This window comes from Salvelinus alpinus, chromosome 18 (assembly GCF_045679555.1).
Source record: "Salvelinus alpinus chromosome 18, SLU_Salpinus.1, whole genome shotgun sequence".
Classification (NCBI taxonomy): Eukaryota; Metazoa; Chordata; class Actinopteri; order Salmoniformes; family Salmonidae; genus Salvelinus; species Salvelinus alpinus.
Genome location: NC_092103.1, coordinates 40,217,218 through 40,282,618, shown reverse-complemented (window position 1 = coordinate 40,282,618; position 65,401 = coordinate 40,217,218). Strand labels below are relative to the sequence as shown.

Sequence of the window (65,401 nt, the reverse complement as noted above, 5' to 3'; positions counted from 1 at the left end):
AGGTGACAGGAGTTGGAGGGAGTGTCATTGTAAATTGTATAGTGACATTGGACATATGGAGCAGTCCAGGATTAGTGGCAATATCTCCTGTGTGGAGAGGAATTCTGTGAATATAGATGGAACATCAGTGACATTACAACAGACCACTGATGTCACCAGAAGAAATGTCTTAACGTTGACTAGTAGTGGTCTGAAGATGAAGATCAATGTTTTTCACATGAGAGTTTAGGGCACAAAAACACCCTCCTTAACTGTTTTCACACTGAGTACAGGCCAACACACTTCCTCAGACTCTGTTATAGAGACATATACCATTATAGAGACAGATACATTTACCACTTCCTCATATCTCTGTGGTTGTAGAAGTAGCAGCATTCTATTCTTAGATGGTCACTTTCCACATAAAATGTGTGAAGAGGTGAACAAATATTTCCATTTTGTCATTGCAGCACAAAAAAAATGTATATACAGTGGGGCAAAAAAGTATTTAGTCAGCCACCAATTGTGCAAGTTCTCCCACTTAAAAAGATGAGAGAGGCCTGTAATTTTCATCATAGGTACACTTCAACTATGACAGACAAAATGAGGAGAAAAAAAATCCAGAAAATCACTTTGTAGGATTTTTTATGAATTTATTTGCAAATTATGCTCGAAAAACAACATCCTGTGTGGGGTTCAGTTTGGTTTTAGTTGACCACAAACTGTTGCTTGCCAGACTCAATAACATTGGTCTCAGTGGCTGTCAATTGGTTTAGGAAGTATCTCACAGACAGAAAACAATGTGTCTATGCTGAGAATCTAGCTTCCTTGAGATTACTAGAGGTGTACCCCAGGGTTCCATTTTATCTCCATTAAAAATATGTAATCTTACAAATACCTAGGCACAGTTGAAGTCGGAAGTTTACATACACTTAGGTTGGAGTCATTAAAACTCATTTCTCAACCACTCCACAAAATTCCTCTTAATAAACTATAGTTTTGGCAAGTCGGTTAGGACATCTACTTTGTGCACGACACAAGTAATTTTTCCAACAATTGTTTAAATACAGATTATTTCACTTATAATTCACTGTATGACAATTCCAGTGGGTCGAAAGTTCACATACACTAAGTTGACTCTGCCTTTAAACAACTTGGAAAATTCCAGAGAATGATGTCATGGCTTTAGAAGCTTCTGATAGGCTAATTGACATCATTTGTGTCAATTGGAGGTGTACCTGTGGATGTATTTCAAGGCTTACCTTCAAACTCAGTGCCTCTTTGCTTGACATCATGGGAAAATCAAAAGAAATCAGCCAAGACCTCAGAAACATTTTTGTAGACCTCCGCAAGTCTGGTTCATCCTTGGGAGCAATTTCCAAATGCCTGAAGGTACCACGTTCATATGTACAAGCAATAGTACGCAAGTATAAACACCATGGGATCACGCAGCCGTCATACCACTCAGGAAGGAGACGCGTTATGTCTCCTAGAGATGAACGTACTTTGGTGCGAAAAGTGCAAATCAATCCCAGAACAACAGCAAAGGATCTTGTGAAGATGCTGGAGGAAACAGGTACAAAAGTATCTATATCCACAGTAAAACGAGTCCAATATTGTCATAACCTGAAAGGCCAATCAGCAAGGAAGAAGCCACTGCTCCAAAACCACCATAAAAAAATCCAGACTACGGTTTGCAACTGCACATGGGGACAAAGTTTGTACTTTTTGGAGAAATGTCCTCTGGTCTTATGAAACAAAAATAGAACTGTTTGGCCATAGTGACCATCGTTATGTTTGGAGGAAAAAGGGGGATGCTTGCAAGCTGAAGAACACCATTCCAACCGTGAAGCACGGGGGTGGCAGCATCATGTTGTGGGGGTGCTTTGCTGCAGGAGGGACTGGTGTACTTCACAAAATAGATGGCATCATGAGGGAGGAAAATTATGTGGATATATTGAAGCAACATCTCAAGACATCAAATCAAATTTTATTTGTCACATACACATGGTTAGCAGATGTTAATGTGAGTGTAGCGAGCGAAATGCTTGTGCTTCTAGTTCCGACAATGCAGTAATAACCAACAAGTAAACTAACAAGTAATCCCTAAGTGTAAAGGGATAAAGAATATGTACATAAAGATATATGAATGAGTGATGGTACAGAACGGCATAGGCAAGATGCAGTAGATGGTATAGTGTACAGTCTATACATATGAGATGAGTAATGTAGGGTATGTAAACATAAAGTGGCATAGTTTAAAGTGGCTAGTGATACATGTATTACATAAAGATGGCAAGATGCAGTGGATGATATACAGTACAGTATATACATATACCTATGAGATGAGTAATGTAGGGTATGTAAACATTATATTAAGTGGCATTGTTTAAAGTGGCTAGTGATACATTTTTACATAATTTCCAACAATTCCCATTATTAAAGTGGCTGGAGTTGAGTCAGTATGTTGGCAGCGGCCACTAAATGTTAGTGGTGGCTGTTTAACAGTCTGATGGCCTTGAGATAGAAGCTGTTTTTCAGTCTCTCGGTCCCTGCTTTGATGCACCTGTACTGACCTCGCCTTCTGGATGATAGCGGGGTGAACAGGCAGTGGCTCGGGTGGTTGTTGTCCTTGATGATCTTTATGGCCTTCCTGTGACATCGGGTGGTGTATGTGTCCTGGAGGGCAGGTAGTTTGCCCCCGGTGATGCGTTGTGCAGACCTCACTACCCTCTGGTGAGCCTTACGGTTGTGGGCGGAGCAGTTGCCGTACCAGGCGGTGATACAGCCCGACAGGATGCTCTCGATTGTGCATCTGTAGAAGTTTGTGAGTGCTTTTAGTGACAAGCCGAATTTCTTCAGCCTCCTGAGGTTGAAGAGGCGCTGCTGTGCCTTCTTCACAACGCTGTCTGTGTGGGTGGACCAATTCAGTTTGTCCGTGATGTGTACACCAAGGAACTTAAAACTTTCCACCTTCTCCACTACTGTCCCGTCGATGTGGATAGGGGGGTGCTCCCTCTGCTGTTTCCTGAAGTCCACAATCATCTCCTTTGTTTTGTTGACGTTGAGTGTGAGGTTATTTTCCTGACACCACACTCCGAGAGCCCTCACCTCCTCCCTGTAGGCCGTCTCGTCGTTGTTGGTAATCAAGCCTACCACTGTAGTGTCGTCCGCAAACTTGATGATTGAGTTGGAGGCGTGCATGGCCACGCAGTCGTGGGTGAACAGGGAGTACAGGAGAGGGCTCAGAACGCACCCTTGTGGGGCCCCAGTGTTGAGGATCAGCGGGGTGGAGATGTTGTTACCTACCCTCACCACCTGGGTGCGGCCCGTCAGGAAGTCCAGGACCCAGTTGCACAGGGCGGGGTCGAGACCCAGGGTCTCGAGCTTAATGACGAGTTTGGAGGGTACTATGGTGTTAAATGCTGAGCTGTAGTCGATGAACACCATTCTCACATAGGTATTCCTCTTGTCCAGATGGGTTAGGGCAGTGTGCAGTGTGGTTGCGATTGCGTCGTCTGTGGACCTGTTGGGTCGGTAAGCAAATTGGAGTGGGTCTAGGGTGTCAGATAGGGTGGAGGTGATATAGTCTTTGACTAGTCTCTCAAAGCCGTTCATGACGAAGGAAGTGAGTGCTACGGGGCGGTAGTCGTTTAGCTCAGTTACCTTAGCTTTTTTGGGAACAGGAACAATGGTGGCCCTCTTGAAGCATGTGGGAACAGCAGACTGGGATAAGGATTGATTGAATATGTCCTTAAACACACCAGCCAGCTGGTCTGCGCATGCTCTGAGGACGCGGCTGGGAATGCCGTCTGGGCCTGCACCCTTGCGAGGGTTAACACGTTTAAATGTTTTACTCACCTCGGCTGCAGTGAAGGAGAGCCCGCAGGTTTTGGTAGCGGGCCGTGTCAGTGGCACTGTATTGTCCTCAAAGCGAGCAAAAAAGTTATTTAGTCTGTCTGGGAGCAAGACATCCTGGTCCGCGACGGGGCTGGTTTTCTTTTTGTAATCCGTGATTGACTGTAGACCCTGCCACATACCTCTTGTGTCTGAGCTGTTGAATTGCGACTCTACTTTGTCTCTATACTGGGACTTAGCTTGTTTGATTGCCTTGCGGCGGGAATAGCTACACTGTTTGTATTCGGTCATGTTTCCGGTCACCTTGCCCTGGTTAAAAGCAGTGGTTTGCGCTTTCAGTTTCACGCAAATGCTGCCATCAATCCACGGTTTCTGGTTTGGGAATGTTTTAATCGTTGCTGTGGGTACGACATCGTCAATGCACTTTCTAATGAACTCGCTCACCGAATCAGCGTATTCGCCAATGTTGTTGTTGGACGCAATGCGGAACATATCCCAATCCACGTGATCGAAGCAGTCTTGAAGCGTGGAATCAGATTGGTCGGACCAGCGTTGAACAGACCTGAGCGCGGGAGCTTGCTGTTTTAGTTTCTGTTTGTAGACTGGAATCAACAAAATGGAGTCGTGGTCAGCTTTTCCGAAAGGAGGGCGGGGGAGGGCCTTATATGCGTCGCGGAAGTTAGTATAACAATGATCCAAGGTTTTACCAGCCCTGGTGGCACAATCGATATGCTGGTAGAATTTTTTTTATTTTATTTTATTTTATTTTTTTAAATTTTATTTTTATCCCATTTTCTCCCCAATTTTCGTGGTATCCAATCGCTAGTAATTACTACCTTGTCTCATCGCTACAACTCCCGTACGGGCTCGGGTCGGGTCCTCCGAAGCACAACCCAACCAGCCATACTGCTTCTTAACACAGCTTGCCTCCAACCCAGAAGCCAGCCGCACCAATGTGTCGGAGGAAACACCGTGTACCTGGCCCCCTTGGTTGGCGCGCACTGCGCCCGGCCCGCCACAGGAGTCGCTGGAGCGCGATGAGACAAGGATATCTCTACCGGCCAAACCCTCCCTACCCCGGACGACGCTATGCCAATTGTGCGTCGCCCCACGGACCTCCCGGTCGCGGCCGGCTGCGACAGAGCCTGGGCGCGAACCCAGAGACTCTGATGGCGCAGTTAGCACTGCGATGCAGTGCCCTAGACCACTGCGCCACCCGGGAGGCCCTATGCTGATAGAATTTAGGGAGTTTTGTTTTCAGATTAGCCTTGTTAAAATCCCCAGCTACGATGAATGCAGCCTCAGGGTGTGTGGTTTCCAGTTTACAAAGAGTCAGATAAAGTTTGTTCAGGGCCATCGATGTGTCTGCTTGGGGGGGAATATATACGGCTGTGATTATAATCGAAGAGAATTCCCTTGGTAGATAATGCGGTCGACATTTGATTGTGAGGAATTCTAAATCTGGTGAACAGAATGACTTGAGTTCCTGTATGTTGTTATGATCACACCACGTCTCGTTGATCATAAGGCATACACCCCCGCCCCTCTTCTTACCAGAAAGATGTTTGTTTCTGTCGGCGCGATGCGTGAAGAAACCAGCTGGCTGCACCGACTCCGTTAGCGTCTCTCGAGTGAGCCATGTTTCCGTGAAGCAAAGAACGTTACAATCCCTGATGTCTCTCTGGAATGTTACCCTAGCTCGGATTTCATCAACCTTATTGTCAAGAGACTGGACATTGGCGAGTAGTATGCTAGGGAGTGGAGCGCGATGTGCCCGTCTCCGAAGCCTGACCAGGAGACCGCTTCGTTTGCCCCTTTTACGGTGTTGTTGTTTAGGGTCACCGGCTGGGATCAGATCCATTGTATTGGGTGGAAGGCAAAACACAGGATCCGCTTCGGGAGAGTCATATTCCTGGTTGTAACGATGGTGAGTTGACGTTACTCTTATATTCAGTAGTTCCTCCCGACTGTATGTAATGAAACCTAAGATTACCTGGGGTACCAATGTAAGGAATAACACATAAAAAAACAAAATACTGCATAGTTTCCTAGGAACGCGAAGCGAGGCGGCCATCTCGGTCGGCGCCGGAAGTATCCATCAGTCAGGAACTTAAAGCTTGGTCGCAAATGGGTCTTCCAAATTGACAATGACCCAAGCATACTTCCAAAGTTGTGGCAAAAACGCTTAATGACAACAAACTCAAGGTATTGGAGTGGCCATCACAAAGCCCGACCTCAATCCTACAGAAAATTTGTGGGCAGAACTGAAAAAGCGTGTTCGAGCAAGGAGGCCTACAAACCTGACTCAGTTACACCAGCTCTGTCAGGAGGAATGGGCCAAAATTCACCCAACTTATTGTGGGAAGCGTGTGGAAGCCTACCCGAAACGTTTGACCCAAGTTAAACAATTTAAAGGCAATGCTACCAAATACTAATTGAGTGTATGTAAACTTCTGACCCACTGGGAATATGAAATAAATCATTTTGTGTACTATTATTCGGAAATTTCACATTCTTAAAATAAAGTGGTGATTCTAACTGACCTAAGACATTACATTTTTTCTAGGATTAAATGTCAGGAATTGTGAAAAACTGAGTTTAAATGTATTTGCCTAAGGTGTCTGTAAACTTCCGACTTCAACTGTATATGGTTGAACAAGAATCTGTCTCTAAAATTCATACTGATACTATTGTGAGGAAGCTTAAACTGAAATTGGGTTTAAATTTTTTCGGAACAAGGCTTGTTCAAGCCACTTTTCTTTCAGTAATTGATTATAGTGACTTAATTTACATGCATGAAGCCTCCTCTGTGCTACAGAGACTGGACTCAGTCTATCATGCATCCTTGTGCTTTGTTACAAATGCCAATTTTCTCACCAACCATTGCACCTTGTTTCAAATCGTGGGCCGGACCTCACTTTACATGTGCAGATAGCTACGTTGGTATGTGTTCATATACAAAGCCTTTCTAGGTAAACTCCCCCACTACCTTTATAGCCTGTCCTCTTTCACCACTAGCAGTTACCAGACACGGTCTACTAGGTGCTTGCTACGTAAAGTCCCTAGGGCCGTTACCCAGTTAGGCAAGACTGCCTTTTCCTATTGTGCACCAGGCATGGAATAATCTGAAAAGTACACTTCAGCTAGACGTTCTAGTGCCCCTCAGTGAGTTTACAACTCTGGTGATAAACTCTATTCAGGAGGCATAGTGTAAATGTGGTCTGTTTTGCCTTAGTCCTTGATTTGAAGTTATATATCGTTATTGGCCAAGTAAGTGTATTATTTTTTGCAAGTTAATTATGTTTCATAATATTTGTCATCTGTATATGTTTGTAAATACAACCTCTGGATCCAGTCTTCACCAACCCATGAACTGTATAGTATATATTTATTAATTATATTATTTACACACTTGAACCTCTGACTTCATCTCAATTGTTGCTGCTCAACACCAACTAAATAGGCTGCCCGGTCATCCATTTTAATTAACACTATACATGATTTTATTTGATAGAAGATCGAAAAATGTGTTAATAAAATACAAATATCAATTGTAGTGCCTTAGAGCCTTATGTTCCAACTAGTTCATAGAATGTAATAGTTTCTATCTGCCACTGAGGGGGGCATATACACTCAAACAGAAGCAGGAAGAGAGATACAGACAGCTGTAGGTATTAGGAAGTTCAGTCATTCTCTTTGGTGCCTTGGTCCTTGACACACACATTGTGCATTGGTACCATATAACATACAGAGACACATATTTAGAAATGGTTTCTCATCTCTCCCTCTCCCTCCTCCTCTTCTTCATCTTCTCCAGACTCTCAGGTAAGGGTAACATGTTCTTTAGGAGGGAAATGACGTGGCAAGTGTCAGGGTGGTAGATACAGCTTGTCCCATGAATTAATCGGAAAATGTAGAAATTGCTGATAACTACAAAACAAACATTCTGGATAATATAGAGAACCTTCAACTATTTATCGATCAACACTTTGATATGCTCCAACAATATTCATACACATTGAAGTGAACAAGAGCACTACAATTAAATATTTTATTTAATTAGTACATTTGTATATCATATATCAAATAAAATAATGTATTGTGTTAATAAAGATGGAGGACCTGGCTGCCTATTTAGTTGGTGTTGAGCAGCAACAGTTGAGATGGAATTATCGGTTCAAATTGCACATTTAAAAAAATATATATTTTACAGTTTAGGTCAGGAATAATCAACTACATTCAGCTGCGAGTCGATTTCTTCTCAAGCGGATGGTCAGAGGTCTGAACATAATTACAAATATTTAATAGACTGCAAATTGACCGCAAGAAGCACAAACAGATGACTAAAACATAATCACTTTAAACCCTGTTTATCTTTATATTATGCTTGGTAGTTCAGTGGAAAAGATATCCAAAATAAAAATGTGCTGGTCTTTATACAGTATTTTATGTCAAACAATGAAAAAAATATGTATTTTCTTTGCTAAGAAAAATGTAGGAGACAAATAAAATCACCTGTGGGCCAAATTTGGGCCGCAGGCCACCAGTTAGGGAACCCCGCACTACAAAGAAGCTATGGTATGATAATGACACAATGAAAGCAGAATTACTTGATCTGAAGTGTAGAAGTAGCCTATGAAGAATAATATTGCCATATTTGAGTAAGAGGAAAGGTACCTTAATAGAAAAAATACTAAAGTAAAAGTGAAAGTCACCCAGTAAAATACTACTCAAGTAAAAGTCTAAAAGTATTCAGTTTTAAATGAATATATACTTAGGTATCAAAAGTAAATGTAACTGCTAAATTATACTTACGTTTCCAATTCCTTATATTAAGCAAATCAGATGGCACCATTTTCTTGTTCTTTTATTTATGGGTATCCAGGGACATGCTATCACTGATGCAGTAAAAAATAATTTAAAACATAGAATAATGAAGTAAGCTTTATGCAACATATTTTTTTTATGCAAACCCATTACAGCTCTTTGTATCTCCACACCAACACTCAGACATAATTTACAAACGAAGCGTGTATGTTTAGTGAGTCTGCTAGATCAGAGGCAGTAGGGATGACCACGGATGTTCTCTGTTTAGTGAGTCTGCTAGATCAGAGGCAGTAGGGATGACCACGGATGTTCTCTGTTTAGTGAGTCTGCTAGATCAGAGGCAGTAGGGATGACCACGGATGTTCTCTGTTTAGTGAGTCTGCTAGATCAGAGGCAGTAGGGATGACCACGGATGTTCTCTGTTTAGTGAGTCTGCTAGATCAGAGGCAGTAGGGATGACCACGGATGTTCTCTGTTTAGTGAGTCTGCTAGATCAGAGGCAGTAGGGATGACCACGGATGTTCTCTGTTTAGTGAGTCTGCTAGATCAGAGGCAGTAGGGATGACCACGGATGTTCTCTGTTTAGTGAGTCTGCTAGATCAGAGGCAGTAGGGATGACCACGGATGTTCTCTGTTTAGTGAGTCTGCTAGATCAGAGGGTGGTCGATAAGTTGTATGTTAACAACTAATTGTTCAAGCATTCGAAAGACTTCAATTTGGCTGAGAGTGAAACCTCATGCTGAAGTAGTCCCTGATACACATTGCACCGCACCACACATTACAATCCTATATTATTATTACTGTATTTTTTAACGCATGATGGTTTTCGTTTTTTACTAATGCAATACAGAACGTTGGACTATGTGGACTTTAAAATTAGGTTTAGATTTATGGGAAGGAGAAAATGGGTAAGGCTGACTTAAAAAAAAAAAATATTTTGAAGACTGAGATTGGGGTTTATTAGGACTTTAATGCTGTTAGACTGCGCTGTCCTTTTGGCCGATGTGAATCGTAAGGAATAGATTTGAAGATAAAAGAATATTGACAGCTCTGAGGGGCTACAGTAGGATAGGATGAAGAATTAATAGATGAGGAGGGTTAATAACCCAGTTCTCTACTGGAGTAGGACTATATGATCCTATAACAATTAGTGTCACTATCATTTTAGCACCAAGAAAACAATACATCTCAATCTCAAACATGCAGATATTATTGTTCAGATACACACCGGCAATTTGGGTTGGGTGTGTCAACGGGTTCTGTTAACTCTGCTAGCGAGCGGCTGGCTGGTTAACACTGGGTTAAACATGCATGTAATGGACAATAACAACTGATATTATATAGAAGGACCATTCTCTTTTTACATTATGTTCATTTTACGAACAATTGGGTCCAATTAATTGAACAGACTGGGCTGAAATGCATGTGCTGTGATTATCTTAATATGAACATGAATCTATAATTTTGTGCTGTTATTATTATGTTCTAATATTATTATTATTATTAGGCTATATATTATTTCATTATATTTTCTCTTTTTACCCCGCTCCCCTTTAAGAAGCACCCTCATAGACATGCAATAGACCTGTTGGGCTTTGAATGTGTGAGTGAAGGGTAGCAGTATTGAGTTAGGTTCTCATGGGACGGCCAACATTTCCCTCTGGGCTACGCTAAACGGCGGCCAACGGTTTGCTTCGGACAAAGGGTGTCATGGTTCAGGATGGTGTTCTAATGGTCTCAAGGACAACAGACCTCCCAGATGTGGGGGGATTTTATAGCGGGTGTAATATTGGAGGACTACACAGTTGCAGCTACAGTAATGCTTAACAGTGCAAATATTATGGTACAGTTATATGGACACTCAATCATCAGTATAATTTTTAATGGTACGTTTACAAACATGTATTATGGTAAGTATAACTGAAACTTGGGTATCATTATGGTAAGTGGGGAAGTAGTATTGCCAGTTACAATTGTAATGGTTTAGCAGATGATTAAAAAAATACAACACATTTGTACCTGGCTAAAAGAAAAAATATATAATATCTAATATTTACAGGAGACTCACTCTACAACAACTTGTGTGGAAAAAAGGACGGGGAGGAAGAAATATATTTCTGTCATGAAAAAAGAAACTCAAAAGGGGTGATGATATTAATTAATAATTATTTAGATCCGAATGTGCAAGTTGTCAAAACAGATCCTCAAGGAAGATGGATCCTTTTAAATATGCTATTGGACTATAAACAGATTTGGCTAATGAATCTATATGGTTGAAATAATGATGATCCACACAAATGACTGTATTATTATGGTGGGAGATTATAATACAGTGTAAAGTACCTCAATGGAACGTATTGGAAATCACACTACAAACTATTACCCTCATGCACTTCGGGAAATTACGAATATCATGGACACATTAGAACTAGTGGATTAAAAATCCTGACCTGGTGAGATATACATGGAGGAGGCTTCATCAAGCTATTCGTCTTGACTACTTTCCTCTCTCTGGTTCCAAACGTAAAACAGGTTCTGATAGGGGGCAGAATGACGTCAGACCATTAAATAATTGGCTTCCACATGACTCAGAAATTCAACTTGAGCAAGGAATTGGAAATGTAATCAAAGTTTACTGGATGACAAACTGTTTTTAAGCTCGACAAATGTATTTATTACTGACTTTTTCCTGCATAACATAGGTACAGCAGATCCCCCTTATTGTATGTTACACTTTCAAATGTGCCTCCAGAGGTCATGCAATTCAATACTCATCTTTAAATAAAATAAAATGTTGGTCAAAAGAGTTCATATTAAGAAAGGAAATTGAGGAAATAACAGTACAGATGGATAATAAGGGAAAAAATTAAAATAAATGGAGTAACTTATTCAGCAAGTAACAAAAGTAATATATTACAACAATAAAGCAAACTGGATGGAAAATGGGAAAAAAAGTTTAAAAAATCTTTTGAATCTTAAACATAGAAATGCTACCAATAATACTTTACAGAAACGTTTTACAAATGGAGTCATCTATGATTAATGAAATTGTATTTTGAAAGAGGAAGCAAAATACTTCAAGAATATGTCATCTTTTCAGTCTCATCCATTTCCACTAACTGAAGTTAACTGTAAGGATTTTTTCCCCTGGTGTCAAATTAACACTGGACAGAAAGACTCATGTCATGGCCAAATTGCAGAGGAGGAACTTCTTGGTGCAATGCAGCCTTTAGGCTAATGACACCTCCAGGGCTGGTTTGCATACCAGTTGAGATATATATCAACCTTTTTTCGATGTACTCAAAGTTCCATGATTAGTATGGACCAGGACCAAGGACCCAGGAGATCGGTATACAGATCCAGTCCACCTAATAAACTGGAGGCCTCTTACACTTCAGTGTTGTGATGCAAAAATCCTAGCTAAATGCATAGCGCAAAGAATTAAAAAGGTGTTATCCGATATTATTCATCCTGATTTGTAACGCCAGACGCTGGGAGTCGAGAAGCAGGTACAACACCGGAGAGGGGGAGCGGGAGTAGACGTGACATGATCAGACAGGTTTTTTTTACATGGAAGATACAATGGAGATAACATAGTAAAGTACTTGGAACAACAGAACACTATGAAAAACCTAGGATGCCAGGTCTGGTATTCATAGCAGAATTTAAAAAGGCTTTTGATAAAGTACGAATTTATTTATAAATTCCTGGGCTATTTTAATTTAGGACTATCTCTTATACAATGGGTTAGAGTTATGAAATGCAACTCCAGGTGTAAAATGTATAATTAATGGCTACTTTTTAGAAAGTATTCAACTGTAAAGAGGAGCAAAAGAAGGTTGTCCACTGTTGGTGTATCTATTTATTATGGCAATCGAAATGTTAGCTATTATTAAAATCAGATCCAACAATAAAATAGAGGAACTAGAAATCCAGGGCTTAAAAACAACGGTATAATTTTGCAATGATGAGTCAAGTTCTCTTAAATACGTAATTTGGATCCCTGCACAGCCTCACAGAGGATCTAGATAATTTTTTTAAACCTCTGGATTACAACCAAACTATGATAAATGTACCATTATTCATATCCCTAAATAAATAATTGAATGGTTGATTAATTCCTTATCATATCCCAGTTTACCTACTTACTTATGGCACTGCCTACGCCAAACGATATGTTTTTAAAATTATATGAGCAAAAAAATATTTCACTTTATTTGGAATGGCAAACAAGATTAAATTAAACGTGCTTATTTATATAATAAACATGAGTTCGGAGGGCTAAAATGATTAAATATTAAAGCATTCAACCTCTCACTAAAGCATCAGTCACACAAAAGTTATACTTAAAGCCGAACTTGTTATGAAGTAGATTAGTAAGAATGGCTCACCCATTGTTGAAAATTGACTTTTCCCCTTTATCCAGACTACAACCTCTCACTTTCAGTTAATTCAGGTAAGAATATCACCCTTTCTAAAACAAACCATACAACGCTGGTTGCAATTCCAGATTCATCCTCCAGAAAAGACAGAACAAATATTTGAACAAATATTATGGTTTAACTCAAATATACTAATTGATCGAGAAAAAATATACATTGTTTAAGGAATAAATTAATTATCTTTATTAATGAAATTATGAATAGGAATGGTGGAGTTATGTCACACATGCACCTAACAAAAATATACAACCAACTGATTACAGCATTACTGCAAAAATGGAAGAGGCAAGTGGAAGGGGGAGAAAATAGGGATCCTATTCCATGGAAGAAGGCTTATTCCCAAACTGAACTGATACACAAAACAACTCTTGATTCAAAACTTAAACTTTAAACTATTCTACAAAATTCTTGCCACCGCCTAGTGAATGTTATGTATATGGGGCATACAACCATCTTATATCTGCAGATTTTGCTGCAAAGAGACAGAATCATAAAATCACTTATTCTGGTATTGCCGCTATGAAGGTGGTTACTGGTCACAGGTTCAGGAGTGGCTGAAAAATCACAACATTTACCTGAAACTAACCCCACAGGTAGGACTGTTGGAAGATTTGGATGGGAGCTTGTCTTATCAATAACACTTCCTATATTAAATTCATTATAGTCCAGATGGAATGTGACTTTTCTGCTGAGAATTTGCTTGAATTCCAATCTAATTTGTTTTCTGTTGTTGTGTCGACAGGTGCTTATCGTGTGTCTGTGAAGACAGGAGGTTCCATCACCATCCCATGTCGCTATGATCTGAAATACAAACCACATGTGAAATACTTGTGTAAAGTAGGTCACTGGCGAATATGCTCCCCTGACCCTTTCAAGAGCACAGATAAGGCCTCAATCTCTGATGACATCAACAAGCAAACAATCACTGTGACCATGACTGATCTGGAGCCAGTGGACTCTGGAAGTTACGGGTGGTTTGTGATCAATGGTGGATCAGATGTCATGATAGAAAGATTCCAACTATCTGTCACTGCAGGTAAGATCCCTGCAACTCTTCCACATGATTACATGACTGGTGTTCTGGTTTCATTTACTGGTATCACAATTATTGTTCAAGATGACATGAGGGGTGTTGGTATATGTCTACTTTCTGTTCTCTATACATCATATCATCATTATGATATTTGTGGTCAATTGTTACAAAAAAACACTTGATCACTCAGGACCTTCTTTGGTGTCTGTACCTCTGTGTTCAGGTACTCAAGAACTCTATGTGGACCAACAGGAGGTGACTGGAGTTGAAGGAGGGAGGGTCATTGTAAAATGTTACTATAGTGACACTGGAAATAGGAAGTGGTGTAGGATTTGTGTTCGTGTCCAATGTGTGTGGGAGAATTCTGGGACTACAGAGGGAAAATCAGTGACCCTACATCAGACCACTGATGCCACCAGAGGAAACATCCTAACGGTGACTATGAGTGGACTGAAGATGGAGAACACTGGCTGGTACAGGTGTGGAGTGGGAGACCTTATGATGCCTGTTCACATCACTGTCAGACAACAAACCACCACACAAAGTACCACCACTATGACCAGTGAGTAGAGAGCAATCAGATACTGTATAATTAAGTATTAACCTGGTTTTATCCAGTCTTGCTGGCTGATCATCTAAAACAAATTGATAGTAACCTGATTTAAAGCTTTTGGGAATATTTAGTGGTCCTACCATTGGTTTGAACTCAGCAGTGCTAATACTAAGTTAAAATCCACATGTTGGGGTAAATTAAATAAGCTAGACAAGAAGGTCATACTGTAGCTTAGCAACAATATCTTGTTATAGTTCAGTCTACCCTGTGTCTCTCTGGTACACCAGTCATAATACGATTGTATTTTTTACCACACAGCAACTAAAGCTCCAACCACTGAACAATCATCTTTCTCTCCAACTGCTGAGCCTGTTCAAACTGACAACACAGTCCAAGGACCTGAGGGGGGCAAGGAGAAGGACTCCGTGAGGTAATTATCACTCATTCAGCTGTATTTCACACTTACTCTTCCAAATGGATGACAATAGAAATATGAAGAAAGGTAACATTTTCTGTTGTTCACACTAGAGTTTAGGGCACAGAAACACTCTCCTTAAACGTTTTCACACTGAGTATAAGCCAACACACTTCCTTAGACTGTGTTATAGAGACATTTACCATCATAGAGACAGAGATACTGTATTTACCACTTCCTTGTACCTCTGTGGTTGTAGAAGTAGCAGCATTCTATTCTTAGATGGTCACTTTCCACACATAAAATGTGAGAAGAGCTGAACAAATGTTTCCATTTTGTCATAGCAGCACAAAAAACATAATAAAAAATAATAAAAAATCTATTTATCTGTGATGTTTTATGTACTGTATTTTACAATAGACATGGTCTTCCACTATCAGTTCCATAGATCTAAAAATGCTACTGATTCCTCTGGGCATGTTGGTGGTGGTGATATCTGGTGTCCTAGTCACATGGAAGATGTGGAGAAAGCATAGTAAGTATTCATTCTATACCGACTAATGAAAAATTGATACGTTTGTTTTGGAGATTTTTTCATGAGACAATCAATATTTTCCTCGAAGACAACTGTATTAGCCAATGTTTTGTTTTTTATTTATTTTATTTATTTCACCTTTATTTAATCAGGTAGGCCAGTTGAGAACAAGTTCTCATTTACAAATCTGGCCAAAATTAAGCAAAGCAGTGCGACAAAACAACACAGAGTTACACATGGGATAAACAAACGTACAGGATGTGCAAGTAGAATTTCTGGTGTGCAAAAGAGCAGAAAAACAAAAATAAATATGGGAATGAGGTAGGTAGATGGTTGGATGGGCTATTTACAGATGGTCTGTGTACAGCTGCAGCGATTGGTAAGATGCTCTGGCAGCTGACGCTTAAAGTTAGTGAGGGAGATATAAGTTTCCAACTTCAGTGATTTTTGCAATTCGTTCCTGTCATTGGCAGCAGAGAACTGGAAGGAAAGGTGGCCAAATGAGGTGTTGGCCTTGGGGATGACCAGAAATATACCTGCTGGAGCGCGTGCTACGGTTGGGTGCTGCTATGGTGACCAGTGAGCTGAGATAAGGCGGGGCTTTACCTAGCAAAGACTTATAGATGACCTGGAGCCAGTGGGTTTGGCGACGAATATGTAGCGAGGACCAGCCATCGAGAGCATACAGGTTGCAGTGGTGGGTAGTATATGGGGCTTTGGTGACAAAACGGATGGCACTGTGATAGACTGCATCCAATTTGCTGAGTAGAGTGTTGGGGCTATTTTGTAAATGACATCGCCAAAGTCAAGGATCGGTAGGATAGTCAGTTTACGAGGTTATGTTTGGCAGCATGATTGAAGGAGGCTTTGTTGCGAAATAGGAAGGCAATTCTAGATTGAAGAGCAGTTGGAGGCCACGGAAGGAGTGTTGTATGGCGTTGAAGCTCTTTTGGAGGTTTGTTAGCACAGTGTCCAAAGAAGGGCCAGATGTATACAGAATGGTGTCGTCTGCGTAGAGGTGGATCAAAGAATCACCCGCAGCAAGAGTGACATCATTGATATATACAGAGAAAAGAGTCGGCCCTAGAATTTAACCTTGTGGCACCCCCATGTTATAACCAATGTATCTTGACATAAGAGGGGAGACTCAGAAAAATAAATATTCTATGATGAATGTATTCAGTAGATTTTCAGTATTTTTCAGAGGTCTCTAATACTGAATCTCTCTTTCTTTATTCCAGAGGACAATAAGGCCATGGACCAGACAACAAACACCTCAGGGGTAGGCTACACTCATGTTCCTCTCATTTGACTCAAGGCCTTGTGGGTAAGGCACTATCTGTGAAAAATGCAGGACATGGCAATGGACAGGACATGGACATCTAATGGACTTAAATCACACATTACCACTCCAGCTATTTCTGAACTATTCCAGTTGAAAAAGGATATTCCAAGTATAAAGTGCACATACTTAATGTTAAAAAAATATGTTCTGAGGAAAATAGTAGTTTGTAGACGCAAATGCAAAATTCAAGGTTTTGGCAGTCCTTCTGGGAAGAATATACAACCAACTGAGGATATAAGAGGACATCATTTGTTTAGTAATTCAGGTAATATATGATGGCATTCTTTTTTTTTTACCCCCTTCTTCTCCCCAATTCCATGGTACCCAATTGTTAGTAGTTAGTGTCTTGTCTCATCGCTGCTACTCCCGTACAGACTCGGGAGAGACGAAGGTCGAGAGCCATGCGTCCTCCGAAACACAACCCAACCAAGCCACACTGCTTCTTGACACAGCGCACATCCAACCCGGAAGCCAGCCGCACCAATATGTTTTGGAGGAAACTCCGTACACCTAGCGACCTGGTCATCTGTGCCCGGCCCGCCACAGGAGTCGCTAGTGCGCGATGAGACAAGGATATCCCTCCCGGCCAAACCCTCCCTAACCCGGACGACGCTAGGCCAATTGTGCCAGAGTCTCTGGGTCTCTGGTGGCACCGCTAGCACTGCGAAGCAGTGCCTTAGACCACTACGCCACCCGGGAGGCCCCTCTGATGGCATTCTTTCCTCTGGTCTAAAAAAATATCCCAGTGCTGTCTTTCAGATGGGACGTTAAACGGGTGTCCTGACTCTCTGTGGTCACTAAAGATCCTATGAAACTTATTTTAGGAGTAGAGGTGTTTACCCCGGTGTCCTGGCTAAATTCCCAATCTGGTCCCCATAACATCATGGTCAACTAGTCATCCCCAGCTTACAATTGGCTCATTCATCCCTCTTCTCCCCTGTAACTATTCCCCAGGTTGTTGCTGTAAATGGGAATGTGTTCTCAGTCAACTTACCTGGTAAAATAAGGGTTACAAAATAAAAGACCTGACTGACACTGTGCTGTTCCTATTTGACCTGACTGATACTGTGCTGTTCCTATTTGACCTGACTGACACTGTGCTGTTTGAGAGGAAGAAAGCTCATATCTCAATGTTGTTAAAACAAATACATGCCTTATATTGTGGATTATGTAAATGTACAAACGTATCTCATACATGTAGACTGATAAGTTTTTATCATCAACCCCCTTTGTTTTTACCATCAACCGTCAGGACCCATTTTCTGTCAATGGTGATGATGTGATGTACAGCACTGTTGTCACAAAGAGGAGGAACCAGCTAAATGTACAGACCAAGGTAAGGCTGCTATTCTGATCACTATGATGTTAATAGATGAAGTTGTATCTGTGTTGTACTGTCGGCTATGTGGCAGACTGGTGGGGTTATAGATGAAGTCACATACACTACATGGCCATAAGTATGTGGACACCCCTTCAAATTAGTGGATTTGGCTATTTCAGGTGTATAAAATCGAGCACAGTCTTGCAATCTCCATAGACAAAGATTAGCAGTACAATGACCCGTACTGAAGAGCTCAGTGACTTTCAACGTGGCACCGTCATAGGATGCCACCTTTCCAACAAGTCAGTTCGTCAAATTTCTGCCCTGCTAGAGCTGCCCCGGCTAACTACAAGTGCTATTATTGTGAAGTGGAAACGTCTAGGAGCAACATCGGCTCAGACGCAAAGTGGCAGTCCACACAAGCTCACAGAACGAGTTCAAATCAAATCAAATCACATAATATTTTATTGGTTGCGTACACGTATTTAGCAGATGTTATTACGGGTGTCGCGTAATGCTTGTGTTTCTAGCTCCAGCAGTGCAGTAATATCTAACAATTCACAACAGTACACACAGATCTAAAAGTAAAACAATGGAATTAAGAAATATAGAAATATTAGGACGAGCAATGTCAGAGTTCTGAGAATAAATATATTTGATGGGATGTATAGACATTAAAGACCTTATGGACAATATCTGGATATAATATTTAGTATATCTGTAGAATACGTGGGATAGAATAGTATATATACAGCAATAGTTGAACAGGATGGCATTGACTAGAACACAGTATATCTATATATATGAAATTTGTAAAACAGTATGTAAACATTACTAATGTGGCCAGTGTTCCATTATTAAAGAGACCAGTGATTCCATGTCTATGTACATAGGGCAGCAGCCTCTAAGGTGCAGGGTTGAGTAACCGGGTGGCAGCCGGCTAGTGACAGTGACTATGTTCAGGGCAGGGTACTGGGTGGACCTCGACTAGTGATGGCTATTTAACAGTCTGATGGCCTTGAGATATAAGCTGTTTTTCAGTCTCTTGGTCCCAGCTTTGATGCACGTGTACTGACCTCACCTTCTGGATGATATCTGGTGAACAGGCTGTGGCTCGGGTGGTTGATGTCTTTGATGATCTTTTTGGCCTTCCTGTGACATCGGGTGCTGTAGGTGTCCTGGAGGGCCGGCAGTGTGCCCCCGGTGATGTGTTGGGCAGGCCCCACCACCCTCTGGAGAGCCCTGTGGTTGCGGGCTGTGTAGTTGCTGTACCAGGCGGTGATACAGCCCGACAGGATGCTCTCCATTGTGCATCTGTAAAAGTGTGTGAGGGTCTTAGGGGCCAAGCTGAATTTCTTCCAGCTCCTGAGGTTGAAGAGGCACTGTTGTGCCTTATTCACTACACTGTCTGTGTGGGTAGAACATTTCAGATTGTCAGTGATGTGTACGCCGAGGAACTTGAAGCTTTTCACCTTCTCTACTGGGGCTCCGTCAATGTGGATGGGGGCGTGCTCCCTCTGCTGTCTCCTGAAGTCCACGATCAGCTCCTTCATTTTGTCAATGTTGAGGGAGAGGCTATCTACCTATTATCCGCCAGAGCCTTCACCTCCTCCCTGTAGGCTGTCTCGTCATTGTTGGTAATCAGGCCTACTACCGTTGTGTCATCTGCAAACTTGATGATTGAGTTGGAGGCGTGCATGGCCAAACATTCATGGCTGAACAGGTTGTACAGGAGGGGGCTGAGCACACACGCTGGGGGGGGGGGACCTGTGTTGAGAATCAGCGTAGTGGAGGTGTTGTTTCCTACCTTCACCACCTGGGGGCGGCCCGTCAGGAAGTCTAGGACCCAGTTGCACAGGGCTGGGTTCAGACCACAATCTTAATGATGAGCTTGGAGGGTACTATGGTATTGAAGGCTGAGCTGTAGTGAATGAACAGCATTCTTACCTTGGTATTCCTGTTGTCCAGATGGGTTAGGGCTGTGTGCAGTGCTACGGCGATTGCATCATCTGTGGATCTATTGGGGCGGTATGCAAATTGAAGTGGGTCTAGGGTGTCAGGTAAGGTGGAGGTGATATGATCCTTGATTATCCTCTCAGAGCATTTCATTATGACAGCAGTGAATGCTGCCGGGCAGTAGTCATTTAGTTCAGTTACCTTTGCTTTATTGGGTACAGGAACAATGGTAGATATCTTGAAGCATTTGGGGACAGCAGACAGTGATAAGGAGAGATTGAATACGTACGTACACAATCCAGCCAGCTGGTCTGCGCATACTCTGAGGACACGGCTAGGGATGCCATCTGGGCCTTGTGAGCCTTGTGAGCCTTAATGTACCTATTCCCACCTGTTTCCAAGCTGTAGCCTGCGTTCCATCGTCACAAATTGTCCCTCTTCACCTCTCTACCTCTCTCCTCTCTTCTAGGCAGAACCAGATGATAATGTGGTCTACAGCTCTCTCGCCCTACAGCTGGACCCATTTCCTGCCAATGGTGATGATGTGACGTACAGCACTGTTGTCCCCAAGAGGAGGAACCAGCTAAATGTACAGACCAAGGTAAGGCTGCTATTCTGATCACTATGATGTTAATAGATGAAGTTGTATCTGTGTTGTACTGTCAGCTAAGTCACATATCAGAATCAGGTTTATTGTCCTACAAGAGGAACATCAGGAAACAAACAACAGTCAGACATAAATAGCACCACCCACCTGGCCATAGGAGGAAGATACATGGAACTGTTTATAATTGTGATAGTCCCTGGGATGAAACTCCTCCTGAAGCCTGCAGTGAGACATTTAATAGTCTGAAATCTCTGACCTGATGGGAGAAGATCAAAGCAGTGGTGTAGGTGAGGGTCTGGACTGGAGATCATGTGGTGGGCTTTACTCTGGATAGCTCCTTCATTAAGAAGGAACCGTTTTGGAGTGTAGAGTCCAATCAGTTTAGATGCCGTGTCGTGGATCCTTAATAGTTTATTGTGGTGTGAGACTGTGTGCAATTTTTGGTAGCAGATACATTGTAGACGTTGCTGGGACTTCTGTGTTATTTCAGTGGTGTGTTGATCAAAAGTGAGCTTGTGGTCGACTGTAATTCAGATGAATTTAAATGAAGGAACCATTTCAACAACCTCCCTCTGATGAGGACAGGGACGTCACAGGTGGGGTTTTTGGGAAAGTCCATGGTTATTTATTTTGTTTTGGAGAAGTTGAGATCCAGGTAGTTATTGCAGCATCATTCACTGAATTGGGTAATGGATGATTGATATTGCTGGAAGGAGGGGGGGGGGGGGGGGGGTCATTCAGGAGGAACAGGATGGTTTCATCAGGGTTTTGTGGTCTGTGCTTTGTCAGTCATTGGTGTATAAGTTGTAGACACTGAAAATGTGTTATGCTGTAAACATTTCTGAGTTTTAATGTTTATGTATCTCTTCCTTGTGTCAGCATATTCTGCAACAAATGGTTGAAGTGTTTCCAAGCAGTCGCCTACATTCCATCATTACAAATTGTCCCTCTTCTCCTCTCTACCTGTGTGTGTCACTCCTCTAGGCAGAAGCAGATGATATTGTGGTCTACAGCTCACTAGCATAACAGCACACAGGTCAGTGTTGACTTCTCTCTCATGTACCTACACAGATGATGCTAATCTCTTAACAAAGAAACAAACAGACAAGACCATACATTACTACTGTAAGTGTACAATACATCACTCTTTAGTCTGTCACTTTTTTTTATCTTCATCATACAGAGACGCTGACTACATTATCATTATTTCTACAACATGCCTTTATTGTGCACCAATCTACTTTCTTTCCAGCAGAGGGCAGCAACACAGCAGTGACTGACAGTGAAGATCTTGGTCCTAAAGAGCCCTCATCCTGGAAGGACAGCCCACACCCCCTCCTGTGTCACAACATGAGTCATGAATATCTATCTGCCTCCATTATGCTTCTGCCCACACTTCTTAACCCATCTGTCTCCTTGTTGTGTCCATAAACTACTGAAGACAGTCTGCTGTGCTTGGTTTGATTATCACCACATACACTACATATACACTAGTATGTGGACACCCCTTCAAATTTCTGGATTTGGCTATTTCAGCCACACCCGTTACTGACAGGTGTATAACATTGAGCACACAGCCATGCAATCTCATTACACAAACACTGGCAGTAGAAAGGCCTGACTGATGAGCTCAGTGACTTTCAACGTGGCACCGTCATAGGATGCCACCTTTCCAACAAGTCAGTTCGTCAAATGTCTGCCCTGCTAGATCTGCCCCGGTCAACTGTAAGTGCTGTTATTGTGAAATAGAAACGTCTAGGAGCAACAACGGCTCAGATGCGAAGTGGTAGGCCACACAAGCTCACAGAACTGGACAGCTGAGTGCTGAAGCGCGTAGCACGACAAATGATCTGTTCTTGGTTGAAACACTCACTACCGAGTTCCAAACTGCCTCTGGAAGCAACGTCAGCACAAGATCTGTTAGTAAGGAGCTTCATGAAATGGGTTTCCTTGGCCAAGCAGCCGCACACAAGCTTAAGATCACCATGCGCAATGCCAAGCGCCGGCTCGAGTGGTGTAAAGCTCGCCGCTATTGGACCCTGGAGCAGTGGAAACGTGTTCTCTTGAGTGACGAATCACGCTTCACCATCTGGCTAGTCCGACGGACGAATCTGGGTTTGGCGGTTGCCAGGAGAACGCTACCTGCCCCAATGCAAAGGGCCAACTGTAAAGTTTGGTGGAGGAGGAATAATGGTCTGGGGCTTTTAAATGGTTCGGGCTACGCTACAGCATACAATAATAACATTGTAGATGATTCTGTGCTTCCAACTTTCTGGCAACAGTTTGGGGAAGGTTCTTTCCTGTTTCAGCTTGACTGGCATGCACAGATCATGACCTCAACCCCATCAAACACCTTTGGGATGAATTGGAATGCCGATTGCGAGCCAGGCCTAATCGCCCAACATCAGTGCCTGACCTCACTAATGGTTTTGTGGCTGAATGGAAGCAAGTTCCGGCAGCAATGTTTCAACATCTAGTGAAAGCATTCCCAGAAGATTGGAGTCTGTTTATAGCAGAAAATGGGGTACAAACTCAATATTAATGCTCATTATTTTGGAATGGGATGTTTCAACATGCTGGGGTCCACATACTTTAGGTCATGTAGTGCATCTGTTACATTAGTTATGTCCCTCCCACCTACTCCACTGCCCTTTTCCATTGTCACTTTTTCCCCACATCACTATGTTATCGATCTCATGTATCTAGTGAAATGTAACTGATCATGATCAAATGTGTATATTACATGTACAAGCTGTGTAACAAAATAAAAAGCTTATGCTGAATGCAAAATTGATTGAAATTTGTATTAGTATTTACAAAGTGGTTAAAACTAGTCCACAGAATGTAGTAGTTGCTATGTGCCACTGAGGGGGGCATATACACTCAAACAGAAGCAGGAAGAGAGTTGAAGATAACTATGTCTGTATACATCAGGAAGAACTGTAGGGTTGTTCTCTTTGGTGCCTTGATCCTTGTCACACACATTTATGCAGTGATATGACATACACAGACCTATACAAAAACACCCACCCACACAAGGCTCCTCATATCTCAGTCTGGTCTCATGGAATAGAAGTCATGTATCAGAGTAAAGGTAAATCCGGTACACCCAAATTAGACGTTTGATATTGTTACATAAGGTTGGTCTGGGTGGATGGGTGGGCGTATAATTCAAACGTCTAGCAACCCCAAGATTTTGTGTTTGAATCTCATCCTGGACAAATGTAGCATTTGAGCTAATTAGCCATTTTGTAAGTACTTAGCATCTTAGCTAGCCTAACCTTAGCCCTTTAACCTAACCCTAACCTTAACCATAACCTAACCTTAAACCCTAACCTCTAGACTAGCTAAATTTAAAGTTAACGAAATGTGCACTGTCCCTGTAAAAATTAAAATGAACTCAAACTCAAACGTTAGCCAACTAGCTAACATTAGCCACAACAAATTGCAATTCCTAACATATCATATGGAATGGATGATGGACATCCACAAATTAATACATACCATACCATACGAAACATAACATACTAAATGGAGTGTCTTGTATTTACTTACAGAATCATAGGAAATCATAGGAAATGCTGACAAGGTTGCATCTCTCCCTCATCTTCTCCAGACTCAGGTAAGGGCACCATGTTTCTATGATGGAACTCAGTCATGGTTCAGTTCATTGTGTTTGAAGTCAGGGTCTGGGTATATGCTGAAACTCTGAACACAGGATTATTGTCTGTTTGTTGTCATGTGTGTCCTTTTATTTATTTTTTGTATCTATATTTTGAGCGAGGACTTGCCATTGGCTTTCTGGTTTTCAATCACATTTGTCCTGTAAAAATTAAAAGTACCCTTTAGTCAATAGGGGGAAAATAACTACTTTGTTTTGTTTCTGAAAGTAAACATTTTCTACAATATTCAAATAGTGTTTTTTATTAACAGTGCCGGTACAATGTGATTTCTCTGTATTGTGTATTTTCTTAAATCCCAGTCAGCAATGTGGGTGTTTGATCTGTCTGCAGGTACTGGTGGTCTAACTCTGTGTCTAAACAGACAGGCGGCTATCCCACGATAGTGATAAAGTGGGTCGAGAGTTTCAAGTTCCTTGGTGTCCACATCACCAACAAACTATCATGGTCCTTACACACCAAGACAGTCGTGAAGAGGGCACAAAAGCACATTTTCCCTCTCAGGAAACTGAAAAGATTTGGCATAGGTCCCCAGATTCTCAAAAAGTTCTACAGCTGCACCAAGAACATCCTGACCGGTTGCTTCACTGCCTGGGAAGGCAACTGGTCGGCATCCGAACGTAAGGCGCTACAGTAGTGCGTACGGCCCAGTACATCACTGACAAAGGAGATGATTGTGGGCAACAGGAAAAGGAGGATCGATCACCCCCCTCATTCTCATCGACGAGGCTGTAGTGGAGCAGGTTGAGAGCTTCAAGTTCCTTGGCGTCCACATCACCAACAGACTAACATGGTCCAAGCACACCAAGACAGTCGTGAAGAGGGCACGACAAAACCTATTCCCCCACAGGAGACTGAAAAGATTTGTCATGGGTCATCAGATTCTGAAAAGGATTTACAGCTGCACCATCGAGAGCATCCTGACAGGTTGCATCACTGCCTGGTATGGCAACTGCTCGGCCTCCGACCTACAGAGGGCAGTGAGTACGGCCCAGTACATCACCGCGGCCAAGCTTCCTGCCATCCAGGACCTATATATCAGGCGGTGTCAGAGGAAGGCCCTAAAAATTGTCAAAGACTCCAGCCACCCTAGTCATAGACTGTTCTTTCTGCTACCTCACCGCAAGCGGTACCTACGCTGCTGTTACTCTCTGTTATTATCTATGCATAGTCCCTTTTATAACTTTACCTACATGTACATCTTACCTCAATTATCTTGACACCGGTGCCCCCGCACATTGACATTAACTCTGTACAGGTACCCCCTGTATATAGCCCCACTATTGTTATTTACTGCTGCTCTTTAATTATTTGTTATTCTTATCTCTTACTTTTTTGGGGTGTATTTTCTTAAAATTGCATTGTTGGTTAAGGGCTTGGTAGTAAGCATTTCACTGTAAGGTCTACATCTGTTGTAAATATCTTGTACCAGTTCAGTCTACCCTGTGTCTCTCTGGTTCACCAGACATAATACCAGTGTTGTTTTTACCTCACAGCAACTAAAGCTCCAACCACTGAACAATCGTCTTTCTCTCCAACTGTTGAGCCTGTTCAGACTGACAACACAGTCCAAGGACCTGAGCCTGTTCAGACTGACAACACAGTCCAAGGACCTGAGGGGGCAAGGAGAAGGACTCCATGAGGTAATTATCACTCATACAGCTGTATTTTATACTTACTCTTCCAAATGGATGACAATAGGAAGAAAGATAACATTTTCAGTTTTTCACACTAAGGTTTAGGGCACAAAAACACCCTCCTTAAACATTTTCACACAGAGTATAGGCCAAGACAGTGTTGTCATAGAGACATTCACCATCACAGAGACAGAGACAGTTACCACTTCCTCCCACCTCTGTGGTTTGTAGAAGTAGCAGCCTTCCATTCTTGGATGGCCAAGTTTCACACATAAAAGGTGTGAAGAGCTGAAAAAATATTTCCCTTTAGTCATAGCAGAACAAAAATGATCACAATAAACATAATCTTTCAACATCAGTTCCATAGATCTAACAGTCCTAATGATTCCTATGGGCATGTTGGTGGTGGTGATATCTGGTGTCCCAGTCACATGAAGCAGTGGACGCATCAATTCAGTTCCTCAAGTGTAGACCTAATGACAATCACAGATTGTCATTACAATACACGTAAGTGTTTTGTAACCGATGTCTCTTTCCATGCATCAAATTGCAGGTGCGCAGTGCACTGTTTTGATGCTGGATTTTTTTTGTGTATTGGGGAATTTTTGTGGGTATCCTGCAGGATTACCTTTTTGAAGTGATTATTTCACAATCAGATGAAAACATCATGACTGGTTGTATTTCTGCCACATTAAAAGGTAACGCATGTTAAAAGTGACACGACAAATCTTTACTAGTTCTAAGCTACAAGACCCACAGAGATCATATATGAAAATAATAGGGACTGTGTATGTAATTCTATGATTACACATAGGCTTACATTTTTTTATAATTTGTAGAGTAGCTCTATTTGTCCTGTGGGATACAGCAGGTCAGTCACCAGGGGAAGACTTGTCGAGGCCTGGTGACAGACGGAGTATACATCACGAGGCGTTGGCTCCATCTGCTGGACGTGCCAGGTCTCGACGGGCTCTTCGGCCAGGACTAATTGGTGCTGAACTATTATTTTAATAGTGAAACTGAGCTAATCCTACTCTGTCCGTGTCTGATCTGTGTAAACGTTTTGACCAAACCCCCAGGTCTGCCACAAGTGGTGGAGAATGCGGGCATTCTGATAACGTGGTCAGATCAGGGTTGACGTTTACGCAGCATAGCTCAGTTCATCCGGGCCCAACAAGCCCAACAGGTGGTTCAGGAACGAACGCTGGAGGAACAGCGGCTACAAAACGTCCGCCTCATTGAGAAAATCAGGAAGCTACAAGGAGGAGCGTCTACTGAAACACATCCAAACCAGTTTTTAATCAAGCTAACAGAAGATGACGACATCGAAACCTACCTCTGTACGTTTGAACGGACAGCACTACGGGAAGGATGGCCAAGACAGAAGTGGGCCAGTCTGCTGGCCCCGTTCCTCTCTGGGAATGCTCGAAAGGCGTATTGGGACCTGAACGATGAACAGGCGGCTAACTACGACGTACTCAAATGGGAGATACTCAGCCGCTACGTTTACAGCCTGGCCAATCGGGCTCAACTCTTCCACAACTGGAGGTTCGTAGCCGACGCATACCCCTGAGCCCAGATGAGCAACCTACTGCGCGTCACCAGGGGATGGCTCCTAACTGACGTATCCACCCTCTCCATCCTAGACAAAGTGGTCCTGGATCGCTTCCTACAGGCACTACCCCAGGACATGAAGAGGGCAGCGAGTCTATGCGCGCCTTGGAGGGCCTCCTGGAAGCAGTGGAGACGCATCAGAACACTCAGGCCCTGCTGAGTGGGAGCCGGGCCGAGACAGCGACCCGTTCGAGGAGTCGGAAGGACAGCCCCACTGCTGTGTACCCCAAACCGACAGTCGGCAGGGCCAAAGGACAGCAAACCCCTGGAGAGACGGCTGGAGTAGGGCCGACCCGCCACCGACGACTCCAAGTGGATGGAGACCAAAGGAGGTGTTTTGAGTGTGGCGCCCGGGGGCACATTGCCTGGAATTGCCTGGCTCGAGAGGAGTCGATGCCATCAGCAAGCCCCGGAGGCGAGATGGGTCACGCTGTGAACTACGTCACCTTCTGTTGGGCACACAACGAATAAACTGCACCCATGGTCCCGGTGAAGGTTGACGGACGAACACGACACGGAAGCTCTATTAGACTCCAGAAGTATGGTCACCATACTACACGAGCCTGCTGAACCAGGAGACCGAACATGGTAGGGAGATGTCCATTTCCTGTGTTCACAGGGACACAAAGAGGTATCCAACCGTATGGGCCAACATCGTGACACCACAAGGGAGCTGCCAGATGATGGTGGGTGCAGTACCAGAGTTGCCGGTACCTCTCCTAGTGGGACGAGATTGTCCGCTGTTCGCGGTCCTGTGGGGGCACGAGCAGAGGAAGAAGGTACGAGCTGGCAGAAGATGAGAGTGAGGACGACCCATTGCCTGTGCTGCCCAGAAGCAGACGGTTGACCAACCTGTATCTATGGGTCCGGAGTCGGAGTCGGAGGGGGTGCCGGAACCGCGGGAGGAAGAACCCAGCCTCCCCCTCCTTGATTTCGCGGGGCCCATCGAGACAGCCGCTGGGGGCAAACTGAGGGGACAATTCGGGATGGCCCAGTGGGAGGATCACAACTTGAAAGCCGCCAAGTGATAGCGGTGGATGGACAGCTACTTCCAGGGGTGAGTGATTGGCGATACCCCCATTTCCAAATCAAGAATAACCTTTTGTATCTGGTGTTGCGCCAACAGGGGGAACTTCGAGAGGTATTGTTGCTGTCCCGACGGTATGTGGGAACCGTTCTTCAGCTGGCCCACACCCACCTGTTGGGGGTGCACCTGGGAATGGAGAAGACCCGGGAACGGATCGCCGCCCGGTTCCACTGGCCCGGGATGAGGAGGGCCGTGTAAAACTACTGTCGCAGCTGCCCGGAGTGCCAAATGACTGCCCCAAAGGCCCACTTCCGAAACCCACTGGTCCCTCTACCGATCATCGGGGTGCCCTTTGAACGCATCGCCATGGACATAGTGGGACCCCTAGTAAAAACAGCATGAGGACACCAGTACATCCTGGTAATAGTAGACTATGCCACCCGGTATCCCGAGGCCATTCCCCTACGGGCGGCGGTATCCAAGGGAATTGCCCGGGAGCTGTTCCACCTCTTTAGCCATGTGGGCATCCCGAACGAGATCCTTACAGACCAAGGTACTGAGTTTATGTCCCGCCTAATGAAGAGTTCAAATCAAATAAAATACAATTTTATTTGTCACATACACATGGTTAGCAGATGTTAATGCGAGTGTAGCGAAATGCTTGTGCTTCTAGTTCCGACAATGCAGTAATAACCAACAAGTAATCTAACCTAACAATTCCACAACTACTACCTTATACACACAAGTGTAAAGGGATAAATAATATGTACATAAAGATATATGAATGAGTGATGGTACAGAACGGCATAGGCAAGATGCAGTAGATGGTATAGAGTACAGTATATACATATGAGATGAGTAATGTAGGGTATGTAAACATAAAGTGGCATAGTTTAAAGTGGCTAGTGATACATGTATTACATAAAGATGGCAAGATGCAGTAGATGATATAGAGTACAGTATATACATATACATATGAGATGAGTAATGTAGGGTATGTAAACATTATATTAAGTGGCATTGTTTAAAGTGGCTAGTGGTACATTTTTACATAATTTCCATCAATTCCCATTATTAAAGTGGCTGGAGTTGAGTCAGTATGTTGGCAGCGGCCGCTAAATGTTAGTGGTGGCTGTTTAACAGTCTGATGGCCTTGAGATAGAAGCTGTTTTTCAGTCTCTCGGTCCCTGCTTTGATGCACCTGTACTGACCTCGCCTTCTGGATGATAGCGGGGTGAACAGGCAGTGGCTTGGGTGGTTGTTGTCCTTGATGATCTTTATGGCCTTCCTGTGACATCGGGTGGTGTAGGTGTCCTGGAGGGCAGGTAGTTTGCCCCCGGTGATGCGTTCTGCAGACCTCACTACCCTCTGGAGAGCCTTACGGTTGTGGGCGGAGCAGTTGCCGTACCAGGCGGTGATACAGCCCGACAGGATGCTCTCGATTAAGCATCTGTAGAAGTTTGTGAGTGCTTTTGGCTTTTGGCTGCTGCGCCTTCTTCACAACGCTGTCTGTGTGGGTGGACCAATTCAGTTTGTCCGTGATGTGTACACCGAGGAACTTAAAACTTTCCACCTTCTCCACTACTGACCTGTCGATGTGGATAGGGGGGTGCTCCCTCTGCTGTTTCCTGAAGTCCACAATCATCTCCTTTGTTTTGTTGACGTTCAGTGTGAGGTTATTTTCCTGACACCACACTCCGAGGGCCCTCACCTCCTCCCTCTAGGCCGTCTCGTCGTTGTTGGTAATCAAGCCTACCACTGTAGTGTCATCCGCAAACTTGATGATTGAGTTGGAGGCGTGCATGGCCACGCAGTCGTGGGTGAACAGGGAGTACAGGAGAGGGCTCAGAACGCACCCTTGTGGGGCCCCAGTGTTGAGGATCAGCGGGGTGGAGATGTTGTTACCTACCCTCACCACCTGGGGGCGGCCCGTCAGGAAGTCCAGGACCCAGTTGCACAGGGCGGGGTCGAGACCCAGGGTCTCGAGCTTGATGACGAGTTTGGAGGGTACTATGGTGTTAAATGCTGAGCTGTAGTCGATGAACAGCATTCTCACATAGGTATTCCTCTTGTCCAGATGGGTTAGGGCAGTGTGCAGTGTGGTTGCGATTGCGTCGTCTGTGGACCTATTGGGTCGGTAAGCAAATTGGAGTGGGTCTAGGGTGTCCGGTAGGGTGGAGGTGATATGGTCCTTGACTAGTCTCTCAAAGCACTTCATGATGACGGAAGTGAGTGCTACGGGGCGGTAGTCGTTTAGCTCAGTTACCTTAGCTTTCTTGGGAACAGGAACAATGGTGGCCCTCTTGAAGCATGTGGGAACAGCAGACTGGGATAAGGATTGATTGAATATGTCCGTAAACACACCAGCCAGCTGGTCTGCGCATGCTCTGAGGATGCGGCTGGGAATGCCGTCTGGGCCTGCAGCCTTGCGAGGGTTAACACGTTTAAATGTTTTACTCACCTCGGCTGCAGTGAAGGAGAGCCCGCAGGTTTTGGTAGCGGGCCGTGTCAGTGGCACTGTATTGTCCTCAAAGCGAGCAAAAAAGTTATTTAGCCTGTTTGGGAGCAAGACATCCTGGTCCGCGACGGGGCTGGTTTTCTTTTTGTAATCCGTGATTGACTGTAGACCCTGCCACATACCTCTTGTGTCTGAGCTGTTGAATTGCGACTCTATTTTGTCTCTGTACTGGGACTTAGCTTGTTTGATTGCCTTGCGGAGAGAATAGCTACACTGTTTGTATTCGGTCATGTTTCCGGTCACCTTGCCCTGGTTAAAAGTAGTGGTTCGCGCTTTCAGTTTCACGCGAATGCTGCCGTCAATCCACGGTTTCTGGTTTGGGAATGTTTTAATCGTTGCTGTGGGTACGACATCGTCAATGCACTTTCTAATGAACTCGCTCACCGAATCAGCATATTCGTCAATGTTGTTGTTGGATGCAATGCGGAACATATTCCAATCCGCGTGATCAAAGCAGTCTTGAAGCAGTCTTGAGTTGTGTGCTCTCCTGCAGATCAAACAGATCCGGACCTCCGTCTTTCACCCGCAGACGGATGGGCTCGTCAAGCGCTTCAATAAAATGCTCAAACAAATGCTGTGGAAGGTCATCGAGCAGGACGGGAAGAACTGGGACCAGCTAAAACCCCATCTAATGTTCTCAATCTGAGAACTACCCCAGTCCTCCTCTGGGTTTTCCCCTTTCAAACTCCTCTACGGGAGGAGGCCACGAGGCCTACTGGACCTCGCCAAAGAGGTGTGGGAAGCCCAACCGACCCCCTTACGCAGCGTGGTAGAGCACGTGGAGACAATGAGGGAGCGGATGACAGCTATATGGCCAGTCGTGAGGGAACATATGGAGAAGGCCCAACACGCCCAAGCCCAGGTCTACAATCGGGGAGCCCAGCCCCGAGAATTCCAGGGTGTTGGTCCCCACGGCCGAAAGTAAGTTCCTGGCAACATGGCACGGGCCATACGAGGTGATCGAGAAGCTGGTACCTGTCAATTACCGCGTATGGCAACCGGGGAGTCGGAAACTCCAACAGATTTACCACGTGAACGTGTTGAAGAAGTGGCACGAGAGGATAGCCTTTGCCGTGTTATGATCGGGACCCAGGACGCCAACGGTACACGTGGTGGTACACGTGGTACCTCGAGCCGGCCCAGAAGCAAGAGCTTGGAACACGGCGGTGTTCTCCGAGAAGCCGGGCCGTACAACCCTCATTGAACACCACATCCGTACCCGGCCCGGGGATATGGTACGAAAGAGGCCATATCGGATTCCGGAGGCCCGAAGGAAGGCCGTGAAACAGGAAGTGGAGGCTATCCTGAGGATGGGGGTCATTGATGAGTCCCACAGTGCATAGTGCAGCCCCATCGTGTTGGTGCCCAAACCGGACGGTAGCCTCCGCTAATGATTTCCGTTGTGTGAACGACATAAGCTTGTTCGACACCTACCCCATGCCGAGAGTGGACGAGCTCATCGATCGATTGGGAAAGGCCCGGTACATCAGCACCCTTGACCTGACCAAAGGATATTGGTAGGTACCATTGGCAGCCACCTCCCGGGAGAAGACGGCGTTTTCGACACCAGACGGATTGTATCAGTACCGGGTGCTCCCGTTCGGTCTCCACGGAGCCCCGCCCACATTCCAGTGACTGATGAACAAAGTACTTCGACCCCACCAGCATTACGCAGCGGCCTATTTGGATGATATCATCATCCACAGCCATGGTTGGGAAGAGCACCTGACGTGTCTCCAGGTGGTGCTAGATGCGCTCAGACAAGCCGGGTTGACCGCGAACCCCAACAAATGCAAACTAGTGTTCGAGGAGGTGGAGTACCTGTGGTATTTGATCAGACGGGGGAATGTCAAGCCCCAGGGGAGGAAGGTTCACACGGTACGTGACTGGCCCGTTCCACGCACCAAGACACAGGTCAAGTCCTTCCTGAGACTGACAGGATGCTATAGCCGGTTTATCCCCAACTTTGCGGCTATAGCTTCCCCCTCACCAATCTAACCAGGGCCCGCATCTCGAAAACAGTGAAATGGACGGACGAGACAGAACGGGCGTTCAGGCGCCTGAAGGAAGCGCTGTGCTCCCATCCAATTCTCGTAATGCCCGATTTCCACGTGCCGATGTTGGTCCAGATGGATGCATGTGACACGGGACTAAGGGCCGTTCTGTCCCAGGTACACGATGGGGAGGAGCACCCCATCATGTACATATGCTGAAAGCTGATACCCAGAGAGAAAAAATACCCTATTGTTGAGAAAGAGTGTCTACTGGTGAAGTGGGCGCTAGACACTCTCAAGTATTACCTGTTAGGTACCCACTTCACCCTGGTCACTGACCATGCTCCCCTGATCTGGATGGCCAGGGGAAGGGACACAAACGATCGGGTCACCAGATGGTTCTTGTCCCTTCAACGCTTCTCTTTTTCTGTTGTGCACAGGTCAGAGGTGAAGCATGGAAACGCGGATGTCCTATCGAGAAGGGAGACATACGTCGCACTGATGACAGTCCCCTCCCCGACAGAGCTGGGGGGGGCGTACAGCAGGTCAGCCACCAGGTGGAGACTCGTCGAGGCCTGGTGACAGACAGAGTATACATCACGAGGCGATGGCTCCATCTGCTGGACGTGCCAGGTCTCGACGGGCTCTTCGGCCAGGACTAATTGGGGCTGATTGGGTGTTGGTGAGTAATCAAGGGCTGATTGCTCACCAGCTGTACAAGTTCCATAAAGCTGCCAGGAAGGCAGCACACAGAAAAGAGACTGGGGGAAGAAAGGACTCCTGTATAGTTGGGGACAGTTGCAGAGGTAACAGGAGTGAGTTCAGTTTTTGATCTCTACAGGATAGAGCAAGGGTCCCTGGTTCGCGCCCGGATCGGGGCGCGAGGGGACAGACTAAAGTTAAACTGTTACATTGATGCTGTTGACCCGGATAACTGGTTGCTGCGGAAAAGCAATGCTCCAGTTTAACTTTATGGCGTCCCCTCGCCCCGACCGCGAACCAGGGACCCTCTACACACATCAATAACAGTTACCCACGAAGCGTCGTTACCCATCGCTCCACAAAGGCCGCGGCCCTTGCAGAGCAAGGGGAACCACTACTTCAAGGTCTCAAAGCGAGTGACGTAACCAATTGAAACGCTATTAGCGCGCACCACCGCTAACTAGCTAGCCATTTCACATCTGTTACATTCAGGTACTCCAGAACTCTATGTGGACCAACAGGAGGTGACTGGAGTTGAAAGAGGGAGTGTCATTGTAAATTGTTACTATAGTGACATTGGACATAAGGAGTGGTCTAGGATTTGTGGAGAGGACATTACAACAAACCATTGATGTCACCAGAAGAAAAGTCTTAACGTTGACTAATAGTGGTCTAAAAATGAAAATCAATGTTTTTCACACTAGAGTTTAGGCACAAAAACACCCTCCTTAAACATTTTCCCACTGAGTATAGGCCAACACACTTCCTCAGAAGTTATAGAGACATTTAACATCATAGAGACAGACACATTTACCACTTCCTCATATCTCTGTGGTTGTCGAAGTAGCAGCATTCTATTATTGGATGGTCATTTTCCACATAAAACGTGTGAGTAGCTGAACAAATATTTCCATTTTGTCAATTTTGTCATAGCAGCACAAAACAAATATACAAAAAAATATGCATTTATCTGTGATGTTTTATGGACTGTAATTTACAGTAAACATAGTCTTTCACTATCAGTTCCATATATCTAAAAGTCCTACTGATTCCTCTGGGCAGGTTGGTGGTGGTGATAGTTGGTGTCCTAGTCACATGGAAGATGTCTACACTACCACTTTCAATGATCCACATTCATTAAATACCTTGAGCGGTCAAACTCATCACTGCCGCTGCAAACCTCTAAATGCCTTTAGAAATAGGAAGACTTCCCTTTACAATTCCCCTTTAAAAAATGTCATTGTATGCAAAAATTTACAGAGGAAAATGTTCTAAATGTTTTAATTCTTCTACAGATGGGGGCGAAACATTCTTCTACATGCCAAACATTGGTATTGTAGTACTCTTCGTCCTGTGCACCATCATTGCTGTGGTAAAGTTCGGGGCAAACAGACTCCACGGTGAAACTACAGATGAGTAGAAACCAGACACGTCTCTCTGGTGAGACCAAGGGACAGATTTACATTGTTTCTGAGTTGTGTGTGTTTGCAAGCACTATACATGATTGAACTGTTAATGATTATGCATAAATTAAAAACATATATTTAAAAATGTTTAATTAACTCTTTAACGCCCAAAATGTGGAAATCAACATATGTTCACCCCCTACTAAAGTGTGGAGACCCTTCAGATGTGAATAACTATTGCCCTGTTTCCAAGCTCCCTGTCCTGGTCAAAGTCTTCTCTAGTGAACTCTCAGCTAAATATATTCCTGCTTGAAAAACAACATCCTGTGTGGGGTTCAGTCTGGCTTAGCTGACGACAAACTGTTGCTTGCCAGACTCAATAACATTGGTCTCAGTGGCTGTCAATTGGTTAGAAAGTATCTCACAGACAGAACACAATGCATCTATGCTGAGAATTACAAGTCTAGCCTCCTTGAGATTTTCAGAGGTGTACGTACCCCCAGGCTCCATTTTAGCTCCATTAAAAAAGTGTAATCTTACAAATACCTAGGTATATGGTTGGACAAGAAACTGTACTACAAAGTTCAGATTGATAATCTTATGAAGAAGATTAAACTGAAATATATATTTATTTTAATTCGCAACAAGGCTTGTTCAAGCCACTTTTCATTCATTGATTGTGGTGACTTAATGTACACGCATTATTATGCCTCCTTTGTGCAACAAAGTCTGGACTTTGTCATGCATCTTTGTGCTTTGTTACAAATGCCAAGTCGCTCATCCACCATTGCACCTTGTATCAAATGGTGGGCTGGACGTTGCATTAAATGCGCAGACAGCTACATTGAAGTGTGTTCACATACAAATCCCTTCTGGGTAAACTCCCCCACAACCTCTATAGCCTGTCCTCCTTCACCACTAGCAGTTACCAGACACGGTCTACTAGGTGGATGTTACTTAAAGTCCCCAGGGCCGTTACCGAGTTTGGCAAGACTGTTATGCAAGACTGCCAATTTCTATTGTGCACCAGAGACATGCTCTACAAAGTATATTCCACCCCTCAGTGAGTTTACAACTGATAAACTCTATTCAGGAGGAGGATTCTGTAACGATTTTCCTCATCTTCAGACGAGGAGTATGAAGGATCGGACCAATACGCAGCGTTGTAAGTGTCCATGATAGTTTAATAAAACTGAACACGACAAAATACAAAAATAACAAAGTGAATGATAACGAAAACCGAAACAGTCCTGAAATGTGAAACAAACACTAACACAGGAAACAATCACCCACAACACACAATGGAAAACAGGCTACCTAAGTATAGCTCCCAATCAGAGACAACGATAGACAGCTGCCTCTGATTGGGAACCACACCAGGCCAAACACAGAAATAGACAACCTAGACATACAACATAGAATGCCCACCCACATCACACCCTGACCAAACAAAACATAGAAACATACAAAGCAATCTATAGTCAGGGCGTAACAGAGTATAAATGTTTCATGCAGACTGTTTTTCCTTAGTCCTTGATTTGAGGTTATATATTGCTATTGGCCAAGTAAATGTACTATTTTTTTTATTGTTTATTATTTTTGTCATATGTACATTTTTGTAAATGCAACCTCTGGATCCAGTCTTCATCACCTAAACTGTAAAATATATATTTAAGCCATAAGGCCTGAGTGGTTGTGGTATATGGACAATATACCATGGCTAAGGGATTTTCTTATGCACGAGCAACGCAGAGGGCCTGGATACAGCCCTTGGCCTTGGTTTATTGGCCATATACCACAAATCCCAGAGGTTTAAGTTGCTATTATAAACTGGTTACAAACGTAATAAGAACAGTAAAAATAAATGCTTTGTCATACCCGTGGTAAGTGGTGTGATATACCATGGCTGTCAGCCAATCAGCATTCAGGGCTCGAACCACCCAGTTCAAAAATATATTTCTTGCACCTGAAACTCTGACTCCATCTCAACTTTTGCTGCTGAACACCAACTAAAAGGCTGCTGGGTAATTAACAATATACGTGATTTTATTTGATATAAGATATACAATTGTGCTAATTAAATAAAGTAATCAATTGTAGTTCCGTAGAGCCATATGTTACAACTAGTTCATAGAATGTAATAGTTTCTATCCGCCACTGAGGGGGGCATATACACTCAAACAGAAGCAGGAAGAGATAAAGACAGCTATAGCTATTAGGAAGTTCAGTCATTCTCTTTGATGTCTTGGTCCTTGACACACACATTGTGCATTGGTACCATATAACATACAGAGACACATATTTAGAAATGGATTCTCATCTCTCCCTCCTCCTCCTCCTCTTCATCTTCTCCAGACTCTCAGGTAAGGGTAACACGTTCTTTAGGGGGGAAATTATGTGGCAAGTGGCAGCGTGGTAGGCACAGCTTGTCCCATGAATTAATCATAAAATTGAGGATTAGCTGATAACTACAAAACAAACATTCTGGATAAGATAGAAAACCTTCAACAATTTCATTTGCTCCAACAAGAATCATACACATCGAAGTGAATAAGAGCAGAACTCTCCTGCGAAACTGAAGGGAAGCCACCATTTAAACTTCCAAATATAACAATGGAACAAGAGGTTTTTATAACAATGTCAGCAGAAGATGGGCATTGCTGACAAGCATGAGCAAGCAGTTCAGAAAAACTTGATATATTGCTTGGGTTAATGGAGGAGGAATGGATTACAGCACTAAAATGATGGAAGAAATACGAATATTGTTATTGAAAATGACCGTGGACTCCCTAAAAGCCATTACGACAGGGATCATCATCTAGATTCAGCTGTGGGCCAATTTTTCTTCTTGAGCGGATGCTCAGGGGGCCGGAACACAATTACAAATAATTCATATTGAAATGGGTGCGTGCTGGTAGCAGGGAAGTCAGGCGCAGGAGAACGAACTTGGTATAACCGGAGTCGTTTAATAAGTGCTCACAAAACTCCGAAAACCAAAATATACAAAATAATAGAAGTGGGTACAAAACCCATCGCACACCAGAACATAGCTTGCACATAACATAAAATCAAACAATCACCGACAAAGACATGAGGGGAAACAGAGAGTTAAATACACAACATGTAATTGATGGGATTGGAACCAGGTGTGAAGGAAGACAAGACAAAACCAATGGAAAATGAAAAATGGATCAGCGATGGCTAGAAGGTCGGTGACGTCGACCGCCGAACACCGCCTGAACAAAGAGAGGGACCGACTTCGGCGGAAGTCGTGACACATATACTACAAATTGACTGCAAGAAGCCCGAAATGATGACTAAAGCGTAATCACTTACATTTGCTTACATTTGAATCCAATCACATATTTCTCACTATTATGCGTGGTAATACTTTGGAACATTTTCCCCAAATTTAAATCACTTGGAGCTGATTTGCTGGTCTTTTTACAATATTTTATGTACAACAATAAATGTAAAAATTTTTTTAAGTTAGTGTTTTTGCTAAAGTCATCGCCAGTTGTGGAACTCTGCTGTAGATTGTCAGAACTGCATGTGCTGTATTGCTATCTTGCCCTGGCTGTGTTTATTATTTGTTAATGTATCACACTACACAGGAAGGGATACATAAGACAAATATTTACTAGCAGTCATTAGCAGCTGTTAAAATGCATTTTCCTTCTTCTTTCTTGCTTTTTACGGAACTACATGAAATATGTCTCCCTGATGATAGGAATATAACAGGACATAATAAAGACTACATCAAATATGTCTCCCTGCTGATAGGAATATAACAGGACATAATAAAGACTACATCAAATATGTCTCTCTGCTGATAGGAATATAACAGGACATAATAAAGACTACATCAAATATGTCTCCCTGCTGATAGGAATATAACAGGACATAATAAAGACTACATCAAATATGTATCTCTGCCGATAGGCAGCGTGCAGGAAATTGAAATTAAGAACTGTTCTTGCGATATTATACTGTATATACACAACATGTAAAGTGTTGGTCCCATGTTTCATGAGCTGAAATAAAAGATGCCACAAATTGTGAAATCCATAGACTTATTAGATTTATTTCAAATAACTGATTTCCTTATATGAACTGTAATTCAGTACAATCTTTGAAATTGTTGCATATTGCATTTATATTTTTGTTCAGTGTATTTTATTTATGTTGTTTTTAATTTTAGAAAATGTATTGTATTTTACGAACAATTGCATATGCCTTTGCTATGATTTTCTTAATATGAACATGAATCTAAAATATTGTGCAGTTATTACTATTTTGTATTATTATTATCTATTTTTATTACCATTAGGCTATATATTATTTCATTATATTTTCTCTCTCCTTTTTACCTGTCATATTTGTATTTGTATTTATTATGGATGCCAAGGCAGCAGCTAATATTCGTGGGGTCCGGCAAAATTAAGGCAACTTTAAAAACATTACAATACATTCATATCAGATTTCAAAACACACTAAGTGTGTGCCCTCAGGCCCCTACACTACCACATATCTAAGCGTGTGCCCTCCACTACCACATATCTACAATACAAAATCCATGTGTACGTGTGCGTATGTTATCATGTGTGTGTATGCATGTGTCTGTGTCTGTGTCTATGTTTTGTTGATTTACAGTCCCTGCTGTTCCATAAGGTGTATTTGTATCTGTTTTTAAAATCTGATTATACTGCTTGCATCAGTTACCTGATGTGGAATAGAGTTCCATGTAGTCATGGCTCTATGTAGTACTGTGCTCCTCCCATAGTCTGTTCTGGACTTGGGGACTGTGAAAATACCTCTGGTGGCATGTCTTGTGGGGTATGCATGAGTGTCTGAGCTGTGTGGTAGTCGTTAAAACAGACAACTCCGTGCTTTCAACACCTCTAACAAATACAAGTAGTGATGAAGTCAATCTCTCCTCCACTTTGAGCTCTCTGTGTACATCCAAAGGCCAGCTGTGATGTCCTGTTCTGAGCCAATTGCAATTTTTCTATGTCCCTCTTTGTGGCACCTGACCACACGACTGAACAGTAGTCCAGGTGCGACAAAACTAAAGCCTGTAGGACCTGCCTTGTTGATAGTGCTGTTAAGAAGGTAGAGCTGCACTTTATTATGGACAGACTTCCCCCAATCTTAGCTATTGTTAAATCAATATGTGTTGACCATGACAGTTTACAATCCAGGGTTACTCCAAGCAATTTAGTCCGCCCAAATTATTCATTTTCTACATGATTTATTACAAGATTTTGTTGAGGTTTAGGGTTTGGTGAATGTCCCAAATACAATGCTTTTAGTTTTTATAATATTTAGGACTAACTTATTCCTTGCCACCCATTCTGAAACTAACTGCAGGTCTTTGTTAAGTGTTACAGTCATTTCAGTCGCTGTAGTAGCTGACGTGTATAGTGTTGAGTAATCCACATACATAGACACACTGGCTTTACTCATAGCCAGCGTTATGTCATTAGTAAAGATTGAAAAAAGTAAGGGGCCTAGATTGCTGCCCTGGGGAATTCCTGATTCTACCTGGATTATGTTGGAGAGGCTTCCATTAAAGAACACCCTCTGTGTTCTGTTAGAATAGGTAACTCTTTATTCACAATATAGCAGTAGGACCTGTAGCAATATAGCAGTAGGGGTGTAAAGCCATAACACATACGTTTTTCCAGCAGCAGACTATGATCGATAATGTCAAAAGCCGCACTGAAGTCTGACAAAACAGCCCCCACAGTCTTTTTATCATCAATTTCTCTCAGTCATTTGTGTATGATGGCGCTGGAGGGGATGGCTGCCGTCTTATCGGCTCTTAACCAACCATGCTATTTTGTTCGTTTTTTCTCGTTGTTCGTAACTTGTTTTGTACATAATGTTGCTGCTACCGTCTATTATGACCGAAAAGAGCTTCTGGACATCAGAACTGCGATTACTCACCTCAGATTAGACAAAGAGTTTTTCTTCAATGAGTTGGACGGGAGGGATATACTAAAGACACCAGACCAGGCCCAGATCCCCGGCATTCGCTAGACAAGGAAACAGAGATTTCACAAAAAAAGATGAGGGTGCCTTGTGAGGATCAGGCGACGAGTGGCTAATCTGATTTTGCCTTCCGTCCTGCTAGCTAACGTTCAATCGCTGTAAAATAAATGGGACGAACTGAAAGCATGTATATCCTACCAATGGGACATTAAAAACTGTAATATCTTATGTTTCAGCGAGTCATGGCTGAACGACGACATGATTAACATACAGCTGGCGGGTTACACACTGCATCGGCAGGACAGAACAGCAGCCTCTGGTAACACACGGGGCAGGGGCCTATCCATATATACGTAAACAACAGCTGGTGCATGATATCTAAGGAAGTCTCGAGGTTCTGCTCGCCTGCGGTAGAGTATCTCATGATAAGCTGTAGACCACACTATCTACCAAGAGAGTATTTTTCGTAGCTGTTGTCAAGGAAAAATGACATACTTACCTGATTTGTTTGACATTAATAGTAAACAGTTATATATTTAACTAAGAGTAAGACTGGCCTACTAATGCTGAGTTTGTATGGTGTCCACTCTAGCTTCCTCCAGTTAGTCTGGGTGTCTGGTTAAGGAAATGGGTTTTGCTAGGGATAGCTTGAGCAGACAATGACTTGGTGATAACAATCTAAAAGCTGGCATTCTATAGACAAGATGTTTGTGTGTGACCCAAGATAGAGATAGCCTGGAAGAGTTTAGAACAATGTCTCATTGTCTCATCTTCCTGGCATCTGGGAAACTAAGCCGGGTTGGAAGTAAAACAACAGATAACCAAGCGATGGACCAAGGTGGCTTATGGGAATGGTAGAAATGATTGACTGAGCATTTAGGGCCTATATAAGATCTCTGTTTTTTCATTATCAGTTAACTTCTACTTGGTCACAATCCCGGATCCGGGAGCACCCTCATCAGTAAAAAAGCTGACTAGCATAGCCTAGCATAGCGCCACAAGTAAATACTAGCATCTAAATATCATGAAATCACAAGTCCAAGACACCAGATGAAAGATACACATCTTGTGAATCCAGCCATCATTTCCGATTTTTAAAATGTTTTACAGGGAAAACACAATATGTATTTCTATTAGCTAACCATGATAGCAAAAGACCCAACCGCATATTTTCACCATTTTTTTACTGCATAGGTAGCTATCACAAATTCGACCAAATAAAGATATAAATAGTCACTAACCAAGAAACAACTTCATCAGATGACAGTCTGATAACATATTTATTGTATAGCATATGTTTTGTTCGAAAAATGTGCATATTTCAGGTATAAATCATAGTTTTACATTGCAGTAGTCTCACCAAAGCAGCTAGAATAACTACAGAAACCAACGTGAAATACCTAAATACTCATCATAAAACATTTATGAAAAATACACGGTGTACAGCAAATGAAAGACAAACATCTTGTGAATCCAGCCAATATTTCAGATTTTTTAAATGTTTTACAGCGAAAACACAATATAGCATTATATTAGCTTACTACAATAGCCTACCACACAGCCGCATTCATTCAAGGCACGTTAGCGATAGCGAATAAACCAGCAAAAGATATTAATTTTTTCACTAACCTTCTCAAACTTCATCAGATGACAGTCCTATAACATCATATTACACAATACATATATGGTTTGTTCGAAAATGTGCATATTTAGCGGTACAATTCGTGGTTGAACAATGTGAATACTAGCCAAACAGCACAAAATAATCCGGATATATTTCTGACACTCACATCATCTAATCAAATAACTAATCATATACTTTACTAAAAAATACAGGTTGGACAGCAAATGAAAGATACACTGGTTCTTAATGCAACCGCTGTGTTAGATTTTTAAAAATAACCTTATTACGACATACAGCTTACGTTATAGCGAGACAGCGCCCGAAATCTGGGCGGAATATAGTCTAAACATTTTCGACAGAAATACGAAATAATATCATAAATAGTTCCTACTATTTGATGAGCTTCCATCAGAATCTTGTACAAGGTGTCCTTTTTCCAGAATAATTGTTGTTTGGTTGTAGAATGTCGTCTTCATCTGTCGATTTAGCTAACAAAGATGGCCATGTGGCATGGAAGTGCCCGACTCACAATAACGCATAACAAAGGAAATACCGAAAATCGCAATATACTGATATAAACTGATATAACTCGGTTTAAAATAACTACCTTATGATGTTTTTAACACATATATCAAATAAAATCAGAGCCGGATATATCTAACTTCTAAAACGAAAGCTTTTCTGAATGCAATGCAGAGGTCCCTCCTGCGTCAGGCCAAACGGTGAAAAGACCAGACCTTCCGTTCCAAGACGTCTTGTTCGGCCTCAGATCTAGCTAGACACCCCATTCCAACTCTCACTGCCTATTGACATCTAGTGGAAGGCGTATGCAGTGCATGTAGACCCATAGAGTCCATGCAAATTAATAAACTGACCCTGGAACAGAGCCCTCGATTTCAGATTTCTCACTTCCTGACAGGAAGTTTGCTGCAAAATGAGTTCTGTTTTACTCACAGATATTCAAACGGTTTTAGAAACTAGAGAGTGTTTTCTATCCAATAGTAATAATAATATGCATATTGTACGAGCAAGAATTGAGTACGAGGCAGTTTAATTTGGTAACGATTTTTTACAAAGTGAAAACAGCGCCCCCCCTATTGAGAAAAGGTTGCTCTCGGCAACACAACCTAGAATGTGCGGTCAACGGTTTCATTATTGCAATAATTAATCGATGTTGAATAAAGATGATTGTTTGAATAATTGTCCAAGTCTCTCTCAGTACTGAAATTTCCACTACACTGTCTACATACTACCACAGACCAATTCTGGCACTAAAACCACACTCAATGAGCTGTATACCGCCATAAGCAAACAGGAAAATGTTCATCCAGAGGCGGCGCTCCTAGTGTCCGGGGACTTTAATGTAGGGAAACTTAAATCAATTTTACCTCATTTCTATCAGCATGTTAAATGTGCAAACAGAGGGAAAAAACTCTAAACTACCTTTACTCCACACACATAGACGCGTACAAAGCTCTCCCTCGCCTTCCATTTGGCAAATCTGACCATAATTCTATCCTGCTGATTCCTGCTTACAAGCAAAATGTAGCAGGAAGCACCAGTGACTGGGTCTACAAAAAAGTGGTCAGAGGAAGCAGACGTTACACTACAGGACTGTTTTGCTAGCACAGACTGGAATATATTCCGGGATTCTTCCGATGGCATAGAGGAGTACACCACATCAGTCACTGGCTTAATCAATAAGTGCATCGAGGAAGTCGTCCCCACAGTGACTGTACGTACCTACCCCAACCAGAAGCCATGGATTACAGGCAACGTTTGCACTGAGCAAAAGGGTAGAGCTGCCGCTTTCAAGGAGCGGTTCTCTAACCCGTAAGCTTATAAGAAATCCTGCTATGCCCTCTGACTAACCGACTAACTGAAACATGCATGAGAGCATCAGCTGTTATGGATTTTTATTTATTTTATTTTGATCTCTTTTAGTCCCCATTTGGACTAATCTTCCAAGAGTCCTTAAACATTAAAATACAATTTATAATACAAACACATTTTCACATATAACACACTATTACAAACATACATAATATACTAACATAATGAACCAATAAATACTCAATCTAAAAAATATTGATTCTTCATCTACTATAGTCCCACAACATTTCTATGTATTATATTTAAATTGTTTTAAAATAATGTTTAAATTTATATATTGAAAGGTTTCTAGTTTGCTCAGTTAATTTATTCCATTTCTTTATTGCTCTAAATCGAAATGTTCTTTTGCCTATTTCTCTTTTCTGTCTGGATAACGCAGAGATGGTGGACAATCTATTCCTACCTCTTACCAACTGAATACCGTTGTGAACAGAACTTGGCCGTTTAAAATGATGTACAGTATATTATGAAATAAAATAAGCATGTTTTTTTCAATTATCTTGTCGATTGATGACCAACCAAGAACACTGTGCAAGACTGCAACAGAAGAACCATATCTCCACCTTAAAACAATCCTTGCTGCTTTGTTCTGTGCATTCTGCAGCCTCCTAACTTCACTTGATGATGCATTTCCCCAGACCACCGAACAGTAGTTCACCTGACTCTCAATTAATGCTTGTGTTATTTGCTGAATAATTTTTCCTGGTAAATATTTAGCTATCCTTCTGATAATGCAAGCTGTTTTAATATATATTTTTTTACATAGATTAGTTATTTGAGACGACCATGATAAGCAGTTGTCTAGCTGCACTCCCAATAGTTTGGTTTCTGCCACTTCTTCAATTTGTACTCCTCCCATACTTAATTGTATCCCATGCTGTTTTGGCCTTTTCCTAGTTGAACAGACCAACATAACTTTGGTTTTCTTGGTGTTTAAAACAAGTTTGTTTTGGCAAACCCACTGCCTGATATTCTCCAAATCTCCTTGTAAAGCCTGCTGTACCTGTTGAACCGATTGTCTTGCTGCATAAATTGTAGTATCATCTGCAAATATAGTAGCTTGAGTTTCAACTAAGGCATAGGGAAGGTCGTTGGTATATATTAAATAAAGAAGTGGCCCAAGGCAGCTGCCCTGTGGTATTCCACAGTTTAACACACGAGGGGAAGAAAATGAACCATTGATATAGATGGACTGTTTCCTGTCAGTTAGATATGACTGTACCCAATTCAATGCTACCTCCTTAAAACCATAATGCATTAATTTTGTCAAAATTATTTCATGATCCACTAAATCAAATGCTGCACTGAAATCTAAAAATAGTACACCCACAAACTTGCCAAAGCATCCATAGCAAAGTTGTGGCAAAATGGCTCAAGGACAATGAAGTCAAGGTATTGGCGTGGCCATCACACAGCCCTGACCTCAATCCTATAGAAAATTTGTGGGCAGAACTGAAAAAGCGTGTTTGAGCAAGGAGGCCTACAAACCTGACTCAGTTGCACCAGCTCTGTCAGGAGGAATGGGCCAAAATTCACCCAATTTATTGTGGGAAGCTTGTGGAAGGCTACCCAAAACATTTGACCCAAGTTAAACAATTTAAAGGCAATGCTACCATATACTAATTGAGTGTATGTAAACTTCTGACCCACTGGGAATGTGATGAAAGAAATAAAAGCTGAAATAAATCACTCTCTCTACTATTATTCTGACATTTCACATTCTTAAAATAAAGTGGTGATCCTAACTGACCTAAGACAGGGAAGTTTTACTAGGATTAAATGGCAGGTATTGTTTACTGAGTTTAAATGTATTTGGCTAAGGTGTATGTGTCACGTTCCTGACCTGTTTTCTCTTGTTTTGTATGTCTTTATTGGTCAGGGCGTGAGTGTTGGGTGGGCAGTCTATGTTTTCTATTTCTATGTTGGGTTTTGTGTTCGGCCTGGTATGATTCTCAATTAGAGACAGGTGTGTATCGTTTGTCTCTGATTGAGAGTCATACTAAGGCAGCCAGGGTTTCACTGGTGTTTTGTGGGTGTTTGTTTCCTGTGTTAGCGTTTGGGCCACACAGGACTGTTGCAGGTTAGTCACGTTTGTTGTTTTGTTTATTTGTAGTGTTTGTTGGTTTGCCATTAAAATCATGAATACCTCCTACTCCGCATCTTGGTCCGATCCATGCTCCTCCTCGTCTGAGGAGGAGAACGACATTGACAGCCGTTACAGAAACACCCACCAAACCAGGACCAAGCGGATTGGAGAAGGACGGCAAGAACCAAAGCAATGGAGAGAAGAGGAATGGACATGGGAGCAAATACTCAACGGAGAAGGACCCTGGGCTAAGGTGGGAGAGAATCGCCGCTCTCGGGAGGAGAAGGAGGCAGCCACAGCCCAGGAGCGCTGGTATGAGGAGGCAGCACGTAAGAGAGGCTGGAAGCCCGAGAGGCTCACCCAAAAATTTCTTGGGGGGGGGGGCTAAAGGGGAGTGTGGCGAAGCCGGGTTGGTTACCTGAGCCAACTCCCCGGGCTTACCGTGGAGTGAGAGGGCGTCGTACTGGTCAGACACCGTGTTATGCGGTAAAGCGCACGGTGTCCCCAGTACGCGTGCTTAGCCCAGTGCGGGCTATTCCACCTTGCCGCACTGGGAGGGCTAGGTTGGGCATCGAGCCGGATGTCATGAAGCCGGCCCAACGTATCTGGCCTCCAGTACGTCTCCTCGGGCCGGCGTACATGGCACCAGCCTTACAGGTGGTGTCCCCGGTTCGCCTGCATAGCCCAGTGCGGGCTATTCCACCTCGCCGCACTGGCAGGGCTACGGGGACCATTCAACCTGGTAAGGTTGGAGAGGCTCGGTGCTCAAGAGCGCGTGTCCTTCACGGTCCGGCATATCCGGCGCCACCTTCCCGCCCCAGCCCAGTACCACCAGTGCCTACACCACGCACCAGGCTTCCAGTGCATCTCCAGAGCCCTGTTCCTCCTCCCCGCACTCGCCCTGAGGTGCGTGCCCTCAGCCCGGTACCTCCAGTTCCGGCACCACGCATCAGGCCTATTGTGCGTCTCAGCCGGCCAGAGTCTGCCGTCTGCCCAGCGGTGCCTGAACTGCCCGTCTGCCTAGCGGTGCCTGAACTGCCCGGCTGCCCAACGCCGTCTGAGCCATCTGTCTGCCCAACGCCGTCTGAGCCATCTGTCTGCCCAACGCCGTCTGAGCCATCTGTCTGCCCAACGCCGTCTGAGCCATCTGTCTGCCCAACGCCGTCTGAGCCATCTGTCTGCCCAACGCCGTCTGAGCCATCTGTCTGCCCAACGCCGTCTGAGCCATCTGTCTGCCCAACGCCGTCTGAGCCATCTGTCTGCCCAACGCCATCTGAGCCGCCCGTCTGTCCCGAGCCATTAGAGCCGCCCGTCTGTCCCGAGCCGTTAGAGCCGCCCGTCAGTCAGGAGCCGCTAGAGCCGTCCGTCAGTCAGGAGCCGCCAGAGCCGCCAGCCAGTCAGGAGCCGCCAGAGACGCCAGCCAGTCAGGAGCGGCCAGAGACGCCAGCCAGTCAGGAGCGGCCAGAGACGCCAGCCAGTCAGGAGCTGCCAGAGACGCCAGCCAGTCAGGAGCTGCCAGAGACGCCAGACAGTCATGAGCTGCCCTACGGTCATGAACTGCCCTACAGTCATGAGCTGCCCTACAGTCATGAGCTGCCCTACAGTCATGAGCTGCCCTACAGTCATGAGCTGCCCTACAGTCATGAGCTGCCCTACAGTCATGAGCTGCCACTCAGTCCGGAGCTGCTGCCCCTTATCCCGGAGCTGCTGCCCCTTATCCCGGAGCTGCTGCCCCTTATCCCGGAGCTGCTGCCCCTTATCCCGGAGCTGCTGCCCCTTATCCCGGAGCTGCTCCAATAAAAATGAAAGGGTAACATGTTTCTATGAAGTGCTGAAGTTGAGGTCAGGTACTGGGACTGGACACATGCTGAAACTCTGAAGACAGGAGCAGTAGCTTGTCTCTCTCCAGATGAAATTATTTGTTTCTGCTGTGGGAATTTGCTTGAATTCTAATCTGTGTTTTCTGTTGTTGTGTCTTCAGGTGCTTATCGTGTGTCTGTGAAGACAGGAGACTCCATCACCATCCCATGTTCCTATCATCATTATTATATCAAACATTTTAAATACTTATGTAAAGGAGATCGTTTTGATAGTTGCTCCCTTGTTGTAAACGCTAAACCTCCTAAGGGCACAGATAAGGCCTCAATCTCTGATGACATCAACCAGCTAACCATGACCGTGACCATGACTGATCTGGAGCCAGAGGACTCTGGACGTTACTATTGTGCTGTGGATGTCAATGGTGGACAATATGTCAGGGTAGAATGGTTCCACCTATCTGTAATACCAGGTAAGATCCCTGCAACTCTTCCATATGATTGGTGTTCTGGTTTTATTTACTGATATCACTATTATTGTTCAAGTTGAAATGAGGACTGTTGGCATATGTCTACTTTCTGTTCTCTATCCATCATATCATCATTATGATATTTGTGGTCAATTGTTACAAAAAACACTTGATCACTCAGGACCTTCTTTGGTGTCTGTACCTCTGTGTTCAGGTACTCCAGAACTCTATGTGGACCAACAGGAGGTGACAGGAGTTGAAAGAGGGAGTGTCATTGTAAATTGTTACTATAGTAACACTGGAAATAGGAAGGGGTGGTGCAGGATTGGTGGCAGTAGTGGCTCCTGTGTGGGGGGGGATTCTGGGACTCTAGATGGAACATCAGTGACCCTACATCAGACCACTGATGCCCCCAGAGGAAACGCCTTAACGGTGACTATGAGTGGACTGAAGATGGAGAACACTGGCTGGTACATGTGTGGAGTGGGAGACCTTATGATGCCTGTTCATATCACTGTCAGACGACAAACCACCACACAAAGTACCACCACTATGACCAGTGAGTAGAGAGCAATAAGATACTGTAGAATTAAGTGTTAACCTGGTTTTATCCAGTCTTGCTGGCTGATCATCTAAAACAGATTGGACTGTAACCTGATTAAAAGCCTTTGAGTACTTAGCAGTCCTAACATTGGTTTGAACTCAACAGTGCTAATACTAAGTTAAAATCCACATGTTGGGGTAAATTAAATAAGCTGGACAAGAAGGTCATAGATTATCCACAATGTCTTGTACCAGTTCAGTCTACCCTGTGTCTCTCTGGTACACCAGTCATAATACCATTGTTGTTGTTACCTCACAGCAACTCAAGCTCCAACCACTGAACAATCATCTTTCTCTCCAGCTGCTGAGCCTGTTCAGACTGACAACACAGTCCAAGGACCTGAGGGGGGCAAGGAGAAGGACTCCATGAGGTAATTATCACTCATTCAGCTGTATTTCACACTATTGATGACAATAGAAATAGGAAGAAAGTTAACATTTTCTGGTTTTGACATTAGCGTTTAGGTCACAAAAAGACCCTCCTTAAACGTTTTCACACAGCGTATAGGCCAAGACACTGTTAGAGACATTTACCACTTCATCATACCTCTGTGGTTGTAGAAGTAGCAGCATTCTATTATTGGATGGTCAAGTTTCACACGTAAAAGGTGTGAAGAGCTGAATAAATGTTTCCATTTTCTCTTAGCAGTAGAAAAAACATCATATAATTTTGTTCTAATCTATTTATCTTTGAAGTTTTATGGGCTGTATTTTAAAATAAACGTTCTCTCACCATCAGTTCCATACATCTAAAAGTCCTACTGATTCCTCTGGGCATGTTGGTGGTGGTGATGGCTGGTGTCCTAGTCACATGGAAGATGTGGAGAAAGTATAGTAAGTATTCATTCTATAATTACTATAATGAAAAAGTGATAAGTTTGATTTTGGAGATATTTTCAGGAGACAGTAAATATTTTCCTAAAAGACAACTGTATTAGCATATGTTATAACCAATGTATCTTGACATAAGTGGAGGAGACTCAAAAGTATTACTCTATGATGAATGTATTCAGTATTATTCAAGTATATCTGAGGTCTCTAATACTGCATCTGTCTTTCTTCCAGAGGACAATAAGGCCATGGACCAGACAACAAACACCTCAGGGGTAGGCTACACTCATGTTCCTCTCATCTGACTCAAGGCCTTGTGTGTAAGACACTGTCTGTGAAAAATGCAGGACATGGACATCAGATGGACTTAAATCACACATTAGCTCTTCAGCTACAGCTTCATGTCCATTGTAACTGTACAATTTAAACATGTTATCTCTATATTTACAGTCAATGTTACATACCCAGGACTGTTGAGACAGTGTGATGTCAGTTTGTCAAAGTGGTTTTCAGTGTAGAGCTAATAATAGGATGTGTAGAACAGTCACTGGTTAAAGTACTACTCCAGCTATTTTTGAACTAATCCAATTGAAAAAGGATAGTCCAAGCTTAAATACAGTAAAATACACATACTTAAAGGTAAAAAAATATATATGTTCTAAGTAAAATAGTATTTTGTATTAGTAGTTTTCTGAACTGTTCTGAAGAAATAAACTTGTGCAGGACCCATTTGCTGCCAATGGTGATGATGTGACGTACAGCACTGTTGTCCCCAAGAGGAGGAACCAGCTAAATGTACAGACCAAGGTAAGGCTGCTATTCTGATCACTATGATGTTAATAGATTATGTTGTAGCTGTGTTGAACTGCTGGCTATGTGGCAGACTGGTGCATGAGGATAAATTATAGATGAAGTCACATATTTGTTAGACAATTTAAATGTCTTACGCTGTAAACATTTTGGAGTTTTAATGTCTTTATCAAATCAAATTTTATAGGCCGTAAACATATAATGAGCGGATGTTATTGCAGGTGTAGCGTAATGCTTGTGTTCCTAGCTACAGCAGTGCAGTGGTATCTAACAATTCACAACAATAGACACAGATCTAAAAGTAAAAAAATGGAATTAAGAAATATAGAAACATTAGGACGAGCAATGTTGGAATTCGGAGTATAAATATATGTGTGTGATGGGATGTGTCTTTGGCTATGCCGGATTAAGTGATATGACATGCTATTCTATAAAATCCTTTCTCCGTAATTAATATTACCTGATTGAGCTAATCATGTAAATGTAATTAACTAGAAAGTCGGGGCACCACAAAATAATATTTATAGAGCTGTTATCTTCCGAATAAACTCTTAAAGACCTAGTAATATTTTACATCAATAGCAGTCAATATTAATCGTCACCTTATTTCAGTCTCATCTGAAAGTTGTAAATTCTTGGTTATCTTCACGAACCCTGGCTAACAAATTGAATCAGCAATACAAAATTGGGTTTAATTATTTTTTACTAAATACCTAACTAATCACACAGAATTACATATACACAGAATGAATCATACCTTGATTACAAATTACGTCATAAAGGAAAACGTACCTAGGGAACGCAACAGATATGACAGCTGGTTACACAAAAGAAAAGGGGGCTGGGTTTGAGTGAAAGAGCGGGAAGACTTGAGGAACAAAGGGAGAAGCCATGCCATCGTAAATACAGTATCTTATGCATTCTAAATTACCGCCCATTTGGAAAAGGAAAATGCAATAAATATTTACTCTGAGCTGCGCTTCGGTAGGTTGGTGGTAGATGGAAGGCCGTGTTGCCCAACAGAGTCCTTTGTCCTTTGAAGAATGTCTCTGCTGGTAAATTGAATACGTTGTAGTAACGTCGTTGTGTGGTAGACGGGATACTCTGTCTGTTCTTTCCTAGCCCACGTTTGCAGCTGCTGTTGCTAACTCAACGGCTAGGAGGTATCACTTCTGTAGTGAATAAGAGTTCAAAGTTCATACCATTCGCAACCAAAGCTCACGCTGAGGTTGGCTTAGTTCTGTAGTTGACATCTGAACCATTCTGACATCGGATCGTCATCCTAATGTACCCGGAACAGTTGACATGTTAGTCCTTTTAACGTATGGTCCGTCGTCCTCACATTCTCGGAACAGGAGGTTACATTTTCGTCAAGGCTTTATATAGTGGAGGGAGAAGGGTGTGTTTTCATAGTTTTATAACCCATGTCTCTTCACAGGGGCGGGCCACTGATTGAGCAGAGCCCTAACCTTATGAAAACCCAAATCTCTCATTTGGAAGCTAAAATTACATTTAATCTTTTCACCAATAATTTTATATTTAAACATTTAAATTGCCCAACAATTCCATGTGAATCTGATAACTCTAATGTGTAGACTTTCCACTGTAGAGTTTATGTCATCCTATCATTGATGAGAATGTCTCAGATGACAACTGAACTGACATCATATTCATTAAGTACCCACGCATATGTTCAACTGGTCGGATTACCAAAATATGGTTAATTTCCCCCCACCTTCTGATGTTCCCAGAATCTCTATGTTAACCAAGGGATTTTCAAATGTCACATCAGTAGGGTAGAGAGAGGAAAAAGGGGGGATAGGTATTTATGACTGTCATAAACCTACCCCCAGGCCAACGTCATGACAGTTGTATAGACATTATGGACAGTATGTGGATAGAATATTTAGTATATCTGTAGAATACATAGGATAGAAGAGTATATATACAGCAATAGTTGAATAGGTTGGCATTGACTAGAATACAGTATATACATTTAAAATGAGTAAAACAGTATGTAAACATTATTAAAGTGACCAGTGATTCCATGTCTATGTACAAAGAGCAGCAGCCTCTAAGGTGCAGGGTTGAGCAACCGGGTTGTAGCCGCTAGTGACAGTAACTAAGTTCAGGGCAGGGCACTGGGTGGATTTTGCCCAATGATGGCTATTTAAGAGTCTGACGGCCTTGCGATCGAAGCTGTTTTTCAGTCTCTCGGGCCCAACATTGATGCACCTGTACTGACTTCGCCTTCTGGATGATAGCGGGGTGAACAGGCCGTGGCTTGGGTGGTTGATGTCCTTGATTATCTTTTTGGCGTTCCTGTGACATCAGGTGCTGTAGGTGTCCTGGAGGGCAGGCAGTGGTGTGCCCCCGGTGATGCGTTGTGCAGACCGCACCACCCTCTGGAGAGCCCTGCGCTTGCAGGCGGTGCAGTTGCCATACCAGGTGCTGATACAGCCTGACAGGATGCTCTCAATTGTGCATCTGTGTAAGTTTGAGGGTCTTAGGGGCCAAGCTAAATTTCTTCAGCCTCCTGAGGTTGAAGATGCGCTGTTGTGCCTTATTCACTACACTGTCTGTGTGGGTAGACCATTTCAGATTGTCAGTGACGTGTACCCACGAGGAACGTGAAGCTGTTCACTTTCTCCACTGCGGCCCTGTCGATGTGGATGGGGGCGTATTCTCTCTATCCTGAAGTCCACGATCAGCTCCTTCGTTTTGTTAACGTTAAGGGAGAGGTTATCTACCTGGCATCACTCCGCCAGGGCCTTCACCTCCTCCCTGTAGACTGTCTCGTCATTGTTGGCAATCAGGCTACTATTGTTGTCATCTGCAAACTTGATGATTGAGTTTGAGGCGTGCGTGGTCACACAGTCATGGGTGAACAGAGAGTACAGGAGGGGGCTGAGCACACACCGTGGTGGGGCCCCTGTGTTGAGGATCACCGTAGTGGAGGTGTTTCCTACCTTCACCACCTGGGGGCGGCCCGTCAGGAAGTCCAGGACCCATTTGCACAGGGCTGAGTTCAGACCCAGAGCTAAATGATGAGCTTGGAGGGTATTATGGTGTTGAAGGCTGAGCTGTAGTCAATGAACAGTATTCTTACCTTGGTATTCCTGTTGTCCAGATGGGTTAGGGCAGTGTGCAGTGCTACGGCGATTGCATCGTCTGTGGCAAATTGAAGTGAGTCTAGTGTGTCAGGTAAGGTGGAGGTGATATGATCCTTAACTAGCCTCTCAAAGGATTTCATTATGACAGAAGTGAGTGCTGCCGGGCAATAGTCATTTAGTTCAGTTACCTTTGCTTTCTTGGGTACAGGAACAATGGTAGACATCTTGAAGCATTTGGGGACAGCAGACAGTGATAAGGAGAGATTGAATACGTACGTACACAATCCAGCCAGCTGGTCTCCGCATAATCTGAGGACGCGGCTAGGGATGCCATCTGGGCCTTGTGAGCCTTGTGAGCCTTAATGTACCTATTCCCACCTGTTTCCAAGCTGTAGCCTGCATTCCATCGTCACAAATTGTCCCTCTTCACCTCTCTACCTGTGTGTGTCCCTCCTCTCTTCTAGGTAGAACCAGATGATAACGTGGTCTACAGCTCACTAGCCCTACAGCTGGACCCATTTCCTGCAAATGGTGATGATGTGACATACAGCAGTGTTGTCCCCAAGAGGAGGAACCAGCTAAATGTACAGACCAAGGTAAGGCTGCTATTCTGATCACAATGATGTTAATAGATGAAGTTGTATCTGTGTTGTACTGTCAGCTATGTGGCAGACTGGTGGGTCACATATCAGGTTTATTGTCCTACAAGAGGAACATCAGGAAACAAACAACAGTCAGACATAAAAAGCACCACCCACCTGGCCATAGGAGGAAGATACATGGAACTGTTTATAATTGTGATAGTCCCTGGGATGAAACTCCTCCTGAAGCCTGCAGTGAGACATTTAATAGTCTGAAATCTCTGACCTGATGGGAGAAGATCAAAGCAGTGGAGGAGTGGGTGGTCTGAACTGGAGATCATGTGGTGGGCTTTACTCTGGATAGCTCCTTCATTAAGAAGGGAGTGTTTTGGAGTGTAGAGTCCAATCAGTTTAGATGCCGTGTCGTGGATCCTTAATAGTTTATTGTGGTGTGAGACTGTGAGCATTCTACATTGTAGACGTTGCTGGGACTTCTGTGTTATTTCAGTGGTGTGTTGATCAAAGGTGAGCTTGTGGTCGACTGTAATTCAGATGAATTTAAATGAAGGAACCATTTCAACAGCCTCTCCTCTGATGAGGACAGGGACGTCACATGTGGGGTTTTTGGGAAAGTCAATGGTCATTTATTTTGTTTTGGAGAAGTTGAGATCCAGGTAGTTATTGCAGCATCGTTCACTGAATTGGGTAATGGATGATTGATATTGCTGGAAGGAGGGGGGGGGGGGGGGGGGGTCATTCAAGAGGAACAGGATGGTTTCATCAGAATACTTGAAAAGGAGGGTTTTGTGGCCTGTGCTTTGTCAGTCATTGGTGTATAAGTTGTAGACACTGAAAATGTGTTATGCTGTAAACATTTCTGAGTTTTAATGTTTATGTATCTCTTCCTTGTGTCAGCATATTCTGCAATAAATGGTTGAAGTGTTTCCAAGCAGTCGCCTACATTCCATCATTACAAATTGTCCCTCTTCTCCTCTCTACCTGTGTGTGTCTCTCCTCTCCTCTAGGCAGAACCAGATGATAATGTGGTCTACAGCTCACTAGCATAACAGCACACAGGTCAGTGTTGACTTCTCTCTCATGTACCTACACAGATGATGCTAATCTCTTAACAAAGAAACAAACAAGACCATACATTACTACTGTAAGTGTACAATACATCACTCTTTAGTCTGTCACTTTTTAATCCTCATCATACAGAGAAGATGACTACATTGTTATCATTATTTCTATAATAAGCCTGTATTGTGCACCAATCTACTTTCTGTCCAGCAGAGGGCAGTAACACAACAGTGACTGACTGAGTGAAGATCTTGGTCCTAAAGAGCCCTCATCCTGGAAGGACAGCCCACACCCCCTCCTGTGTCACAACATGAGTCATGACTATCTATCTGCCTCCAATATGCTTCTGCCCACACTTCTTAACCCACCTGTCTCTTTGTTGTGTCCATAAACTACTGAAGACAGTCTGCTGTGCTTGTTATGATCACCACATACACTATATATACAATTGTATGTGGACACCCCTTCAAATTTGTGGATTCGGCTATTTCAGCCACACCCGTTACTGACAGGTGTATAAAAAAGAGCACACAGCCATGCAATCTCATTACACAAACACTGGCAGTAGAATGACCTGACTGATGAGCTCAGTGACTTTCAACGTGGCACCGTCATAGGATGCCACCTTTCCAACAAGTCAGTTCGTCAAATGTCTGCCCTGCTAGATCTGCCCCGGTCAACTGTAAGTGCTGTTATTGTGAAATAGAAACGTCTAGGAGCAACAACGGCTCAGATGCGAAGTGGTAGGCCACACAAGCTCACAGAACTGGACAGACGAGTGGTGAAGCGCGTAGCATGAAAAATCGTCTGTCCTTGGTTGAAATACTCACTACCCAGTTCCAAACTGCCTCTGGAAGCAACGTCAGCACAAGAACTGTTAGTAAAAAGCTTCATGAAATGGGTTTCCATGGCCGAGCAGCCGCACACAAGCTTAAGATCACCATGTGCAATGCCAAGCGTCTGCTGGAGTGGTGTAAAGCTCGCCGCCATTGGAAACACTTTCTCTGGAGTGAGGAACCACACGTCACCATCTGGCAGTCCGATGGACGAATCTGGGTTTGGCTGATTCCAGGAGTACGCTACCTGCCCCAATGCATAGTGCCAACTGTAAAGTTTGGAATAATAGTCTGGGGCTTTTTAATGGTTCGGGCAACGCCCCTTAGTTCCAGTGAAGGGAAATCTTAACACTATGATTCTGTGCTACCAACTTTGTGGAAACAGTTTGGGGAATGACTTTTCCTGTTTCAGCTTGACTGGCATGCACAGAGCCCTGACCTCAACCCCATCAAACACCTTTGGGATGAAATGAATGCCAATTGCGAGCCAGGCCTAATCGCCCAACATCAGTGCCCGGCCTCACTAATGGTTTTGTGGCTGAATGGAAACAAGTACCCGCAGCAATGTTCCAACATCTAGGTGAAAGCCTTCCCAGAAGAGTGGAGGCTGTTATAGCTGCAAAGGGGACCTACTCCATATTAATGCCCATTATTTTAGAATGAGATGTTTGACGAGCAGGTGTCCACATACTTTAGGTTATGTAGTGTATCTGTTATATTAGTTATGTCCCGCCCACCTACAGTACTCCAATGCCCTTTTCCCTTGTCACTTTTTCATCTTATTGATATCATGTATCCAGTTAAATGTAACGGATTATGATCAAATGTGTATATTAAATGTACAAGCTGAGTAACAAAATAAAAAGCTAATGCTGAATGCAAAATGGATTGTAATTTGTATTAGTTTTTTAAAAGTTGTTAGCAATTACTACATGCTGTGGACTAGTTATCTGTCACTGAGAGTGGCAATCAAATAAATCAAATGTATTTATATAGCCCTTCGTACATCAGCTAATATCTCGAAGTGCTGTACAGAAACCCAGCCTAAAACCCCAAACAGCAAGCAATGCAGGTGTAGAAGCACGGTGGCTAGGAAAAACTCCCTAGAAAGGCCAAAACCTAGGAAGAAACCTAGAGAGGCACCAGGCTATGAGGGGTGGCCAGTCCTCTTCTGGCTGTGCCGGGTGGAGATTATAACAGAACATGGCCAAGATGTTCAAATGTTCATAAATGACCAGCATGGTCAAATAATAATAATCACAGTAGTTATCAAGGGTGTAGCAAGTCAGCACCTCAGGAGTAAATGTCAGTTGGCTTTTCATAGCCGATCATTAAGAGTATCTCTACCGCTCCTGCGGTCTCTAGAGAGTTGAAAACAGCAGGTCTTGGACAGGTAGCACGTCCGGTGGACAGGTCAGACACAGTCAAACAGATGCAGGAAGAGAGTAGAAGACAAATATGTCTGTATACATTAGGAAGTAGAGTTGTTCTCTTTGGTGCCTTGGTCCTTGACACATTTGAGGAGTGATATGACATTTAACATTGACATTTAAGTCATTTAGCAGACGCTCTTATCCAGAGCGACTTACAAATTGGTGCATTCACCTTATGATATCCAGTGGAACAACCACTTTACAATAGTGCATCTAACTCTTTTAAGGGGGGGGTTAGAAGGATTACTTTATCCTATCCTAGGTATTCCTTAAAGAGGTGGGGTTTCAGGTGTCTCCGGAAGGTGGTGATTGACTCCGCTGACCTGGCGTCGTGAGGGAGTTTGTTCCACCATTGGGGTGCCAGAGCAGCGAACAGTTTTGACTGGGCTGAGCGGGAACTGTACTTCCTCAGAGGTAGGGAGGCGAGCAGGCCAGAGGTGGATGAACACAGTGCCCTTGTTTGGGTGTAGGGCCTGATCAGAGCCTGAAGGTACAGAGGTGCCGTTCCCCTCACAGCTCCGTAGGCAAGCACCATGGTCTTGTAGCGGATGCGAGCTTCAACTGGAAGCCAGTGGAGAGAGCGGAGGAGCGGGGTGATGTGAGAGAACTTGGGAAGGTTGAACACCAGACGGGCTGCGGCGTTCTGGATGAGTTGTACGGGTTTAATGGCACAGGCAGGGAGCCCAGCCAACAGCGAGTTGCAGTAATCCAGACGGGAGATGACAAGTGCCTGGATTAGGACCTGCGCCGCTTCCTGTGTGAGGCAGGGTCGTACTCTGCGAATGTTGTAGAGCATGAACCTACAGGAACGGGTCACCGCCTTGATGTGAGTTAAGAACGACAGGGTGTTGTCCAGGATCACGCCAAGGTTCTTAGCACTCTGGGAGGAGGACACAATGGAGTTGTCAACCGTGATGGCGAGATCATGGAACGGGCAGTCCTTCCCCGGGAGGAAGAGCAGCTCCGTCTTGCCGAGGTTCAGCTTGAGGTGGTGATCCGTCATCCACACTGATATGTCTGCCAGACATGCAGAGATGCGATTCGCCACCTGGTTATCAGAAGGGTGAAAGGAGAAGATTAATTGTGTGTCGTCTGCATAGCAATGATAGGAGAGACCATGTGAGGATATGACAGAGCCAAGTGACTTGGTGTATAGCGAGAATAGGAGAGGGCCTAGAACAGAGCCCTGGGGGACACCAGTGGTGAGAGCACGTGGTGCGGAGACAGATTCACGCCACGCCACCTGGTAGGAGCGACCTGTCAGGTAGGACGCGATCCAAGCGTGGGCCGCGCCGGAGATGCCCAACTCGGAGAGGGTGGAGAGGAGGATCTGATGGTTCACAGTATCAAAGGCAGCCGATAGGTCTAGAAGGATGAGAGCAGAGGAGAGAGAGTTAGCTTTAGCAGTGCGGAGCGCCTCCGTGACACAGAGAAGAGCAGTCTCAGTTGAATGACTAGTCTTGAAACCTGACTGATTTGGATCAAGAAGGTCATTCTGAGAGAGATAGCAGGAGAGCTGGCCAAGGACGGCACGTTCAAGAGTTTTGGAGAGAAAAGAAAGAAGAGATACTGGTCTGTAGTTGTTGACATCGGAGGGATCGAGTGTAGGTTTTTTCAGAAGGGGTGCAACTCTCGCTCTCTTGAAGACGGATGGGACGTAGCCAGCGGTCAAGGATGAGTTGATGAGCGAGGTGAGGTAAGGGAGAAGGTCTCCGGAAATGGTCTGGAGAAGAGAGGAGGGGATAGGGTCAAGCGGGCAGGTTGTTGGGCGGCCGGCCATCACAAGACGCAAGATTTCATCTGGAGAGAGAGGGGAGAAAGAGGTCAAAGCACAGGGTAGGGCAGTGTGAGCAGAACCAGCGGTGTCGTTTGACTTAGCAAACGAGGATCGGATGTCGTCGACCTTCTTTTCAAAATGGTTGACGAAGTCATCCGCAGAGAGGGAGGAGGGGGGGGAGGGGGAGGAGGATTCAGGAGGGAGGAGAAGGTGGCAAAGAGCTTCCTAGGGTTAGAGGCAGATGCTTGGAATTTAGAGTGGTAGAAAGTGGCTTTAGCAGCAGAGACAGAAGAGGAGAATGTAGAGAGGAGGGAGTGAAAGGATGCCAGGTCCGCAGGGAGGCGAGTTTTCCTCCATTTCCGCTCGGCTGCCCGGAGCCCTGTTCTGTGAGCTCGCAATGAGTCGTCGAGCCACGGAGCAGGAGGGGAGGACCGAGCCGGCCTGGAGGATAGGGGACATAGAGAGTCAAAGGATGCAGAGAGGGAGGAGAGGAGGGTTGAGGAGGCAGAATCAGGAGATAGGTTGGAGAAGGTTTGAGCAGAGGGAAGAGATGATAGGATGGAAGAGGAGAGAGTAGCAGGGGAGAGAGAGCGAAGGTTGGGACGGCGCGATACCATCCGAGTAGGGGCAGTGTGGGAAGTGTTGGATGAGAGCGAGAGGGAAAAGGATACAAGGTAGTGGTCGGAGACTTGGAGGGGAGTTGCAATGAGATTAGTGGAAGAACAGCATCTAGTAAAGATGAGGTCAAGCGTATTGCCTGCCTTGTGAGTAGGGGGGGAAGGTGAGAGGGTGAGGTCAAAAGAGGAGAGGAGTGGAAAGAAGGAGGCAGAGAGGAATGAGTCAAAGGTAGACGTGGGGAGGTTAAAGTCACCCAGAACTGTGAGAGGTGAGCCATCCTCAGGAAAGGAACTTATCAAGGCGTCAAGCTCATTGATGAACTCTCCAAGGGAACCTGGAGGGCGATAAATGATAAGGATGTTAAGCTTGAAAGGGCTGGTAACTGTGACAACATGGAATTCAAAGGAGGCGATAGACAGATGGGTCGTTTGCTAAGTCAAACGACACCGCTGGTTCTGCTCACACTGCCCTACCCTGTGCTTTGACCTCTTTCTCCCCTCTCTCTCCAGATGAAATCTTGCGTCTTGTGACGGCCGGCCGCCCAACAACCTGCCCGCTTGACCCTATCCCCTCCTCTCTTCTCCAGACCATTTCCGGAGACCTTCTCCCTTACCTCACCTCGCTCATCAACTCATCCTTGACCGCTGGCTACGTCCCATCCGTCTTCAAGAGAGCGAGAGTTGCACCCCTTCTGAAAAAACCTACACTCGATCCCTCCGGAGAATGTCCACTTGGGAGAGATGAGGATCCCAGTGCCACCACCCCGCTGACCAGAAGCTCTCGGGGTGTGCGAGAACACGTGGGCAGACGAGGAGAGAGCAGTAGGAGTAGCAGTGTTATCTGTGGTAATCCATGTTTCCGTCAGTGCCAAGAAGTCGAGGGACTGGAGGGAAGCATAGGCTGAGATGAACTCTGCCTTGTTGGCCGCAGATCGGCAGTTCCAGAGGCTGCCGGAGACCTGGAACTCCACGTGGGTCGTGCGCGCTGGGACCACCAGGTTAGAGTGGCAGCGGCCACGCGGTGTGAAGCATTTGTATGGTCTGTGCAGAGAGGAGAGAAGAGTGATAGACAGACACATAGTTGACAGGCTACAGAAGAGGCTACGCTAATGCAAAGGAGATTGGAATGACAAGTGGACTACACGTCTCGAATGTTCAGCAAGTTAAGCTTACGTTGCAAAAAATCTTATTGACTAAAATGATACAGTACTGATGGCTGGTGAAGTAGGCTAGCTAGCAGTGTTGACTACGTTAGAAGGACGAAAATAGCTGGCTAGCTAACCTCGATAATTACTCTAAACTACACAATTATCTTTGATACAAAGACGGCTATGTAGCTAGCTAAGAAAAAATTGCTAAGATCAAACAAATCAAACCGTTGTACTGTAATGAAATGAAATGTAATACTACCTGTGGAGCGAAGCGAAATGCGACTACTCGCTCCAACCCGGAAGTACTCTATGACATACACAGACCTAGACAAAAACACTCACCCACACAAGGCTCCTCATATCTCAGCCTGGTCTCATGGACTGTGATGGCGCCGACGGAGAAGGCAGCATCGTGACTAGCTCTTAGGAAACTCTGCCGTATTTTGTTTGTTTATGTACTATTTTTTTACATTATTAGCTCAGGAATTGTTTTGTGTCATTACATACAGCCGGGAAGAACAATTGGATATTAGAGCGGCGGTAACTCACCAGAACTTCCATTATTACGACCAGGATTAATACTTCCCTGGAGCAGATGCTTTGTTTGCTCTCCCCAGAGCAATTAAACTTATTCCAGAGGCTGACCCAAAACAACGGCGGTGAAGGAGAGGTACTCGGGGCTGTCTTCTGGTCCAACTTAGGAAGCGTGAACACCAATCACCTTTCCCGAGAATTTTACTCGCTATTGTCAAATCTCTGGATAATAAAGTTGATGAGCTCAAGGCAAAAGTTGCTTTTCAGAGAGACACCAGGGATTGTAACATACTCTGCTTCACGGAAACATGGCTCTCTCGAGATATACTGTCTGACTCTGTAAAGCCAGTTGGGTTCTCAGTATATCGTGCCGACAGGAACAAACATCTCCGGGAAGCAGATAGTTGGAGGTATGTTTTATGATTAATGACTTATGACTTATGGTGTAACTGTGATAACATACAGAACCTCAAGTCCTTCTGTTCCCCGACCTAGAATATCTCACAATCAAATGCCGACCGTAATATCTCCCAAGATAATTCTCGTCAATAATAGCCACAGTGGTCTATGTCCCCCCCTCAAGCTGATACCACGCCGGCCTTCAAAGACTCCTCACTGAACTTTATGCAAACTGGAAACCACATATCCAGAGGCTGCATTTATTTTAGCTGGGGATTTTAACGAAGCAAATTTGAGGAAAAGGCTCCCAAAATTCTATCAACATATTGATTGTTGTACTCGCGCTGCTAAAACTCTTGACCATTGTTATACTTCCTTTCAGAATGCATATAAGGCCCTCCCCCGCCCTCCATTCGGCAAATCGGACCACAATTCCATCTTGCTCCTCCCCTCCTATAGGCAGAAACTCAAACAGGAAGAGGCCGTGGTAAGGTCTAGTCAACGCTGGTCTGACCAATCTGAATCCACGCTTCAAGATAGTTTTCACGTGTACTGGGACAATGTTCAGAGTAGCATCAGAAAAAAATAACGACATATAAACCGAGACAGTGAATGAGATTATCAGGAAGTGCATAGGAGATGTTGTACCCACTGTGACTATTAAAACCTACTCCAACCAGTTACCGTGGATAGATGGAAGCATTAGTAACAAAACAGAAATAGCGAACCACCGCATTTAACCAGGGAAAGAAGACCAGGAATATGTAAGAATACAAAGTTGAGTCCCAGTTCAATGGCTCAGCCACGAGACGTATGTGGCAGGGTCTACAGACAATCATGGATTATAAAAGGAAAACCAGCTACGTCGCGGACACTGACGTCTTGCTTCCGGACAAGCTGAACACCTTTGCGCGCTTTGAGGATAATACAGTGTCACTGACACAGCCCGCTATCAAGGAATGTGGGCTTTCCTTCTCCGTGGCCGACATGAGTAAGACGTTTAAGAGTGTTAACCCTAGCAAGACTGCCGGCCCAGATGGTATCCCTAGCCGCATCCTCAGCGCATGCGCAAACCACCTGGCTGGTGTATTTACAGATATATTCAATCTCTCTCTATCCCAGTCTGTTTTCCCTACATGCTTCAAGATGGCCACCATTGTCCCTGTGTAACAGGGTTGGTTATGTTTCCACTTGCCTCTAAAGAAATGTGTATTTGATGTTCAAGCATTCTTATTGGTTAGTTCAACTCTGATGACAATAAGGGGTGTTGTGATTGGCCCCGCTTGCAGATAGGGGGAGATCGCGAACGTCAGGTCTTCCCAGTATGAAAATGTGATGCGAGGGGTAGGTCACGTTCTGAATACTGTTTTCTATTTTCTATTTTACAATGTGTACAAATTTGCTGTACGTTACTGATTTTATACATGTGTGGTTATATGGTACCTGTTAGGGATTGAGGGGCTTTCTGGGATGTGCTTTGGCATATGATTGCTGTAAATAATTGTGTTAGCTAGCATACACCGATGTCATGGTCACATAAGCCACGGCTAACACAGTTGTCTTCATGCTACAGATTTTGCCATCGACAGCCATCATCACTGTTAAGTCCTGCACAACTAACGTGCTGTTTCCCATTTAACCACAGGTATTTACACATGTTATATTTTGTATTGTATTTTTGTATTTTGTTCACCCAGTATGAAAATGTGATGCGAGGGATTTTGCCATCGACAGCCATCATCACTGTTAAGTCCTGCACAACTAACGTGCTGTTTCCCATTTAACCACAGCAGAAATAAATGATGCTCAACTGGGACCACTGGCCGAAGTGATTTATTATTTTAAAACACAACGCATGGAGAGTACACTATACATCTGTTACACCTGTACCCAAGAAAGCAAAGGTAATTGAACTTAATGACTATCGCCCCGTGGCACTCGCCTTTGTCATCATGAAGTGCTTTGAAAGACTAGTCAAGGATCATATCACCTCCACCTTACCTGCCACCCTAGACCCACTTCAATTTGCTGCCCGACCCAATAGATCCACAGACGATGAAATCGCCAGCACACTGCACACTGCCCTGTCCCATCTGGACAAGACTCATACCTATGTCAGAATGCTGTTCATTGACTATATCTCAGCATTCAACACCATAGTACCCTCCAAGCTCATCATCAAGCTTGAGGCCCTGGGTCTGAACCCTGCCCTGTGCAACTGGGTCCTGGACTCCCTGACGGGATACCCCCAGGTGGTGAAAGTAGGAAACAACACCTCATCTTCACTGATCCTCAACAAATAA

At 44.0% G+C, this 65,401-nt stretch overlaps 2 protein-coding genes across 3 annotated transcripts; both read left to right on the top strand.

The window, feature by feature from the left end:
- The first annotated feature begins 7,528 nt into the window (after nucleotides 1–7,528).
- LOC139544578 (CMRF35-like molecule 1) lies at nucleotides 7,529–23,649 on the top strand. Of its 2 annotated transcripts, none has more exons than XM_071351878.1 (10): nucleotides 7,529–7,662; nucleotides 13,849–14,142; nucleotides 14,363–14,701; nucleotides 15,011–15,122; nucleotides 15,548–15,642; nucleotides 16,884–16,924; nucleotides 18,240–18,323; nucleotides 20,734–20,865; nucleotides 21,856–21,907; nucleotides 22,127–23,649. In XM_071351878.1, the coding sequence occupies exons 1-9, from the start codon at nucleotides 7,605–7,607 to the stop codon at nucleotides 21,895–21,897; spliced, it is 1,197 nt and encodes a 398-aa protein (XP_071207979.1). In that variant the 5' UTR covers nucleotides 7,529–7,604; the 3' UTR covers nucleotides 21,898–21,907; nucleotides 22,127–23,649. The 2 variants fall into 2 exon arrangements, with proteins under 2 accessions (XP_071207979.1, XP_071207978.1); XM_071351877.1 differs by having other exon boundaries at nucleotides 22,124–23,649.
- A 9,135-nt stretch (nucleotides 23,650–32,784) lies between these two features.
- On the top strand, nucleotides 32,785–50,311 carry LOC139543460 (uncharacterized). Its single transcript, XM_071349559.1, has 8 exons — nucleotides 32,785–32,864; nucleotides 33,054–33,225; nucleotides 33,477–33,547; nucleotides 33,782–33,886; nucleotides 37,805–37,812; nucleotides 49,028–49,336; nucleotides 49,548–49,892; nucleotides 50,196–50,311. The coding sequence occupies exons 1-8, from the start codon at nucleotides 32,785–32,787 to the stop codon at nucleotides 50,309–50,311; spliced, it is 1,206 nt and encodes a 401-aa protein (XP_071205660.1).
- Nucleotides 50,312–65,401: the final 15,090 nt, after the last annotated feature.

Bases quoted from the DNA above. Each gene is read 5' to 3' on its own strand.
- LOC139544578 (XM_071351878.1), top strand. From the start codon at position 7,605: ATGGTTTCTCATCTCTCCCTCTCCCTCCTCCTCTTCTTCATCTTCTCC. The intron at 14,143-14,362 runs GTAAGATCCCTG...CTCTGTGTTCAG, and splicing joins CCAACTATCTGTCACTGCAG to GTACTCAAGAACTCTATGTG. The intron at 18,324-20,733 runs GTAAGGCTGCTA...CCTCTCTTCTAG, and splicing joins AGCTAAATGTACAGACCAAG to GCAGAACCAGATGATAATGT.
- LOC139543460 (XM_071349559.1), top strand. From the start codon at position 32,785: ATGCCGAGAGTGGACGAGCTCATCGATCGATTGGGAAAGGCCCGGTAC. The intron at 33,226-33,476 runs GTACGTGACTGG...ATGTTGGTCCAG, and splicing joins AGGGGAGGAAGGTTCACACG to ATGGATGCATGTGACACGGG. The intron at 49,893-50,195 runs GTGAGTAGAGAG...GTTACCTCACAG, and splicing joins AAGTACCACCACTATGACCA to CAACTCAAGCTCCAACCACT.